The 72,089-nt window shown below is 40.2% G+C and overlaps 1 pseudogene across 1 annotated transcript; it reads left to right on the top strand.

The window, feature by feature from the left end:
* Nucleotides 1-30,564: 30,564 nt before the first annotated feature.
* On the top strand, nucleotides 30,565-36,364 carry LOC309857113 (patched domain-containing protein 3-like; annotated as a pseudogene). The gene is made up of 4 exons: nucleotides 30,565-30,612; nucleotides 30,705-30,904; nucleotides 34,294-34,301; nucleotides 34,860-36,364. The product of its transcript is annotated as a patched domain-containing protein 3-like (transcript).
* Nucleotides 36,365-72,089: the final 35,725 nt, after the last annotated feature.

Consider the following 72,089-nt stretch of genomic DNA (forward strand, 5'->3'; position numbering starts at 1 on the left):
CACTGGTTTGAGATCGTCCTGAATCATGATGATGACGGAATGTATCACTTCATTCTTCAGTTGGTCTGTCTGGGACACTAGAGAAAAGACACACACACAGCTGGGGATCAGTCTCCTCCAGCGCCCAAAGATTATCTCCACCATCCCTCTGCTTCAAATCAGACCGAAGAGTGACAAAAAATGGGATTTTCATCAAGCTGGCTTTGGAGCCCCAGCTCTTTCCAGTCTCCTACAAATGCCCACGACCCCAGTCAAGCTGTTCCCGCAACCCCCACTGCCCCATACACCACCACCTTTAAAACTATGACAACTGTTCTTCTTTATGTAAATTTTCTCTCCTAACTCACTGTTACAATCTCCTTCCCTGCTCCAGAGCCCATCCCATCTCCCGACTGACCCCTTCACTATATTCCTATTGCAAATAACCATGGTCACATTTGAACAACTTTTCACGTATTATCTTGCATTGTTTCACACTCCTAATGCAATAGTGAACTCTTTGAGAACAGGGACTATGTCTTATTTGAGTGTCTGTTTTCAGTGCCTTGCATTCTGCTAGACATAGAGCAAAGGTCTAGCAAACGCTGGATTGGAGTTGATGCTTGTTCCCCAAGATCATAATCACAGAATAACCACTACAAAACTCACTGCATATTGGGGAATAGTCTAAGTACCTCACATCCATTTTCTCATCTAACCTTCACTAAAAAACCCTAAAGGAAGCATTACCTTCATTTTCAGGTGAGGAAATAGAGGCACAGACTAAAAGAAATCTGCCCCTGTTTACACAGCTAATAAGAAGTGAAGCCAAGATTTAAACCTACTGAATTTACTTTGAGTTTACATTAAGTTTAAAACTGTGACTTGAACTATTCTTGGGACTGTTTCCCCAGACAAAAGAACTCTCAGAGGAAAGAAGATCCCCGAGATTAGGCCAATGGTCACTCAACTTCCGGGAACACATCCATGAAAACTTGAAGGGCTGATACTATCTTGGCTGGATCACTGGTTTTCATGGTCTTTTGTATTAAGAATACCACCTGATCATTGTATAACTTGGCTATCAGAAGGGGGCAAATACAAGGGAATCAAGAGTATGTTTAACTAGCGAGTGGTAAGTAGAAGTAAATCATGCTTACAGCAAACCATGATGTCATGAACCAGACAAATTAGGGTCTTTTAGGCTGGAGAAAAGGAAGAGGATTGGCATCTAGCTAGATGCTTTCCTTTAGCTGGGCTCTGTCCCTCCCCTGCCCCACCATGTACCCTCCCATAGGTCAGCATGACTCACATGATCATTAGTGTTGTAATGACAAGATCACCCTTCTAAGCTGGTATTCATTGAAGGAGAAAGGGAAGCCAACTTCAGGTGAAGGGAGTGGAGCTACATCTTTACCCCTTAAGATTCCTTGAATTTCAAGCAAAGCCCACACGGATTATTTTGCATCTGTTCCAGAAGGATGGAAGCCCCTTATGGGAACCTAGGTCCTTGCTCTGGTCCAGGGTGACACGAAGGTTACTCTAAGTGCCCACCCACACAAATACCTAGGGTTAGGGAACTGTGTTAACTTACATAGGGTGTAGAAAGCCTTCAGGACAAAGATATGGTTCCGTGCAGAGTGAGGCTCTGACTCCTGGACTGTTTCACTCAGCTGTGGGGAGACCAAGGCCATTAGACCCAGGAGGACTGAAATAGGGGCCATGGGTGTGGATGGAGGAACCAAGGCACCATGGGAAGTGTGGAGCTAGCCATAAAGGGGAATAGGAAAACAGACCCAGGAATCCACATTCCCAGCCCCAAAGAGAAGACAGTGGCAAGCAAATTAAACATAAAGAAGGTAACACCTATTTGCAAAATGTTCAATTACCTTCTTACTCTAGGCTGCAACAGAGAGGCCCTGACATTTCTTACAGACATAATGGGGTGCTTTGAACCTCTTTCCATTGAGCTAGAGATTAGGGGGAGCAACAAAATTCTGTGAACTTCAAGGAACACACAGAATGTGCCCAATTTATCTCATGGAGAATATTCGAGTCTATGCCCAGAATCCAGACATTTATCTATTCCAGGGAAACCTGAGATGTGTATGGTTAAGGTTACCATGTGAAAGACACCTGCCTTTACGGAGGTTGTGACCTGGGCTGTGGGAGCCATCGCCTCCAAAGAAGAGAGAAAAAGCAAGCCCAGGATGCTTCTAGCCCCACAGCACTCACCTGATTGAACAGCATGTCTGTAATATTTTCCAGCTGGGATTCCAAGTTTATACCTCCACAGCCACTAAGAGCCAGAGCATCCACAGTTGGTAAGTACACTGTGTGCATAAAGACAGAGTAAGCATAAGGTAGCCCAGACTTGCCACAGCCTCTGCAGAAATCCTTTGTCCTCACATCTTCTCTTCAAGGATGGGCCAAGTCATCATGGTTTCACACTTCCCTCTTTGATCCTTCCAAAAAAGGCTCAGGGTCTAATTCTTTAATAGCCAAATACAGCCAAGACCTGCCCTTCCCCCTGACTGAGTAAACTACACTTACTTCTAAATAATCTCATTACTCCACAGAAAACTTTACGGAAGGTCAACATTTCGAGTAGTGGCTGACTTCAAGGGAGGAGGGTAAATTAATCAGAGCCAACGCAAGAACTGATTCCATGGTTCTATGACTTTCAAAATTCTGAAAAATGAGTCTAAAAGACTACATTTCTACTCTCTGCCTGGTGGTTTCTTTTTTTTTTTTAAGATTTTATTTTTATTTTATTTGACAGAGAGAGAGAGATCACAAGTAGGCAGAAAGGCAGGCAGAGAGAGGGAGAGGGAATCAGGCTCCCTGCTGGGCAGAGAGTCCGATGTGGGGTTTGATCCTAGGATCTTGAGATCATGACCTGAGCCGAAGGCAGAGGCTTATCCCACTGAGCCACCCAGATGCCCCTACCTGGTGGTTTCTTATTATTTTGTGGGCTCTTCTTATCACTGGTATACAAGAGTTCTACAGATAACCTTAGTTTTCACATGTGTAAACATGCCATTTGATTTTTTTAAAACAGGTTTATTAACATCTGATACCAAAAATGATATATATCTAAGGTGTCCTGGGGTGTCTGGGTGGCTCAGTGGGTTAAGCCTCTGCCTTCAGCTCAGGTCATGGTCTCAGAGTCCTGGGATAGAGCTCCCTCATCAGCCTGTCAGCTCAACAGGGAGCCTACTTCCCCCTCCCCCTCTGCCTGCCTCTCTGCCTACTTGTGATCTCTCTCTCTCTCTCTCTCTCTCTCTGTCAAATAAATAAATATTTTTAAAAAATAAAGTGTTCAATTTATTAAGTTTTGATAAATGTATACACTCAGGAAACCACCACTATTAACATAAGGAACATACCCACTACACCTGAAGTTTCCTCTTAGGTCTTTGTAATTTCTCCTTCCCTCCCCTTCCAGCACCTTTCCTTTCCCCAGGCAAATCTTGATCTGCTTTCTGTCATTACAGACCTTCACTTCCTTTTTAAGAAACTGCCAAACCGTTTTCCAAGGTGGTTAGCCAGTTTACATTCTGACACATGTGTAGTGGCATCTCGTGGTGATTTTAAAGTCCCTCACGTCTATGCAATGTTGAGCAACTATTCCCGTGGCGGCTGTCTTGTCATCCTCATATCTTCTTTGGTGAAGCAGCTGTTCAATTTTTTGGTCTGCTTTTTAAATTTTTTAATTGGTTTTGTGTTTTTCATATATTCTGGGTATGTGTGTGATTTGCAAATATTTTCTTCCAGGCTGATGCCCATCTTTTCATTCTAACAGAACAGAGGTTACTCACTTTGATGAAGTCTACTTTATTCGTTTTGTGTTCTTTAATGGATCATGTTTCTGGTTTGTAGCTAAGACATCTTTGCCTACCCCAACTGCACACAAATTTCTCCTGTTCTCATCTAGAACTTTGATAATTTTAGGGTTTACATTTAAGTATGAGGCATTTTTTTTTAAGATTTTATTTGTTTATTTGACAGACAGAGATCACAAGTAGACAGAGAGGCAGGCAGAAAGAGAGAGAGGGAAGCAGGCTCCCTGCTGAGCAGAGAGCCCAATGCGGGACTCGATCCCAGGACCCTGAGATCATGACCTGAGCCGAAGGCAGCAGCTTAACCCACTGAGCCACCCAAACGCCCTAAGTATGAGCCATTTTTTAAAAGACTTTATTTATTTATTTGACAGACAGAGATAACAAGCAGGCAGAGAGGCAGGCAGAGAGAGAGGAGGAAGCTGGCTCCCTGCTGAGTAGAGAGCCCAATGTGGGGCTCTATCCCAGAACCCTGAGATCATGACCTGAGCCGAAGGCAAAGGTTTAACCCACTGAGCCACCCAGGTGCCCCAAGTATGAGCCATTTTGAGTTAATCTTTATACATGGTATGAGGTATGGAATGAAGTTTATCTTTTGGTGTATAGATATACAAATGTTCTAGCGCCATTTGTTGAAGAGACTATCTTTTCTCCAAAGAATTGCCTTTTCACCTTTGCCAAAAAAATCATTTGGCAGTAAATATGTAGGTCTATTTCCAGAATCTCTATTCAGTTCCATTTATCCATTCATCTGTCTTAATACCAATACTACATACAGTCTCTATTGCTGTAGTTTTATAAGTTTTCATTCTTTCTCTAAACTGTTTTGGCTCTATTGGGTCTTTTTCATTTCTGTGTGAGTTTTAGAATCAGGTTGTCAATTCCTATTAAATAAAGCCTGTGGGGGGGTGCTGGGTAGCTCACTTGGTTGGGTGACTGCCTTCGGCTCAGGTCATGATCCAGGAGTCACAGGATCAAGTCCCACATCAGTCTCCCAGCTCAGTGGGGAAGTCTGCTTCTCCCTCTGACTCTCCCTCTCTCATTCCTTCTCTCTTAAATAAATAAATAAATACATACATAAATAAAACCAGAAAGAAAACAAGCAAGACTGCTAGGTTCTTTTTTTTTTTTTTTTAAAGTAGGCTCCACACCTAGTGTGGAGCATAATATGGGGACTCTGAACTGACTGATCAACCCAGGTGCCAAAAGACTGCTAGGATTTTGGTTAGGCTTGCCATGAATCTGGGGCATCCACCTGGATCAATCAGAACAGGTGAGACTCTTGATCCCAGGGTTGTAAGTACAAACAAGCATAATGTTGGGTGTAGAGATTTTTTTTTAAGATTTTATTTTTATTTTATTTGACAGAGAGAGAGAGAGAGAGAGATCACAAGTAGGCAGAGAGGCAGGCAGAGAAAGAGAGAGGGAAGCCGGCTCCCCGCTGAGCAGAGAGTCCGATGTGGGGTTCCACCCTAGGACCCTGAGATGGTGACCTGATCACAGGGTCCTAGATAACAAATAGAGACCTGAGATAAGCTCATGATCTCAGGGTTCTGGGATTGTGCCCCGCATCGGACTCCCTGCTCAGCAGGGAGTCTGCTTCCTCCTCTCTCTGCCTGCCTCTTTGCCTACTTGTGATCTCTGTCTGTCAAATAAATAAATAATATCTTTTAAAAAATGGCTCATACTTGTAAACCTGGTGATTCACAGACCTGTACCCCTGGGGATAAAAATATATGTTTATAAAAAATAAAAAATTATATTAAAAAAATGGCTCATACTTAAATGTAAGCCCGAAAATTATCAAAGTTCTAGATGAAAACAGGAGAAAATGTTTTTAAAAATGAGATTTTTAAAAAAGAGGATTGCAATGAATCTAGATCAACTTGGGAAGAACTGATAACTTATTAATATTGAATCTTCAGGCCCATAAATACTGCACATGTTTGTTTACTTAAGTCTTCTTTAATTTCCTCTAGCAATGATTAGTAGTTTCCAGTGTACAGTTATTACATTTTTTTCAGATTTATTCATGAGTATTTCATATTTTTATACAAATAATCATGTTGCCTATGAATAAAGACAACTGTACTTCCTTTCCAATCTGTGCGCTGGTAGGGTAAAGTTGTTTGATAGTCCTCAGATCTTCTGTACACTTTCTGATCATCTACTTGTTCTATCAATTGTTGAAAGGATGTTGAAATCTGATTGTAATTATGGTTTTTTTTGTTTCTCCTTGCAGTTCTATTAGTTTTTGCTTTATATAGGTTTAAAGTTCTATTATAATAACAGACACATAATAGCAGGTACATAAACATTTAGAATTGTTAGGTGCTGTTGATAATTGACCCTTTCATCATTATGAAATGACATTTTTTAATACTTTATGATATTCTTTGCTCTGAAATCTACTTTATCTGATATTAATACTGCAGAAACAGCTTTTTTCCATAAATGTTAACATGGTACAGCCATACCTTGTTTTATTGCTTCACTTTATTATGCTTTGGAAGGTGTTTTTGTTTTTGTTTTTGTTTTTTAAATAAATTCAAGGTTTGTAGCGACCCTATATCAAGCAAGTCTGTCTGCACCATTTTCCCCACAGCATTTGTTGACTTTATGTTTCTGTGTCACATTTTGGTAGTTCTTATAATATTTGAAATTTTTTCACTCTGTAAATACAGGTTTTATATGCCCTGGGAAACCAAAAAATTCATTTTACTTGCTTTACTGCAATATTCATTTTATTGCAGTAGTCTAGATCCAAACCTGTAATATCTCCACGATATGCCTAAATATTTTTATTTATCCTTTTACTCTTAATCTATTTGTATCTTTATCTTTGAAGTGCATTTTTTATAGGAAATATAGGATATAGGTGGGTATTGTTTTTTTAATCCATCTGACAATCTCTGCCTTTAATTGGGGTATTTAGACCACCTAAATATAATATGATTATCTATTTATTTACTTACTTATTTATTAATTATGGTTAGGCTAAAATCTATCATCTTGCTATTTGTTTCCTACTAGTCCTAATTCTTTGTTCTCCTGTCCCTCTATCTCTGACTTCAAATTAATTGAATATTTTTAATAATTTCATTTGATATCCTTTGTTGGCCTATTAGCCATAACTCTTTATTATTTTAGTGGTTGCTATACAGGGTTTGTAGCACACATTTTTAAAAAAGATTTTATTTATTTATTCGTCAGAGAAAGAGACAGTGTGTCCAAGCAAAGGGAGCAGCAGGAAGAGAGAAAAGCAGTCTTCCCAATGAGCAAGGAGCCTGATGCACAACTCAATCCCAGGACTCTGGGATCATGACCTGAGCTAAAGGCTGGCCCTCAAAGGACTGAGCCACCCAGGTGTCCCTATAGCACACATTTTTATTTTATCCCAGTCAATCTTCAAGTGATATTATACTACTTTTAGTACACTAAGTATAGGTATACTAATACTACACTTTGTGCTATTGTCATCATAAATTTTACTTCTACATACAACAAATTCCACGCTACATTGTTATGTTCATTAAAATAGTTACCTTATAAAGAGATTTTTTAAATAAAAAAAATTGCTCACATAATTACCACTTCTAATGGTTTTCTTCATTCTTTTGTATAAATCCATATTTCTATCTGGTATAATTTTCCTCCTGCTTGAAGGACTTTAACATTTCTTATAATATGGGTCTACTGGTGATGAATTCTTTCAGCTTTTTTTAATGTGTGAAAATGTTTTTTCTCTTAGTCTGAAAGATATTACCACTAAGCACATAATTCTAGGATATAGTGTTTCTCTTTCAGTACCTTGAAGTATCCTATGTTTTCACTTGCATTGTTTCCAAGTAGAATCCTTATTCCTCCCTTTGAAACGTGTTGTTTTTATATTTTCCTTTTTTTGTTTTACTTTCTGCATTTAAGATTTTCTCTTTTCCACTGGTTTTGAGAACTTTGAATATAATATGGTTTGGTGTAGTTTTATGTTTCTTGTGTTTGGGGTTCACTTAGTGCCTTGGAACTGTGAATTTATCAATTTCTTCAGATTTAGAAAATTCTCAATCACAATTTATTCAGATATTTTTCTGTCTTTCCCCTATTTGGTGGAACTCCAACTGAACATAAATTAGGCTGCTTGAATTTTTCGATATCTCACGAAGCTTCCTCTTTCTCCTCCTTCTCCTCCTCTTCTCCCTCCTCCTCCTACTTCTTTTTATCTTTGTGTTTCATTCTGTATAGTTTTTATTGCTATGTCTTTAAGTTAATCAATCTTTTCCAATCTAGCTTTCAAACCTACAAAATACAGTTATAATACCTGTTTTAGTGTCCTTGTCTACCATTTCTGTGTGAGTTCTGGGTCAGTTTTGATTGATTTTTCTCCCTATTATACATCATAGTTTCTTGCATCTTTGTGTGTCTGGTGATTTTTTATTTAACGCCACTCACTGTAAATTAACCTTATTAAGTGCTGGGTATTTTTGTATTCTTATATTCTTGGCTTTCTTCTGGGATGCAGTTACTTGGTAATGGTTTGATTGTGGGGGGAGGTTCTTGCTTTTAAAATGTGTTAGACCAAAACAGCATTCAGCCTGCTCTTAATTTTGCCCCACCTTCTCAGTGCTCTACCCAATGCCTGTGAGTTATGAAGTTTTCAAGCTGGTTGGTGTGAACAGGTAGTGTTCCTGGCACCATGTGAACTCTGGTGACTGTTATCTCAATTATTTGTTCTTTTCCTCACCTGAAACAGTTTCCTCATATTCACAGCCTGTTTAATATTCTGCTTTGTAAACTCTAGCTGCATTGGTCTCCCTGGATTCTCACCGCCATCTTGTCACCTCAGGAAGTCCACTAGACTCTTCCTGGGTTTTCTTTCCCTGTGCCACAACCTGGAAACTCTCTTAAGAAAATTAGCTGGGACAATAAGAGGGCTCACCTCATTTTTTCCCTGACTATCAGGAATCACTGTTCTTTGTTGCCTCCTACCCAATGTCTTAAAAACCATTATCTCATATACTTTGTCTAGCTTTTAGTTGTTTCAGGCAAGAGAGTAAATCTGCCCCAGTTACTCCATCTTCACCAGAAGCAGAAATCCCTCCACTGGATTTTGGATATTCAACATTTCCTCTTTTCCTTCCCCTACCTGATGGATTCCCATTGGGGCTAGTTTGCTTAACTAGGGCTGGTTAGTGCTGGTTGATGTCCCACCAAAATTATATTATAGGCTGATAAATATCTTGATTCTCAATCACCATGCCTTGGAGTGAGAGAGGAGGAAGGAGGAGAAGGGAAAAGGGAGTAGTCAAAACATTTCCACTGTGTGACACATGAACAATCTGTGGACTAGTAGTTGGGGAAAAAAATCTCATCCTCCAACTGACTAATTGACTACACAGAGCAAACCTTTGTTCCAAATTCACAGACCCTTCCCTAGGCAACATGCAGACACATGCCAGGAGGGAGATCAAACAAGACATTGTGTGGGTGGTCCACTAATCGGCAAAACTCAGAGTAGCTATGTGAGAAAGTTCATCTCTTTCTATAACAAGGGAAGTGCATTTGAGGTGGTGGTGTAATGGTAGACTGCAAACCGTAGTCCCTGAAAACTCGATGTTAATGAGTGTTGCACACACACACAAAAAAATCTCAACTTGAAAATTCACAAATGTACATTAGCATATTTAGCAACCCTGAAAAATAGACCTCTCAGATGCCTATTCTGAGGTGCATAATTAACCATTATCTCCAGCTGTCATGCTCTAAAATCCATCATTGTGTTAAAACTGAAACCAGATGCAGCAATGTCCACAATAGCCAAACTATGGAAAGAACCTAGATGTCCATCAACAGATGAATGGATCAAGAAGATGTGGTATATATACACAATGGAATACTATGCAGCCATCAAAAGAAATAAAATCTTGCCATTTGCGACAACATGGATGGAACTAGAGCGAATCATGCTTAGCGAAATAAGTCAAGCAGAGAAAGACAACTATCATATGATCTCCCTGATATGAGGAAGTTGTGATGCAACATGGAGGCTTAAGTGGGTAGGAGAAGAATAAATGAAACAAGATGGGATTGGGAGGGAGACAAACCATAAGTGACTCTTAATCTCACAAAACAAACTGAGGGTTGCTGGGGGGAGGGGGTTTGGGAGAAGAGGGTGGGATTATGGACATTGGGGAGGGTATGTGCTTTGGTGAGTGCTGTGAAGTGTGTAAACCTGGTGATTCACAGACCTGTACCCCTGGGGATAAAAATATATGTTTATAAAAAAAAATTAAAAAAAAATTAAAAAAAAAAAAAGGATAAGGATGAACAAGGATAAAAAAAAAAAAAAAACTGAAACCAGATTCCCACAGGTTTCTTCCAGCCAATGACTGAATATGGCAAATCTGCTAAGGCAGGCCTACTCCTTCAAGATATGGGACATTTCTGATGGATTGCTTTGGTTCAGGTACTCCCTGTTGGCCTTACTGAAACTTTTTTAGAACCACACTGCCATCCAAGGCCTTCCTCACTTTTTCCCTCCTTCCCTTCCCTCCCTGCTTTCCCTTCTCCTTGCCAAGGTTCAGATATACATTGCCATCGGAGTGCTCCCAGCCTCCTCTGGCTCCCTCCCTATTTTCCCTCACAGATGTTTCTCCAATAAATCTCCTGCAACTCTAACACCATGTTGGTGTTTGCTTTTTGGAGGACAAGACTAGCCTATGTATTGAAAACTCTAAGGAAATTCTATATTTAAGATACTAATTTTAACTCAATATTTCCCACCCATTTTGCCAAATAACACAGGTTATTTTTGTGAAATACCCATTAAAAGTTGGATGGAACTTGGTTGGAGGAATGCCACTGAAATGGAAGGAATAAAACAACAATCAGAAATTTTTGGTTCCAGTACTGCGTCCTTTGCTCCTAAAAGTACTTAGCATTAGTATAACAATTCTTAGGTAGGTAGAATTCTGTGATGGCTCCCAAATTTCAGGCCCTCTTTCCCAGTTATAGAATCAAGCAATAATCTAGATGTTGATATGAAGGGATTATCAGAGATGTAACTAAGGTCCCACATTTGTTGACCTTAAAACAGATTATCCAGGTGGGCTTGGTCTCTCTAATGAGCCATTTATGTCTGAATCTAGAGGTCAGAGACAGGAAAGTCAGAGAGATTCAAAGGGCTATTCAACAAATTCAACAAATGTGCAGAGTGGAATTCCAACAAAACCTTATTTTACAAAAACAAGCTTCAGGCTGGATTTGGCCTGTGGGCCATGCTTTGCCAAGCCTAGCATTAATTACTCAATAAATGTAGAAAGCAAAAACTAATGAAATTATCTTCTCACCCCATTCCAATCACCTGGGAAATGTAGAAAGGTGTAACTTTTGCAGATACCAAAGTCATAAGCCATCGGGTTAACTGGTTCACTTCGTTCTTGAGTTTGGAGGATGGCATGAGGAAGAAGAGGTGACCAATTATCACCATAGCTTGCTCTGTCACCTGTGCCCAGGAGACACAACAAACTTGCCTCAGCTCAGGGATGAAGACAAGACAATTCCTAAGGGGCTTTTCCTTATTCATCTTTTTATCCCCAGGGCCTAGCACAGTGCCTGGCTAATAACAGAAATCAGTAAATTTAAGTTGCTTAATTGTGTATTTAACAAATATGGAGCTGGACAGTGGCATTTTCTGACATAATCTTCTGGCGAATGGGAAACAGGGCCCAAGGAAAGTCACCCTGCTCTTTTGGAAGAGCCATTTAAGTTATCCTTCCACCATTAAATAGACAGACATGTTCCTGTCCCATCTTTGGCTCAAGACTTACTCCTGTGGCCATCCACTCAACCCCACTACCTCCAAATCCCACCTTGTTGTTGGTCTTTAGGGACCAACAATTGAAGAGAATCCTGAGGGTGAGATAAGCCTTGAAGGACACAGCCTCTTTTGTGATGTCCATTATTTCATCATCTGTCGTGGACAAATCCACATGTTTCCGGGCACTGATGACCAGTCATTTGAGCACTGTGAGGAATGCAGGGAGTATGAGCTGCCCATCACCTTTTCCTTCCCCTGGGAAACAGACACACATGTGGGAACAGTCTTCTCATCTCCAACCCTAAAAGTGTTTCTAGGGTCCTGTACTGGGAAACACTAACCCATTCACCACCACCCCAACTATTTTTCCTTTGTGACCACACCTGGAACACCCAGCAGGGGAAGTAAAAGTGGTTGAGGGTATCAACGCCCATAGCATCCTTATCAAGCTTGGTCCTTGCCCCAATCCAGGCCAAGAAGTCAGATGCAGAAGAGCAGCTGTTCACACTGGTCTGCTCTCAAGTCATTTCCTGGCCCTCTCCAGCCTTCCTGGATCCCTACTTAGAGGGACCAGCCTCTTTATTTGCCCTTCTTTCCTCCCTCCCTGATTCCAACAGAGTCTTCCCCAGACCCTCCTGACCCTTACCATGACATAATGACAACATATCATCCTCTGTTTGGGCCATCCTCAGAAGGCGCAGGATATATTCCCATGTGACCCCAACATATGAAGCTGCATCAAAGAGGGAAAGTACAATAATGTCATCCCTATCCCAGGGAGGGGAACATCCTTCACTAAGGTCAGGAACATCCTTCACTAAGGCCAACTTTATAGACTGGAGGCCAGGATACCCGGGTTCTGATCCTAGTTCTACCTCCAGAGTCTGGGCAACCCTGAACCAGTTACTTAATTTATCTGAGTTTCAGCTTCATTAACTGTTAAATAAGAGTACAATTCCTGACATGACCACTGCACAGGGATGCTGGGAGGATCAAGATCGATAATGGATATTAGCATAGAACAGAAATGCAAATTATTAGGACAGGCTACACATGAACACTCCTTTACAATAACCCTTAGGAAATAGAGAACTATGCTGTCTGAGATGGATGTGAAGACATTTGCCCTGATTAGATCAAGCGACATGTTTCCAGCTTCTGTTGCTGTGTCCTCTGTGCTCACTGGGTCATGCCTTGTCATTTTGAGATCAATGCTCAGAAGGCAAACTTACTCCCCCCAGACTCTCTTTCCCCCAGTTCCAAGTGGTAGAGAAAAGGTCACTAGTCCTGTGACTTGATTGCCTTTTCACACTTTGTGATAGAGAGAAGGGAACAGAATGGGTAAGCAAGCCACCACCATCACCAGGAGCCAATAGGGCAGAGACTGAATGGTGAGTCTCTGCCTCCTCCTGCCTACTCTATTAACTTCCAAGCCTCTAACCTAATTCAACACTGCAGGATCCCTTAAGTAAAGCCCTCCTTGCTTCCTCCTTGCCCCTACCCACCACTACTGAATGGGGGCTTTCTATTCTGCCTTCTCTCTTCACCTGGAGTCTTCTTTCCAGCTCTGTGGGTCTCTCATGCCCTAATACATCCTATCATGCCATTCTTCGTCTCCAGAAACTCCCTCCTGAGGTCCCAGGAGCCCAGTAGGGATCCTAGTTTGTTATCCCACCTGCACATACACACCCATGACTGAAATAAGTGGAGATGTCCAATGAGAGAAATCAGGAGTATAAAGCTGATCTAAAGCATATACAATGTCTCCACCCCCTGCTTCCCCTGTTCTCTTCTCAGACTAACTCAGGCTATACCCTGAGTGGATGAGTCTCCCCACTGCAGTCAGGAGGCAGTTTGGGGGCAAGGTGTTGTGCCATCTGTCCCACTGCTTGAAGATGACTATTCCTGGAGACTGGAACCCCAGAGCCACTAGGAGCGTAGTACACAGCTCCTCCAGTTCTCCCTCAGGCTTCTGGAAAAGAAAGATTAACTATTCAAAGGCTAATCCCCAAGATGAGTCCCATAACTTCTAAGAATCAGCTTTGGTCAATAAGTGATTCTCTTCCATCTAGAAGGCAAGAACTCCACTACCACCCCATCCAACAAATGCCTTCCCAGTGATGGAGGGCAATGCCTTCCTAGAGCATGCAAAGAACAGGTAGACAAAAAAATATGCAAAGTCTCTGTGTTTGGGGCAAGGGGGTTGTGGGGATTGAAGATTTTAGAGCAAAGAAATTCCCCTACAGCACCTAGGGAATCATCAGGAAGGTGGGTAGATTATGGAAGCGACTTTGGAAATCTCTGGTAGGTCAAGAATCTTGATCAGAAGACAGGAATGCCGGGGCACCTGGGTGGCTCAGTGGGCTAAAGCCTCTGCTTTTGGCTCAGGTCATGATCCCAGGGTTCTGGAATCAAACCCTGCATTGGGCTCTCTGCTCAGCAGGGAGCCTGCTTCCTCCTCTCTCTCTCTGCCTGCCTCTCCGCCTACTTGTGATTTCTGTCTGTCAAATAAATAAATAAAATCTTAAAAAAAAAGAAGAAGACAGACATGCCAAAGAAGGCAGGTTAACCAGAAGAAAGATAATTCATAGGTAACCAAGAAAATAAGAAATGAGATTAACCAGTGTCAGGAACATGCATGTAAAGTACGTGGGTAGATGGACAGGTAGACATTATGAACATTCAGTCAGAGGTGGGTTGGCACAGGGGTAAGTGGATTTGAAAGACAGTGAAATGATTAGTTGTATTGCAGTAACAAAGCTGACTAAGGTATAGCAGGACACAGTCTGAAAACCAGGTCAGACTTGGTGCCCAACAGCCCAAATCCTTCCCCCCTTTCCGTCTCCCTTCTCCTACCTCACCACTTTGCTTCACTGCTGTAGCTTGCAATTCTGTCTAAGTCATGGTCCTTGAGATATGCTCGGAGTATTAGGTACGGACTCCAGCAAACTGTTTAGAAATGAGACACTCACATCCCAGATCCCAGTTGGTTTCCAAGTGTCATCATCCACCATAAAGAGCTCCTGGGCTCATACCTGCTGTTTTCTTCCCCCAAAGTCCCCAGCCCAGAGGCACAGGCTCCTCACCATGGTCCTCAGGTAGTCAACAAAGATATCAGTCACCTTCTGGCATAGTGGAGGTACCATTTTCTTGTTTAGGATTTTAACTTTCAGCGACTTGAGAGTTTAAAGACATTATCTGTTGACAACTACAGAAGAGAGGGGACTCAGGAAGAAAGGAAGGTTGAAGGGTAAAGATAATAAAGAGAATAAGGGCCCCTGGTAGAGAAAGGAAGAGGAGGAGTGAATCCAGGAAGAGGGTTGAAGATGGATCAGGGATTGGGGGGATGGAGAGAATATGGATCAGACTAGGGACATGGGAATCAGACCTGGAGCTATGATGGCCTGGACCAACTAGTGCTCTGCTAACTGGAGATTTCTCTTACTCTCCTGGCACAACAGGTATGTACCCAACCAGCTCCCTGGATGGAGATGGTCCTGTGCTGGTTGGAGCCAGTAAAATGTCTGAGATGTCCTCACCTGATCAGCAGCTTGGAGCACCTCCATAATGTCCTCAATGTTCCTTCCTGAAGTATCCCATTCCTGGTTCCTCTCACTGATCTCTGAGGACTGTATCATTGCTATAAATATCTCTGTAAGAAGTAAAGAGTGTGAACTGGGAGAGTTGTTTCTCTCTTGCTACAGGTGGGCATTTCATCAGAGGGAGAAACCATGCTACAAACAAAAACATACAAGGGGCACTGGGTGGCTCAGTGGGTTAAGCCTCTGCCTTCAGCTCAGGTCATGATCTCAGGGTCTTGGGATGGAGCCCCGCATTGGGCTCTCTGCTCAGCAGGGAGCCTGCTTCCCCCTCTCTCTCTGCCTGCCTCTCTACCTACTTGTCATTTCTGTCACATGAATAAATCAAATCTTAAAAAATTAAAAAAATTAAAAAAATTAAATATAAAAGTTCAGATTTGTCTTTACTACAGACATTATTTAACATGCTTTACTTACTTCACTCATTTGTAAAATGGTCATCGTTGTGGTAGTGATAGCAGGAGTTTCTGTTATACAAATATCCAACTCATAGAGTTGTTAGGCACATTATATGAAATAATATATGTGGAATAGTGCCTGACATATAGTAATAGCTCAGTAAATATTGACTACTATTATTCTCAATTAGAAATTGTTGGGACTGTACCCGATTCCACAGCATCCCCATATCTCTATAGGAGAAAAGCTTTTTGTTGTCATTTTAAGACCAGGTCCTGGACATTAGATCAGGGTTATGGGTAGCAAATGAGACAACCAAAAAAGCAATGAGAAAGGAAGTGTATTTAACAGGAGGGGAGAGAGAGCAAAAGGAAAAGAAATAGAGATGTTACATAAAATGAACAAGCCCAAATTCCCAAAGACATGTGGAAATCTAATGGTAAGAAAGACAACATAGCAAAACCAACAATTGGAACAGGAAATTAGTTCAGAGGAAATTAATTTTTTAAAACAGCCTCTCCAAGACTTCAATAAAATAATAGTAATGACAATAATTGTTGCCATCCTCTTCCTCCTCATCAAACAAATATGCTTAGGATGCTAAAAAATGGAGAATAAAGGGGGTGCCTAGGGATGCAGTTGGTTGAGGGTCAGACCCTTGGTTTTGGCTCAGGTCATGATCTCAGGGTCATGAGACTGAGTCCCGCATAGGCTCCATGCTCAGTGGAGTCTGCTGGAGATTCTCTACCCCTTTCCTTCTGCCCCTTTGGCTGACCCTCTCAAATAAATAAATAAACATTTGAAACTGATTATGTAACTATAAAGAAGAGTTATTCAAGTAACTTTTAAACATAATATTCTAAGTGTGTGCCTTTAATGGGATATCTCCTAAGGATAAAACAACCTGCAAAGAAGTCTTGAAATTTATCTAATGATTTGTTATTGGTAGTGTTTTTGGGGAGGTAGTTGTGAAACCATTGCAAATGATGTAGTAAATATACTGTTTTTCAGCAAACAGGATTGTTACCATGGAAGAAGGGAGATGCGAATATAGAATGGGAGCCCATGATGTTTAAATTTTAATTAATTTTAAATAAATTAATTAAGACTTCGTGATTTAAAGTATTTATCTCCATTGAAGATGCCCCAAAACCAATGAGCACACCTGCTACATACCATTTATACTCCACTCTTTTTTTTTTTCTTAAGATTTTATTTATTTATTTGCGAGAGAGAGAGTGTGCAAACACAAATGCGGGGATGGGCTTTTCTTAATGTTGATATCATACTTATATTATTTTACACTACTTTTCCTCATTATATCCATGTCTTTGGCTCTCCAGGCCCTATGTGTCCATGAAATGGAAACTTTTCCTTCCTTAAGAATGTCTTGTCTGTCCTGGTAATGTGATTATCTCTGAAAGTCTTCTCAGGCTATGTAATATACATGCCACTTCTTTACAGATGCTTGGGAAGTGGTGGTGGATCTAAAAACATTCAGTTAAGAATCAAGAAAAACATAAGGCTTCAGCCATGCAAGTTCTCTGACTCTTCTCCACATTTCTGTTACCATCACAAAGTTAATTACATGATTCTTTAATACCCTACAGATACATTTTATTGCTAAAATGTTTAATTATACCATTGCAATTTAAGTTTTAAAAAGTTACTTTTAAGCTGGAGGGCTCTGGGAGGGTGGGGGATGGTGGCGTTAAGATTGCCTTGATTCGAAAGTAAGATTAGCCATTCTCCAGTTATGCATCCTGGTGAGTTTCATCATTGCTGGATGCAATATGGGGCTAGATCTCATAACCCTGAGATCATGACCTGAGCCAGTACAAAGAGTTGGATGCTCGTCCGACTGAGCCACACAGGCATCCCTATAACCCACTCTTTTAAAAAAGGAAAGAAAAAAGCCTTCTTGAAGAAATGGCAGATTTCTGGTCATAAATGACTGGGAGTAGAAAGAGTACAAGAGGGGAACCTGGGTGGCTCAGTGGGTTAAGCCTCTGCCTTCGGCTCAGGTCATGATCTCAGGGTTCTGGGATCGAGCCCACATGGGGCTCACTGCTCAGCAGGGAGCCTGCTTCCTCCTGTCTCTCTGCCTGCCTGTCTGCCTACTTGTGATCTCTGTCTGTCAAATAAATAAAATCTTAAAAAAAAGAAAATGTACAAGATATGTCCCTATACTTTTGTGCCAAAAACATACACGTGCTCAAAAACCTAATGGGTATACACTAAAAAGGCAGAGGACCCAGATGAAAGGGGTCTCCCATTGGTCAAATGAGCAACATTTTGAACATCAAAAAGAATGACAATAATAATTTAAAATCCATTGAATAAAAAATAAAGAAGAAAAAGAAAGGAACCCATGGACCTAAACTGGAACTTAAAAATGGTAGTGATACACCTGGGTTTCTCATTCAGTTAAGCGTCTGCCTTCAGCTCAGGTCATGATCCCAGGGTCCTGGGATGGAGCCCCATGTCAGGCTCCTGCTTGGCAGGAAGCCTGCTGCTCCCTCTCCCACTGCCTCTCTCCCTGGCTTATACTCACTCTCTCTCAAATAAATAAATAACATCTTTTAATAAAATAATAAAGATAAATTAATAAATGCTTGGTAGTTATAGTGGGGGTGGAGGGATTCCACTTTCAAAGATGCCAGCTAATAAAAGAGAAGGAATGACAGAATTGCAACTATAGATGAAATAACTGTTGCAGGCAAGAAGCACCAATGATATTGACATGGCCTGAAGCAATACCACACGTATTATGCATTAAGTTACAATAGGAGAAAAGCTCTTTTACAACAGAGAGATCTGATGAATACCCCCTTCACCAAGCTATCAAGTGTAAAATCACCAATAACAGAACTGACCGATATTATATGTTTCCTGATGATGCAATGGAATACATGCTTCCCCATGCAGTATTTTTGCCCACTACGTTTAATTTAAATCTAAAATGAGGAAGCGATCAGTCAAATCCAGATTATAGGACAGTCGACATGACCACTAAATACGAAAATGGTGGGTGGGCTATCTTAGATGAAAGGAGAACGCAATGGATCATCTTTGACCGGACCTTAGGTGGGCTGAAGAATAGCTAGAAAGGAAATTTTAGCTAGAAAGAAAATTTCAAGGACACTTGGGGAAATTTGACCACAGGCTATGCAATAATGATAATATTGTATCAATATTAAGTTCCTCGAGTATAATAAGGTTATAAGAATTCTCCTGGAATACTTAAAGTCCATAATATAAGTGTGAACTTACTCTGGGATGATTCAGATCTCTGTGCATGCATCTGTATATGGATTGAGAGAGACAGAGTATGAGATGAGCACAAACATGGCAAAATATTTAGCAAATTGGAGAATGTAGGTTGAAAAATAAAGGGCGCTCATTGCACTATTCTTTTAACTTTTCTATAGGTCTGGTATTTTTTCAAAATAAAATGTTAGGAAAGAAATCAAGATTCACCAGTTATCAAAGACACCATTAGGTGAGTAAAAAATGGCAAAGCTCAGAGTGCAAAAAGATATATATCACCCATAAAATCAACAAAGTATTCATATCCAAAATATATGATAATCTCCTGCAAATCAACGAAAAATGGGTCAGAGACATAAAAGGAATTTATAAAAGAGTATATCCAAATGGCTCATAAACACATTTAAAGGTTTGCTTCAATCTAACTAGGAATTAGGGAAGTAAAAATTAAAACAACAGAAGTATATTACAACACACCCACCAGAATGGCTTAAACTTAAAAGGTTTACAATCACTGGTGTGGAAATGATGTGGAACAGTGGGGATTTAAATATACTAATGGGATATAAAAGAATACAGCCGCTTTGGGACACAACTTGGTATTATCTACCAGAATGCTTAAGATACGCTTACTCTGTGATCCTTTCCCAGGTAAACACCTAACAGAATGCATGCTTACTTATGATAATAGACATATGCATGAATGTTCACAGTGCCATTATTCATAACAGCCCTAAACTGCAATGTCCAATATCACCATAATGGAGAAATTGTTATTATTCATACAATAGTTATAGTGTGGAATACTATATAGCAATGAAAAATGAACAAACTATAATGTCCTGCAACAATAGGGATAAATCTAACAAATATGAAATAAGTGAAAGATGCCAGAGACAAAATAATAGATATTTCATGATTATATTTATTTAAAAAAACTCAAAAATAAGCAAATATGAACTACTGTATTTGGGGATTCAAACTTAGGTAGTAAAAGTTTAATGAAAAGGAAGAATATGATTTTTTTTTTTTTTTTTTTTTTTTGCTGCATGTGGCACTTTATTCCTGCTTCTGATATGTACAGGTATATACAGTTGGTGTGAGCCTATGGTACACTATTTCACAAAACTATCTTACATCCTGTGCATACTTTTGGGCGGGAATCAGCAGACGGCTCCGAAAAGCCCACGGCTTGGGGAAAGAAAGGACGCTCTCAGGAGCCACCCCTTCTCCAAGGACATTCATGGGGGCTGCTCGCCCCCCTCCCCAGTACTGAGGTCCTCCCACGGACCATCTGGGCCTCCCACCTGCTCTCAGCACTCGTTTCTTCCCGAGTCTTTCTCCTCGAGGAGAAGAACATTTTGTTGGCGGGGCAGGAGGGAAAGCAGCAACAATGGCCCCCACTCATGGACGGAGGCACTGCCGCCTGCTGCCCGGAGCCCCATTTCCCCTACTGGACTTGGACAAGAACAGAATCCTCCCTGTGCTTCGGCTGTGCTTCGGCCCGTGGTGCAGCCTGGCCTCACGGGGCACTGGCATGCATCTTCTCCAGGCAGCTCGTCCAGAACATAACCAGCCGGTTGTCGCGGTTGATGCAGAAGTCCGTGAAATCCCTGAGCAGCCGACCAGCAAACTTCTCGTCCCCTGTGGCACTAGAGCGCCATGTCTTGGTCAGCATGGTATTATAGGCCCAGTTGTAGCCAACCCGTTCCTCACAGAACATGTTCTGGTTGGTGGAGCTGGTGGAGTTCCGCCGCCGCCGCTGCTGTCCTGAGAACTTGCGCCTGGAGTAGGGCAGCTGCAGGAGCACTGTTCCTGTAACATGGATGTATTGAGGCTTGTTCTCAGCGGGGAAGTTAAAAGCAGAAGCGGAATATTTATCTTGCACAAACCCAAACCTGTGTGCAATGGCTTCCTGGAAAAGGTGCATTCGATCCCAGTATGTTTCCGGTTCAAAGCTATCGAAGAATATGATTTTTATTTAAAAAAATTTTTTGGGGGGATGCCTGGGAGGCTCAGTGGGTTAAGGCCTCTGCCTTCAGCTCAGGTCATGATCCCAGGGTCCTGGGATCAAGCCCTGCTTCAGGCTCTCGCTCAGTGGGAAGCCTGCTTCTCCCTATCCCACTCCCCCTGCTTGTGTTTCCTCTCTCATGGTGTCTTTCTCTGTCAAATATACAAATAAAAAATCTTTAAAATAGAAGAAGCTATATTTGTAAAAGATAATACAGAAAACAAAAACATAGAAATTATACAACTCAATAGATAAGTTTCAGAGTAGACTAGATGCTGCTGAAGAATGAATCAGTGAATTGGAGGACACACTGGCAAAAGTGACCCAGAATCTAGCACAGACACATGGATAAGAAAATAAAAGAGAGCCATTTAGAGACATGGATGAAAACCTCCAACATATGCTTAATGGGAATGCCAAAGGAATGTATTGAATGGTCAAAAGGTCATAGTTGAAGTGATAGTGGCTGCAGATCTTTCAGAATTAAAGTGAACATGAATGCTCAGATTGGAAAAGCACACCAAGTCTTTCACAGGATAAAGAAAATCAATCCATTTCTAGATACACTGGAATAAAATAAAAGACCAAAGAAAACAAGAGAACTCTAAATCACTCAGAGAAAAAAAGATTACCTGCAAGAAAAAGACCACCAGACCAACAGCAGACTTGCCATCAGAAACAGTAGAGAAGACAATGCAATAATAGCTTCCAAGTTTTAAAAGAAAGTACCTACCCATCTAGAACTTATACCTGGCTCCATCATTCAAGAGTAAGAGTTGGGGCGCCTGGGTGGGTCAGTGGGTTAAGCCTCTTTCTTTGGCTCAGGTCATGATCTCAGGATCCTGGGATTGAGTCCCACAGCAGAGAGCCTGCTTCCCCCCTCTCTCTGCCTGCCTCTCTGCCTACTTGTGATCTTTCTCTATGTGTCAAATAAATAAAATCTTTTTTAAAAAAGAGTGAGATAAAAATGAAGACATTCCAGATAAGCTAAGAAATTTATTATTCATATGCCCCCACTGAAATAAAACTAATAATCTTCCTTCTTTCAGCAAGGAATGAAATAAACCTGGAAAGGAGAAGAATGCAAGAAATGTATTAATCATCTACTCAGAATTAATAAAACACTTGGTATCCTGAGTATCTTCTGTTGGCTCTCCAGATGCTCCCTACCTTCTTCTTCATTCTGTTAAATGTTTTGGAGGCCATATCCAATAAATCCCCCTGTCCTATGGCTCGCAGTTGGGTTTTGCATATGGGGAGCCCCAGTAGGAAGCTGCAGAAAGAAAGGATGGTCAGGTCACAGTATATATTCTCCTGGTTCCTCCTGGCCGTGTGATTCTTGGCTGGGTGCATACCTTGAGGTCACTGTTTTCTCTCAAGATAGCCCTATATGCACAACGCTCCTTTCAGCTTTTCACGACTTCTCCCTCCCCACATCCCTTCAGGCCTAGGGGTGACTCAACTCTGGCTGTTACTGGCTCCAGCTTATTTACTATCTCTTGTGGGTTTCTTAATCTCTACTCACAAATACTCATCTGAAATAGTTGCTTTAAATCTGTTAAACTCTCCTCAAATATTCCTAATTTGAATGTGTAGTTTGTTTTCTGGTAGGTGCCTGGGAAGGTGGTAAGTTTAATGGAGTATTGTTGGTGAAATATAATAATCACCACTAAATGGAGGGAGTTAAAGCCCTGATGGAATTAGACAGCACAGCACAAAAGATGAGCAGGCAAAGGTTGAAGGGCAGGGATGGAGTTTGATATCGTTATTTTCCTTAGAAGGAATATAGAGAATCAGTGCACTTTAAACTTTAATATTTTTAGAAAAATAAAGAGGATAAATGCTTATTATTTTTAGAATTTAAAAAATCTCTCCAGGTGTTGAGTTGCAGAACCTTATTTCAATATTTTAGACTTCATTTCTTATACTACTTAAATTCAATACATCCAATATTGAATATACTATCTTCTCTCCTTCCCTACATTAATCCCTAAATCTGGGCAGTTCTTGAGTCTTGGTCATCTTTGACTTCTCTCTCACACCACCCACAGCCCTGCCAGGACAGAGGATTTTACTTATTCAAGGTCCCTTGACCCCAACCCTTTGCTACCCTTATACAGCCACTGTTCAACTTCATTTCTCATGTTCAGACTCCCCTCCTTTTTAGGCCTGACCCTGCTCCAGTCCCTGTTTCTCTCCTTCTCACCCACACCAGACAAATGACAGCACTACAAGGAAGAGGTTGAGATGACACAGAGGTAACATGTCCTGGGAATACGACCCAACTGTTGAGAAATAATCATAACTTAGCAACGAAACTGAGAATGCTTACATTAGAACTAACCCACCAGTTCCTTAATTCTAAAGAACCTAAGTTGGAATAGAGCTTCCCCTCCCCCAAAGACAACTCCTGGAGAGAAAAGGCTTTATTACAACTTCTTTAAAATACCTGCTGCAGGGGCGCCTGGGTGGCTCAGTGGGTTAAGCCTCTGTGTTTGGCTCAGGTCATAATCCCAGAGTCCTAGGATCGAGTCCTACATTGAGCATGGCACTATTTATCTATAAGTAAAATTTCAAAATTCTCTTGACACTCAACAATACACAGATACTTACATTACAGTTCATACATATGTGCAGTTGTTAAAATTAATTTTTTTAAATCATTTAATGACATGACAAAATTTTCACATAGATTGTTAAAAAAAGGCAAGTAATAAAGTGTGTATAATACTGTTTTATATATATCCAACTATATATTATATATATATATACATATAACCAGGCTATTCACACATGTCTATATACACACACACACATACGAATGCACAGAAAAAACTGGAAGAACACACATCAAAGTGGTAACATATCCAGATGGTAGATTTATAAGGAATTTTTATTTTCTTCTAAGGACTTCTCTATAAGTTCCATGCAGTTTAAAATAAACACATGTTACTTTTGTCATCCAAAAAGTGTTACTTTTAAGTATGTTCTTTTAAAAATGTAAACTGGTGATTCAGAAAATGTTTTATTAAAAGCAAGGAGGTTTATAGAAAAAAGCCTAATTCAAGTGACGTCAGCAAATTTTTTTTAGCTTTGTCTATATGATGGGTGTTGTGAGGGTATTCGAGATAAAGGTAACATGATTGCTGACCTCAAAGAACTTAGAGTGAGAGTAAAGAACATATGACAGTTATAAGATAAGACAATACACACAATATTATAGGAATGTACAATGTTCTAAAAAACAGAGAGGAGAGTATATAATTAAGTCTGTAAGAGCTAGGGAAGGTTTCCAAGAGAATGGGCTGGTGAGTGTGGCTTTTCAGGATGAAAAAAGGTAGAGGGAATGATGTGGAGGGAGAAGGAACCTCTCAAACAAAGAAACAGGATATACAAAAATCACTCAGCCATGATACAAGGCATGAGACATCATTTAAAGGGACGTACACAGAGAACCAGTCAAATAATGTAGTGATTTCAAATGATGGAAGTGTCATGTAGCTGCTAAAATTAAGATTTTTTTTTAAGATTGTATTTATTTATCCAACAGACAGACATCACAAGTAGGCAGAGAAGCAGGCAGAGTGAGAGGAGGAAGCAAGCAGGCTGAGCAGAGAACCCAAGGTGGGGCTCCATCCCAGGACTCTGGGTTCATGACCTGAGGTGAAGGCAGAGGATTAACCCACTGAGCCACCCAGGTGCCCCTAAAATTAAGTGCACTTGTGGGTTCAATATTTGGTAGACGTGTACAGAATGCAAATGAGGAAGAGAGGCCTTGTCACCATGCTGTGGCAACAGGGAGTCCTTGAAAGGCTCACATATCAGAGGGCCTGGGATTTGTGATTTAGAGGAACCACTCTGTTTGTAATGCAGAAGATGGGCCTGAGGAGGACAAGACCGCAGGCAGGGGGGAGAAATGATAGTTACCTGACCTGAGGTAGTAGCACAGGAGATGAAGAGACAAGAACAGATCACAAAGATACTCTGGAGGTTAAAATAGGCAGAACTTGGCAATGGATTAGAAGAGGTGAGAGAAGATGCCAAGGAAAAGCAGGCACGTGGGATCTCTCCCAGGTTCAGAATTGAATACGGTAAATGGAAGAAACATTCAATATTGGAAATACAGAAAGAGGAACCCATGTGAGAGGACAGGGGATAATGGGAAGTTTTAAGAACATGATGGGTTTGGGATTTCTCTAGATATCCAAGGGTAAAACTTGGAAGCATTAGGATATACTAGAGTTTAAGGGGAACTCGAGATGTAGATTTTGTAGCTCCGAGGTGATGGTCAAAGCCATTCTTTTGCCTCAGAAGAGAAGAACAAGTGCAAATGGCCAAGAATCCTGAAGAAGATAAACATTTAACAAAATGAGCAGAAGAAGGTGAGAATATAGAGGAGGAGACCGAGTGAAAATAATGAAGTGGAAGGGTATGCTATAGAGCTAGCACAGTGATTGAGAGCTTGGTCTTTGGACAATTATCATATGATCTCACTGATGTGTCGAATTTAAGAAACAAGGCAGAGGATCATAGGGGAAGGGAGGGAAAAAGCAAAACAAGACAAAACCACAGAGGGAGACAAACCATAAGAGACTCTTAATCTTGGGAAACAAACTGAGGGTTGCTGGAGGGGGAGGGTCCATGGTGTGGGGAGCACTGGGTCTTACACAAGATCAATGAGTCACAGACCTATACCCATGAAACAGTTTTCTTATTCATGAAACTGGATACAGATAACATCTACGCATTCGTGAAAAAAAATCTTCAACAAACTAGCAATAGGAAGTTACTTCCTCAATATGCTAAAAAGCATCTGTGAAACCTACAGCTAGAGTATTCAACAGTGAAAGACCAAGAGTTTTCCCCCTAAGATTGGGAGGAAGGCAAGGCTATGCATGCTCACCAACCCTATTCAACAACGTGCTGACTATTCTAGCCAGGATACATAGGCAAGAAAGGTATAAAAAACATCCAGATTGGAAAGGAAGAAATAAACTATCTTATCACAAATGACATGATCTTGTATACAGAAAATCTGAAGAAATCCACTAAAAAGAAAAAAAAAGCTAGAATTAATGAAGGAGTTAACTAATGAAGGAAATTCACAAAATCAATATCTAAAAATCAGCTGTAATTCTATACACTAGCAATGAACAATACAAAAATGAAATTTAAAAAATTATCACATTCACAATAAGATCAAAAAGTAAAATACTTAGGCATAAACTGAACAAAATGGGTGTAAGAGTTTTACAATGGAAAGTATAAAACATTGCTAAAAGAAATTAAACAAGACTTAAACAAATAAAAAAACATTCCAGGTTCACGGATGAGAAGACTAAACATAATTAAGATGGACAGTCTCCCCTAATTGGTCTACAGATCCCACACAATCCCTATCAAATTCCCTTCTGCCTTTTTTGTGGAAATCGGAAAGTTAATTGAAAAAGTTATATAGAAATGCAAAGAATCCCAAAGTAATTCTAAAAAAGAAAGGATGGAGAACCTATACTTCAAGATTTCATAACTTACTACAAAGATAATCAAGACAGTGTAGTACTGTTATTAAGACAGACATACAGGTTGATGGAATATAATTGAAAGTCCACTAATAAAACTCACATTTATAGTCAATGGATTCCCTACAAAAGTACCAAGAAAATCCAGTGGGAAAGAAATTGTCTTTTCAAAAAATGGTGTTGGGGCAATTTGGATAACCCAAAGGACAAAAAAATTTAATTTGTGCCCCTACCTCAGACCATACAAAAATTAGCTCAAAAGGATCACTAACCTAAATGTTAGAACAAAAACTTAGGAGAACATCTAAGAGTAAATTTTTGTGGTCTTACGTTGGGCAAAAAGCAAAAGCACAAGGAGAAATCAAAATGGCGAATTTAAAACTTCAGCACTTCAAAAGACACAATCAAGATAATGAAAAGATAACCATAGAAGAGAAGAACATATTTAGAAGTCATAGAGATATATGCGACTCACCTCTTATAATTTAGTAAAAAGCACAAATAACTCAATTTAAAAATGGGCAAAGGAGGGGCGCCTGGGTGGCTCAGTGGGTTAAGGTCTCTGCCTTCGGCTCAGGTCGTGATCTCAGGGTCCTGGGATCGAGCCCCGAGTCAGGCTCTCTGCTCGGCAGGGAGCCTGCTTCTCTCTCTGCCTGGCTCTCTGCCTACTTGTGATCTCTGTTTGTCAAATAAATAAAGAAAATCTTAAAAAAAATGGGCAAAGGATCTGAACACACATTTCTCCAAAGAAGATATATTAATGACCAATAAGCAGATAAAAAGGTATTCAACATCATTTGTCACTAGAAAATGTAAATCAAAACCACAATGAGCTACTACTTCATATCCCCTAGAATAACTATAGTCAATAAGACAATTAACAAGTGTTGGAGAGGATGTGGAAAAATCCTCATACATTGCTGGTGGAAATGTAAAATGGTACAGCCACTTTTTTGGAAAATAATATGACAGTTTCTTAAAAGGTTAAATATAGAATTACCATAAACCCAGAAATTTTACTTTGGTTATCTGCCAAGGGGAAATGAAAACATAGGTCTTCACAAAGATTTATACATAAATGTTCATAAAAGCACTATCCACAAGAGCTAAAAGGTGATAATAATTCAAATGCCCATCACCTGATGAATGGATAAACCAAGTGGTATTTCTATGCAATGGAAGAGTATCCAACAATACCAAAGAAGGAAGTACTGAGACATGCTGTCGTAAGCTCTATGAAAGAAGTAAAACACAAGAACACACATTGCACGATTCCATTTTTAACAAATGTCCAAGATAGGCAGATACATAGAGACAGAAAGTAGGTTAGTGGCTGGCTAGGGCTGGAGGTGAGAATGAGGAGGGACTCTAGTAAGCATGAAGTTCTTTTGGGGTGATAGAAATGTTCTAAAATTAGATTTTGGTGGTGGTTGCAAAATTCTGTAAATATGCTAAAAATCATTGAATTGTACACTTAAAATTGGTGAATTTTATGGTATTTAAATAATACTTTAATAAAGCTACTAATTTTTTAAAGTATTCTTTTAAGATTTTATTTATTTATTTGTGAGAGAGAGAGGGTGAGCTTGAATGGGGGGAGGGGCAGAAGGAGAAGAACAAGCAGACTCCTCGCTGAGCAGGGGGACCGATCCAGGATACTTCCAGAACCCTGATATCATGACCTGAGCCGAAGGCAGATGCTTAACTGACTGAGCCCCCAGGTGCCTCAATTTTTAATTTCTAAAGAAATATCTCTATCACTGGCACCAAGATTGTGGCCTCCAGATACCCTTTCCCACTAAAAGGAATGAGGACTTCTTAGAGAAACTTGATTCCAGGTCTGGCGACAATAATGTTTAAGATGAGCCTGGAATGTATTGCCACCCTAAAGAGCAAGGAATCTATCAAAGATTATTTGTTTCAAGAGCCAATTTCAAGAACTCCTTCTGGCCAAAGATGAGACATTTTAAACAGTAATAAAGATAATAATTAAAATATATTGGAATATATCAAATGCATTTACACACCTGAGTTCATAATGATTCCTTTTTTTTTTAATTTATTTGACAAACAGAGATCACAATTAGATGGAGAGGCAGGTAGAGAGAGAGGAGGAAGCAGGCTCCCTGCTAGGGCTCAAGCCCAGGACCCTGAGATCACTACCTTAGCCAAAGGCAGAGGCTTTAACCCACTGAGACACCCAGTGTCTTACTTTTTAAGATTTTATTTATTTATTTGACACAGAGAGAGAGATCACAAGCAGGCAGAGAGGTAGGCAGAAAGAGAGGGGGAAGCAGACTCCCTGCTGAGCAGAGAGCCTAATGCGGAGCTCGATCCCAGGACCTTGAGATCATGACCTGAGCCAAAGGCAGAAGTCTAACTCACTGAGCCACTCAGGCGCCCCGCATAATGAGTCTTAAAGGGGAAAAAAATTGGTCATATTTGAAAAAATGTATATTATTTTGAAAAATGATAAATAAACAGAACAAATCAAACAATTATCCAGACTCTTCTATATAAATTGTACCACTGGATAACAAAAAACAGTTTATTAAGTGGCAGTATCTCTTTACAGAAGTATGCCAGTTAATGAAAGAAGAAGCAATGATATAATAATATCATGATTTTTGAATTCATAGTTGATCAAAGGGTGCTAACATCTCCCCGCCAAAAAAAAAAAAAACCAAAAAACCTCTAATCTGAATCTGATCAAGCCTCCAGAATGAACTAGTAATTTACAGTAAATACAAAGAACAGAGGAACATGTTAAACAATTCATGAGGCAATGGTTAGCAAAATCCAAAATGTGGGAAAACAGCCTTGTTCCTTCAATAAATAAATCTCAAGAGAGAAAAAAGAGATGAAAGGGGAAATCAAGTTCAAAAAAGCTAAGAGACAATTCAAACAGTCATAAAGTAGGACTTCACTTAGATCTTGGTCCAAACAAACACACTGTAAAAAGAAAATATGAAATAATTGTAAATTTCAAGATAGCAATATTTGATGATATTGAATAATTGTGTGGGTGGTTAGTGTGATAACGGTATTTGCTTATGTTCTTTTAAAGAGATCATATCTTTTACAGATATATACTGAATATTTATGGATGAAATTATATGTCTGGGATTTGCTTCAAAATAATAAGGGATGGGGAGAAATGGTGGGGGTAGATGTGAAACAAGATTGGCTTTGAGTTAATAAATAGTGCATTTGGAGATGGGTACAGGAAAGCTCATTGTGCTATTTTCTTGACCTCTGCATATGATTAAAATTTTTTGCAACAGAAACTAAGCTCTCCCAGGCACCCTCTATTATATTCCATTTCCCCTTCTTCATAGCACTTCTTACTCTCTGAAATTATCTTATTTGTTTATTGTCTGTTTCCTCCCGGCAAACAGGTAAGCTCCGTGAGATGAGGAACCTTGCTCATCTCGCTCATTTCCGTATTTCTGGCCTAGATTAGGTCCCCAGTCCCCACGTCTTAAACAAAATGAACAAATAAATGAGTTACCCTCTTTGTTCTGGGCTTCCTTCCCCGAACTACCCTTCTGCCTCTGCCCCTTCCAACTTCTCCCCGAAGCCTTCAGAAAAGCCTCTGCACTGCAAAAACTTCCCTCCATCCTCAACTCTTCATTGACTGCCCTTTTCATCTCGTTTCCTCGGTGGAAACGCGACACCATGGTTTCTCCTGTGTACTCTGCCGTGCAGCCTGCTTGTTTCTTCCTGTGCTGCGTGACTCAGGGTCAGGCCCCGCGCAGCCTTGTTTAAACACTTTCTCCCCATCCCCAGCCCCACTGCCACCCACTCCCGCTGCAGGCAAGCCTCTACTCATCCAGCTGACCCTTAGTGTCTTTGCTCTGGGAAATGTCCTTCGGTCCTCTGGCCCATACTGCCGCTGTCCAGGGTATACATGCCACCCCACTGAAGGTCCTCACCTATGAGAGCATTTTTCACACTACATTGCAACTATCAGCTTCAGTTACATGCCTCATCCTTCGTCCCCATCCCCGCCCCGGCCATAAGCTCTGTGGGTGAAGGAACTTCTCACAGTGCCTGCACATAATGGGCTGTCCGTAGACATGTATTAAATGAAGGAAGTCAGGAGATCTTCCAACAGTGAGAAAGACTAAACATGGAGAGACCCAACCGGAAGTCTCTGTCACAGAACCAGTGGGAAGTGGTAAGAGTCTAGATTGGGGGAGTATGGCAGAACCAGAGGGAGACCTGGACACGATGCCGCATACTTATCAATAACACAATCTTTCTCGCCAGATCACCGCTCCTCCCTTCCGTTCATCTCATGGGCGCCACCAGCCCCCACCCCCACCACTGGAGATAGAAACGTGGGACACTTCTGCCCTCAATCCACTCCATCTGATCAGAGACCAAACCTCATGTCCAACCTTCCTTCCTACCCCCACTGCTTCCGCTTTCATTCAGACCGCCATCGTCTCACATTCCGCTTGTTTCAAGTAAATCTTACGGGACCATCCATCTAGGTCTGCCTACATCGCTATGCTATCTTTCCTCCGCACGGCTTGAAGAGTGAACTTTAAAGCGCCAATCGGTGTGTTATTCCCCTAATTAAACCCCTATGATGGCTCCTCATTGCCTTCATGGCTTTAGCCCAGGCTCTTCAGCATGGCGGCCAAGGATCGCACTCCGTGATCCATCAGCTTCCTGAGGCTCTTGCCCTGCCCCTTCTCTAGGGGCACTTCCCTTACCCACAGTGTGTGTCATGCTCATCCTGCTTTCCCTCCCTGGGATGTGTTTTCTATCTGTGTACACTGCAAAAACAAAACAAACAAACCTATCATCTTTCTTTTTTGGTTTTGTCTCATTTTGTTTTGACAGGAAGTAGGATTTATTGGTGAGCATGAATGGGAAGGGTGCAGTGCCGAGGTTCTCAAGAGCACAGAGCCTGCCATTTGTCCTAGGGACCATGATTTGGGGGGAGGGAGAATGCACAGAACTCTCTCTTTAAAGATATTTATTTATTTGACAGACAGAGATCACAAGTAGGCAGAGAGGGAAAATCAGGCTCCCTGCTGAGCAGAGAGCCTGATGCAGGACTCAATCCCAGGACCCGGAGATCATGACCTGAGAAGAAGGCAGAGGCTTAATCCACTGAGCCACCCAGGCGCCCCCCAAGGGACCATGATCAGGGATATATCTGACCCACGGCCATCTGTGATGAGCCACTTTTCAGCTCCCATGTCTTCAAATTCTTCCCCTTTAAACTTAGTGAGGCCACTTCTTGGAAATGTAGATCTTCTGGAGGCCAGGGAACTTGACCTTGGCCCTGCATGGGGCCTCAATCCCATGCTCCTTGTTTTGCTGCTTGATATGGATGGACACAGTGACTTTGCCAATATGGACCCTGACTTTCCAAAGACACCCCACATAGCTGTCTGGAGCCTAGATGAGAGATAAAATGAGGTCAGACATCAATGTCCACTGGGAAGGGCTGTCTCCAAGATTCCTTAGGGCAATCCTTAGGGAAACAGGCTGCGTATACTACCAAGGAGGTTCCTGTTTGCAGCCATTGTGCACTGGGCCCCCATGGGGAAAGAGCACAGTCAGCTTAACTGGCTGCAGACCCATCATCTTTCAAGACCCAGTTCAAGCCTCTCCTAATTTTTTTTTAAGATTTTATTTATTTATTTGACAGAGAGAAAGACAGCTAGAGAGGGAACACCAGCAGGGGGAGGGGAGAGAGAGGGAGAAGCAGGCTCCCTGCTGAGAGCCCAACTCTCAACGGGACTCAATCTCAGGACTCTAGGACCATGACCTGAGCTGAAGGCAGACACTTAACAACTGAGCCACCCAGGTGCTCCTTATGAGACACTTTTTAATGCCCCTATTGTCCCCATCCTCCCCCTCAAGACACAGCAGAGGGGACACCTGGGTGGCTCAGTGGGTTAAAGCCTCTGCCTTCAGCTCAGGTCATGATCCCAGGGTCCTGGGATCGAGCCCCACATCGGGCTCTCTGCTCATCAGGGAACCTGCTTCATCCACCTCTCTCTCTGCTTGCCTCTCTACCTACTTGTGATCTCTATCTGTCAAATAAATAAATAAAATATTAAAAAAAAGACACAGCAGGGACTGTATCTCAGTCAGTTTTGCAATCCCAGTGCTCAGCACAGAGCCTGGCACATAGGAGGCACTCAGTAACCATGGAAAACTGACTGGAATCCTAGAAGCTTGGAGGGTACACCTGAGTGGTGGGGGGAATGATCCCCTGCCCTCTCCTGGCAACGTGAGGCATTGTCCTAACCACAGGCACCACACCTGGGAGGAAGGAGAAGCTGCAAAAAAGGAGGATGGAGAATGAACTGGATTGAGGTCTTGGGGGGACACCTTTATCAGCTCCCACACAGTTCCCAAGACCAGGAAAGCTAGGATGTAGAAGCCAAGTCAGTGCATCCAAAGGACGGCATATCCTTAGAGTGGGTCTGTCCCCCACACTCACTATAAATTCCCCAAATTATACTATATTTTTCTCCCACTGTCCTGTTGTCCTTGTGGGTGTTCCTATCCCTGCTGCTTTCATTCACTTTAGCAGGCGATCACTAGTTTCTTCCTCCAACGTTATAACAGCATGTTTCTTTTCTTTTTTTTTTTTTTCTTGTGCATGGAAAGGCTGAATTTGACAACTAGTTTCTCTTGATTTTAACTCAGCTTCCCACTGGTAGGAGGTGGTCTCTAGTGTTCTGGGTGTCTCAGCTTTCTGCCAAAATCCAGCCACCAGCTGGGATCCCACAGCCCTCACTCTCTCCACAGCTTCAATAAGCCATGTGACATCATGGCAGGGGAAGGTGGTTCTTGGCAAGCGGAATCATTACCTCACTCCTTTTGGGGCTGCAGGCTTATTGTCTGTATTTTGACATGTGGAAAATTGCCTAACACCTAACATGAGAAATGGACTTGGGAAGGAGCTTGGGGCTGGAGAGAGAGGTTTGAGAGTGACATGCCCCCAGGTAGGTAAAAACTCAGAGCAGCTAAGATAGTCCACTTGTCCTTAGTACTTCTGATTCTTCCCTTTTGTCCAGCTGAGTACAACTGAAATCCTCAAAGCCACTAGCCATGGGATGTCAGGATGCATTTGTGACATTCTGTGTAGCCTTGTGTTCATTTAGATCCTTCTGCCTGCTTGATCATACCCAGAGAACATCTGAATTAGAGGCAAAGTTGCAATTCCTAGTACCCTCCTGTAGAGAAGATACCCCCAAATTAGAGATCAGCATTTTATTCCACTTTGTGTATTTCCTTGTTTATTTTATTTTTTTCTATCCTTGTTTATTTTATTGAGTTTGTATCAATATACATGGGTGAAAGTAGTGTCAACTCTAGCAGAAAGCTTGAGGCAGGTGAAACTTACCTGCAAATGCTCTTGCTGTCCTCACTCTATACCCTTTCTTCTTTCTAGTCCTCCTTTGCAAGTTTTCAGTGGTGATTTCAAAGTCCTCAAATGTTCTGTCCTCTCTATTCCATCAAGAAACATCCTTATGGAAAAGGATTACATAGTAGATATTAATATGCAAGGGATCCTTTTTTTAAAAAGATTTTATTTATTTTGACAGAGATCACAAGTAGGCAGAGAGGCAGGCAGAGAGAGAGAGGAGGAAGCAGGCTCCCTCCTGAGCAGACAGCCCAATGCGGGTCTCGATCCGGGACCCTGGGATCATGACCTGAGCCAAAGGCAGAGGCTTTAACCCACTGAGCCACCCAGGCACCTCATGCAAGGGATTCTTGAAATTTACTTTGGTGCATGTGTCTGATATCAAGAGTACTTGCATTTTAATAATAATGCCTTAACCTGAGAAAGTTGAAGTTATAACGTTCTGGGTATCAAAAACAGGCTTGGAGGTAAACGATGTGTGTGTGTACGTGTGTGTGTGTGTGTGTGTGTGTGTGTACTATGTGGTGCCTCTCAAATTCTACCACATCGATACTTAGATGCTAACTGTAGAACAGATAAGTCCAGCTTATATTTTAAGCAACAGAATGTTGGCTCGATGTTTCTGTACATTTGTGTACAATGGTTTATGAGGGAAAATGGTCTCTCAGATAATCCAGTGGAATCAAAGATAGCATTGCTAATCCTGTTTCAGCTAACATCCACAACAGGTTTCCTGACTCATCGTTAAAACACCCTGCACGAAGACTAGGAACAGAGTATCCGGTTTATCTCATGCTATGTACAAATAATAGGAGGACATACAAAGCCCAGAGTTGTTACAGAGGAAGGGCTGAATTCTGGTGTGGCTTCAGAGGCAACCAAAGGAGGCAACAGAGAACAGAGTATCAAAGCACAGATTGGGCAAGATAAATCAGACCTTAAGAGATGGACAAAGAAGATGGTTTGAGTTTATGCATTTTTTAATGGATATTAATATGTATGAAGATGGCTTTTTTTTTTAACAGGTGTCGGGGTTGATGATATGTTCATAATGATTTCTGCCTGGCAGAAGACCAGCCTCATGGATAACATAAAACAGCGTCTGTCCAGTGTCTATTCCAAAGTGGCAGTGTCGATTACAATTACCACCATCACCAACGTCCTGGCCTTCTATACAGGGATTATGACCTCTTTCAGGTCCGTACAGTACCTTTGCATCTATACAGGAACAACCCTGCTCTTTTGTTATTTCTATAATATCACCTGTTTTGGGGCCTTTCTGGCCCTAGATGGTAAAAGAGAAAGAGTCTGTCTATGCTGGTGGAAAAAGCCAGAAACTCCTGATCAAAAATGTTCCTCATTGAAAAGATCCTGCTGTCTTCCATGTGATTCTCTCCCGGAAGAAGAAGAAACTGATGTTCATCCAATGGATGTGTTCTTTCGAGACTATTTTGGCCTTTTTCTCACAAGTACTGAGTCCAAATTTTTTGTAGTGCTTTTATACATTTTATACATCATAAGTAGCATTTATGGGTGTTTCCAAGTGCAGAAATGTTTAGACCTTTGAAATTTGGCAAGTGATGATTCCTACATCACACCATATTTTAATGTAGAAGAAGAATATTTTTCAGATTATGGTCCCAGAGTTATGGTTATTGTTACAGAAACTCTTAACTACTGGGATGAAGGTGTTAGGCCAAAACTGGAAATATGTCTGTCAGATTTGGAAAACAGTGACCATGTAGTTAAAAGTCTTACAGAGTTTTGGTTACGAGAGTATGTGCAATATATGGAACAGAGCCACCAAGATGTAAATGATAAGGACAATTTTATGAATAATTTGCCCAATTTTTAAACACATTTTCCACTTTTTATGTATGATATTAACATTTCATCATCACATGAAATCATTTCTTCCCGGGGCTTCATTCAGACCGTGGGTGTATCTTCTTCAATCAATAAGAAGACGATGTTATCCCAGTTACGAAGCAAAGCTGAAAAGTGCGAAATTCCCCTAATGGTGTATAACCAGGCATTCATATATTTTGATCAGTATACTGCAATATTAGAAAATACTGTTTGAAATGTCATTGTTGCATCAACCGCTATGTTCATTGTTTCCTTATTGTTAATTCCTCACCCACTGTGTTCCTTGTGGGTAACTTTTGCTATTGCTTCTGCGATTGTGGGAGTAACGGGTTTCGTGGCATTCTGGAATGTCAATCTTGATTCAATATCCATGATTAATCTTGTCATTTGTATAAAGTTTTCTTACAATTTTTCTGCACCCATTTCTTATGCATTTGTTTCCAGTTCTAAGCCCTCAGTAAACCAAAAAACAATTGAGGCGTTGTATCTGCTAGGCTATCCAGTGTTACAAAGTGCACTTTCAACAGTAATAGGGGTGTGTGTTTTATCTGCAGCTAAAGCATACATCTTCAGAACATTTTTTAAGATTATGTTTCTTGTTATGGTATTTGGGGCTGTTCACGGCCTAATTTTTATTCCAGTATTCTTAACCTTTTTTTGAAGGTTTGCTTGAATATCTGCTAACAAATCAAAGACCAATTTTAGAATTCCTGATTGCCAGAATCCAATCTGATAAAAACACACTATCAGAAATAGTCAATAAACTTAAAACAAAGGCATGTTTCCTTGGCTTGGAAATCCTGTTTAAAGATGTTATTTTAAATATCCTGAGAAAAATTAATTAGTCTTACATTAAAATATCTTTACAAAATTAGGAAGTGTTGTCATCTTTATTATAGTCTATACAATCAAGCATAAGATATGACTTTCTAATTATATTTTCCTTTTGTTTCACTGATAGAAGTTTATGCCTGGAATTCAAATATTTTATACGTTATAATATAAATGGAATATTATTTTCATTGTACCTCCTCTATCATTATTATGTAAAAGTACAACTTATTATTTATTCTCCCAGTCTGGGGCTTTGTATGCATTTTCTTAATGGTATATTTTGACAAACTGAAATTCTTAAAGTTTTGAAATCCATTTTATCATTTTTTTTAATTTTTTATTTTTTATAAACATATATTTTTATCCCCAGGGGTACAGGTCTGTGAATCACCAGGTTTACACACTTCACAGCACTCACCAAAGCACATACCCTCCCCAATGTCCATAATCCCACACTCTTCTCCCAAACCCCCTCCCCCCAGCAACCCTCAGTTTGTTTTGTGAGATTAAGAGTCACTTATGGTTTGTCTCCCTCCCAATCCCATCTTGTTTCTTTTATTCCTCTCCTACCCACTTAAGCCTCCATGTTGCATCACCACTTCCTCATATCAGGGAGATCATATGATAGTTGTCTTTCTCTGCTTGACTTATTTCGCTAAGCATGATTCGCTCTAGTTCCATCCATGTTGTCGCAAATGGCAAGATTTCATTTCTTTTGATGGCTGCATAGTATTCCATTGTGTATATATACCACATCTTCTTGATCCTTTCATCTGTTGATGGACATCTAGGTTCTTTCCATAGTTTGGCTATTGTAGACATTGCTGCTATAAACATTCGGGAGCATGTGCCCTTTTGGATCACTACGTTTGTATCTTTAGGGTAAATACCCAATAGTGCAATTGCTGGGTCATAAGGCAGTTCTATATTCAACATTTTGAGGAACCTCCATGCTATTTTCCAGAGTGGCTGCACCAGCTTGCATTCCCACCAACAGTGTAGGAGGGTTCCCCTTTCTCCGCATCCTCGCCAGCATCTGTCATTTCCTGACTTGTTGATTTTAGCCATTCTGACTGGTGTGAGGTGATATCTCATTGTGGTTTTGATTTGTATTTCCCTGATGCCGAGTGATATGGAGCACTTTTTCATGTGTCTGTTGGCCATCTGGATGTCTTCTTTGCAGAAATGTCTGTTCATGTCCTCTGCCCATTTCTTGATTGGATTATTTGTTCTTTGGGTGTTGAGTTTGCTAAGTTCTTTATAGATTCTGGACACTAGTCCTTTATCTGATATGTCGTTTGCAAATATCTTCTCCCATTCTGTCAGTTGTCTTTTGATTTTGTTAACTGTTTCCTTTGCTGTGCAAAAGCTTTTGATCTTGATGAAATCCCAATAGTTCATTTTTGCCTTTGCTTCCCTTGCCTTTTGTGTTGTTCCTAGGAAGATGTTGCTGCGGCAGAGGTCGAAGAGGTTGCTGCCTTGTTCTCCTCAAGGATTTTGATGGATTCCTTTCTCACATTGAGGTCCTTTATCCATTTTGAGTCTATTTTCGTGTGTGGTGTAAGGAAATGGTCCAATTTCATTTTTCTGCATGTGGCTGTCCAATTTTCCCAGCACCATTTATTGAAGAGGCTGTCTTTTTTCCATTGGACATTCTTTCCTGCTTTGTCGAAGATGAGTTGACCATAGAGTTGAGAGTTTATTTCTGGGCTCTCTATTCTGTTCCATTGATCTATGGGTCTGTTTTTGTGCCAGTACCATGCTGTCTTGATTATGACAGCTTTGTAATAGAGCTTGAAGTCCGGGATTATAATGCCACCAACGTTGGCTTTCTTTTTCAATATCCCTTTAGCTATTCGAGCTCTTTTCTGGTTCCATATAAATTTTAGAATTATTTGTTCCATTTCTTTGAAAAATATGGATGGTACTTTGATAGGAATTGCATTAAATGTGTAGATTGCTTTAGATAGCATAGACATTTTCACAATATTTATTCTTCCAATCGAGGAGCATGGAACATTTTTTCCATTTCTTTGTGTCTTCCTCAATTTCTTTCATGAGTACTTTATAGTTTTCTGAGTATAGATTCTGTGTCTCTTTGGTTAGGTTTATTCCTAGGTATCTTATGGTTTTGGGTGCAATTGTAAATGGGATTGACTCCTTAATTTCCCTTTCTTCTGTCTTGCTGTTGGTGTAGAGAAATGCAACTGATTTCTGTGCATTGATTTTATATCCTGACGCTTTACTGTATAAGTTCTAGCAGTTTTGGAGTGGAGTCTTTTGGGTTTTCCACATATAGTATCATAAATCTGCGAAGAGTGATAATTTGACTTCTTCTTTGCAAGGCCAGCATCACCTTGATCCCAAACCAGACAAGGATCCCACCAAAAAAGAGAGCTATAAACCAATATCCTTGATGAACACAGATGCGAAAATACTCAACAAAATACTAGCCAATAGGATTCGACAGTACATTAAAAAGATTATTCACCATGACCAAGTGGGATTTATTCCAGGGCTGCAAGGTTGGTTCAACATCCGCAAATCACTCAATGTGATACAACACATCAATAAAAGAACAAGAACCATATGATACTCTCAATAGATGCTGAAAAAGCATTTGACAAAGTACAGCATCCCTTCCTGATCAAAACTCTTCAAAGTGTAGGGATAGAGGGCACATACCTCAATATCATCAAAGCCATCTATGAAAAACCCACCGCAAATATCATTCTTAATGGAGAAAAACTGAAAGCTTTTCCACTAAGGTCAGGAACACGGCAGGGATGTCCATTATCACCACTGCTATTCAACATAGTACTAGAGGTCCTAGCCTCAGCAATCAGACAACAAAAGGAAATTAAAGGCATCCAAATCGGCAATGATGTTGGACAGTTAAGAAAACAATGTACATATTGTCATGTTTGAATATTTTTAAATTCAATGTCCGCTTTATCAGCAAATATTTATTGTTCACTTATTTCAGGTATTTTATTAGCTCATCTTGTTCCTTCTGCATGTATTCCTCAGATGTAATCTTTGATTATCTATTCATATTTACAAACGAAGCCTATTTTGCTTAGTATGGGTTATTATTAAGTTTTCTATGTGATTGTTAATTCTATTTCCAGCAGCCAAAACTAGTTTTCCACTACTGTTCTGGTATACCACCTAATTTAAATTAAATTATAATGTCTTATTTTAAATGAAGTATTATTATTATTAATAGTTGAATTAAAATAAGACTGGATTGGTTTGATATACTTCTGTTTTTTACTTCAGATTCTTCCTGGTCTAGTGATGTGGATGACACACGTGCACTGAATAGAATTCTCACTTTAACATGTGGTTAACTCTGAAAGTCACCCATGATAAATCACCTCGTTAGTTGTTATGCAACTAACACTTCCCTTCCACTGACAGTTGGCAGAGTACTCACTGAATAAAATGAAGTGTGCTCAGACACGAGTGGTTAGGGACAGCTATCTCCTCACGGGATACTTTATTGGTAAAGCCGTACTAGCCACTTTAATAATATGGCCCAACATTTTAGTGGCTTATCCCAATGGAAGAATGTTTCTCACTCATGTAATAATCACAGTAGATTTTCCTAGTTAGTGAGTAGCTATCTTGCTATCTTGACCATGGTAGTTCAGGGACCCAAATTTCTGCCAACTTACAGTGCCACAATTTAAATGGGTTCCTCTGTTGCCTCAGTCTAGATGGCAGAACAGAGAACTTCTTAAAGGTCTTGGCCTATAGGTGATACACATCACTTCTGCTTAAATTCTGTACTTGATTACAGGCCACATGGCTACACATGTAGGCCAAAGGGACTAGAATATGTAGTCCTTGAGTGGGCACCCATATTTCAATTGCCATTCCATATTATGGAAAGACGGCACAATTTTTGCTTAACAGCAAGCACTCAATGTCATTGATTCTTAACCTCTTACACTACACTAAAATAAATTCCAGATGGTTATTTAAATTTTTTATGTAGTAGCTAATTACAATCACAAAGTCTGTCTATTATGACACAAAATCTAGAACTCATAAAAGCAAAGTGTTAGTTAATTCACCTACAAACATGTGCCATGGTCACCAACAGAGGTGGCGGGGGGGGTGGGTGGAGGGAAGAAGTTTTGACTCAAAATACAGGTAAAAGTGATCCTTTCTTTAATATATGAGTGGTTCTCATAAATCAAGAAGAAAATCCCAACAGTCCAAAAGGTAAACCAGAAAACGTTTGAGAGCTCACCCAAAGAGGAAATATGATTCTAAGCAATAATATAAAAATAAAACCAAAATAAATACCAATGACACAAATCAAATGATTTACTGACATTCTGGTATAGGCTATGTCAAAACAAAACCTCATATACTGCTTCTGAGGGTATAAATTGATAAACTCTAAGCATATTAGTTTATCAATAGCTCTAGAAATTTGAAAGGGGATATCCTCTGGCCCAGTAAATCTACTTCTAGAAAATTATCTCACAGATATGGATCTTGTGTTCTGAATAAAAGACATTTATTCACTTAGCGTTATTAATTTACATTTCACTCATAGACTGGAAGATTAGAGAATAGTTCTAAAGAATAAAATATCCATATGCACAGACATGTTAAGATCCTTTGATGTATTATGAAAAATGAAATTTTCATACACAAATAGTATATAACATTTATGAAAAACATATACTTACATGTATTTTGAAATGTGCAGATGCATAAAAAATGGTTTGTTAGGATGAACACCCATTTTTCATTTTATGTAATTCTAACTTTTTGCAAGGAGAATGTATGCACCAATTACTCTTGTGATTAGGGAATGAAAATAACTAAATTACGTGTACAGGTTCACAAAAGCCTTACCTAAGAATTATGCTGCTGGATAATCCCCCAAAAGGTAAAAACTGCCTGTTGGAATTTATTTGTATGTGGGTGGGTGTGTGTATTTGTGTCTGTGAACAAGCCAAATTCTCCCTATAAACTGTGAGTCCTGTAGAGCCTGTACACATTTTATGCACCTTTAAGAAGTGTTTCTTGTATTAACTTAGCTTCTGAGAGGACAGACACACCACAAACCAGTTTTGCTCAAACTGGTTGCTCCCCACAGTAGGAAGATCCCAGGATCTGGGTGCGAGCCGCAGGAGCTCAAACTGACTCTCTTAGAATTTCTCCAGAAAACTGTGGGATATGGTGGAGACGGGCGCTCTGTCCAGTAGCTGCGTCTCACCTGCAGTCAGGTTTGAGGACATCCTTACCTTCCCAGAAATGAGCCTCAGTCCCTCGAAGGCTGTTCCTGAGCAGAGTCTGATCATTACCCAGGACCTGGCCTGGAACTGAGAGTCAGTCTGGAACCAGAAGCCAAACTGCAGCCATAAGCAGAGAAGGAAGGGGGCCAGGACTTCTTGTCAACCTGAGAGGGGTTGTCAGCAGTCATCAGTGGGCACTGGGGTCAGAGTGGCTGGGATCCTCAAGGGAAGTGTCAGAGCAGCTCTAGAAGAAAGTGTAGTGCAGGGGTCAGGGGCCAGATCCAAGCCAAATATCCAGTTAGACATCTTTGGGGGCCCTAAACTAAGTGGAAACTGGCATTGGGAGGTTTTTGGAAGTGTTCTGGGTGTCAGAGCACAAGCTGATCGCAAGCCAAACAGGGAGTCAGCCCTGTTCCTTGGGACTTGTACCTGGTAGAGATTTAAAGAGAAAGATGACTCAGTAGGTAAAAAGACTTGAACACAGTGAGTAACGCTGATAAATTACCTCCTAATTCCATTATTCTGGAATAATAGTAAACCACATCTCTTAAAACACAGAAAGGATGGGGGTGGAGCAGGAAGAATTAAAAAAAAAAAACCTGGTGTTATAAAATTAGTGGGCTAAAACATTTTAAAACGTTCTGGCTCTCTCCAACGACATATCCTTCTCATCAACCTGCTGAGCTTGCTCCTGGGTTAGAGCCTGTAGGCTGGGCTGCACAGCTCCTCGGGTCCTCTGATTAGGATTCCTGCTTAGGTAGGACTGTGAGCTCTATTCTGCAGTATGCAGGCTTTGAATTTGCTTCCCTGCCTGGGTGTAGTGACAGAAAAGGGTCTGAGGCTGGTTTGGCTGGTTGGATGGGTACCTGAATCAGGCAGAACTTGCCACCAAGTTTGCTGAACCAACAGACCCCTGGCTTGGCTCTGGAGATCAGAAGAGCCACTGGCTGGGCTCTCTGTTCAGCTGTTACTACTATATATTGGGACTGTAGGATCGTCTGTGCAGTGTCCCTGTTACTCTGGTTAGGCTTCCTGCTCTGGCAGGACAGAGGGCTGTATTCAATATTAAGCAGGGCTTTGAGCTCACGTTCCTGCCAAGGCAGAAGGACTGAATAGGCTCCCAGGTGTGTATGGTTCATTTACTGTGGACATAATCCAGCTGAGCTGCTCCCTGGCCAGACAGGGCCACCAGCTCAGCTCTGCAGATGGGCAGAGCCACTGGCTGCCATGCCTACTTGCTCGCTCCTGCAAGAAGAATGCTGTCAGCCAAGGTCTGAGCACGAGTTGATGTAAACTCTACCCCAAACCCTCCATCTCAGTCCGATCCCCAGGGATCAAACCTCACAGATTTCCCCTGTGATCCTTGTGAGGCAAGACCCAGGTGGACCCTGCAGGAAACATCCCACAATGCCGGGAATGCTAGATGTTCATCTTGGGCTCTTTTATTTTTCCCACCAGAGAAGCCATCCTCTTGAGGGGAGGGGAAGAAGAGGGCTGCCTCTCAGCGCATTCCAGTGCTGGCCTGTGGATGGGTGACGACATCAGAGTGTAACTGCTCTTCTTACCCTTCTAATGCAATCCCTTTTCAGTCTCTGTGTTCTGGGGGAAGGGGGTGCTTCAACCCTACCCCCACGTCCTGGATTTTCAAGTGGTGTCTTGCCTATGGACAGTCACTTGTTGTTCTTGGGAGGAGGGCTGCATTTGGGAGCCATTGTGTTGCCATCTTGATGATGTCACTCACCTCCATGCCTGGTTTCATCTTGAGACCATGCTTTCCTAAAAAGTTCTTTGGACTTGATCTTTTCCTAGATCCATTTCTTAATTTTAGCCTTGTCTGCTATTTGAAGAGACAGGGCACTTTCAAACCTAGCAGTTTCCTCATGTTTAACAACTTTTCCTTTAAATTGTCTCCCTCTTCTTTACGTTGTGCAACAAACTGCAAAAGGAAGCCAGATGGCACCTGCTCCCAAAGATTCTTAGTTTAATCATCCAGCTGACTCAGGGCCTTCTCTAGTTCCCAGGATACCACAGTATCAGGGCCATCGACCGTGCCTCTCAACTTTTGGCCACCATGTAACAGGGGTTCTCTTTTCACCGGTCTCCACAAACATATTCTCCTCACTTTTCGCCTCCGTGGCAGCCTCCTCAAGGGCCACAAGGTTGTTAGTAGTAGCTCCAAGGCCTTTGGCCTTTCATTAAAAGTCTCCTTAAGATGTTCTAGCTTTTCCCTACTTTCTGAGTCCCAAAGTCACTCCTAGATTTGGGGGTTTTTATTAGAGTGACAGTACCAATTCCTATATTAACTCTCTATTGTTCCCTAAGAAATTAGCCCAAAACTCAGTGGCATAAACCAATAATCACATTTACTGTCTTTCATATTTTCTGTGGTTAAGGAATTGGGGAGTGGCTTTGATTGGGTGTACTATCTCGCAGTTCTCGTGAGATTTAGTCAGATGTCAGCTGGAGATGCACGTGTCTGAAGGCTTGACTGGAGCAGGTAAAAGATTCATTTTCAAGGTGGCTAACTCATGGGGATGGGAAGTCTCAGTTCCTCTCCACCTAAGCCTCATTACGGGGGCTGCTTATGGTGTAGCTGCTGGCTTCTTCCAGAACAAGGGATTCAACTGTGCTCTTGTCCTAGCCTAGAATGTCACACAGGAGCACTGCTAATGCACTCTTCTGGCCATAGCAACGCATGCTAACACAAAGTGCAAGAAGACTAAAGGGCATGACCATCAGGAGGTGATGGTCATTGAGAGCCATCACTGAGTCCCGCTACTGTTGGCTGTTTGTTGATTTCTACCGGAGTTGTGGGTCATAATTTCCTATTTTAAGTGCCTAGTAATTTTTTATTAGGTGCTGGGCCTTGTCGACTATGTATGTTGAGTACTAGATTTCTTTGTTTCCTTTAAATACTGTTGGACTTTGATCTGACAGGAAGTTATGGATGCATCAGTCTGATTTTTCAAGACTTGTTTTTAAGCCTTGTTAGGGTAAGTCTAGAGTAGTCTTTAGTCCCAGGGCTGGTTTTGTCATAATATGAGGCAAAACTCTTTGGAGTTTCTATGGAAAAGTCCGAATGACGACTCTGCTTTCTGGCTGTCCAAAACATCCCCAGCTCTGGATGAGCTCAGGCAACTTTTTAGCATCTATTTCTCTAGTTATGTTTTGCCTCAGCTCACAGAGTTTTATCCCATGCATGTGTGGCTCAGTGTTTAGTGATAGGCTCTAGCCAAGCTTTGCCTGACTTCAAAGAATTTGATCACCCACATCCGTGACTAGAGATTTGAAGACAAACTGAAGTGAACCCCGTGTACATTTCTGAGGCACTATATCTCCAGATTTCCCTCTTCCCTGGCACTCAGCCTCACATTTTCCACTCCCCACCCCCAAACTCTGCTTGGTCTCCTTGACTTGGAGAAAATTCTGTGCTTTGCTTAGAATCTCCTTCCTGGACTGCAGTCTGGAAGATGTCTCTAAGGAGGTCAGAGGGGTTCTATGGTTCACCACATTTGTTTTCTTTTTTCCTCCACTATTTATTGCCCAGTTTCTGAAGATAATAGCTCAACATATTTTGCCCCATTATTTACAGTAAGAGGACAGTCTTCTATTTATGTCATCAGAGCTGGAGACAGTCCCCTATCTTTTTTCCTACTTATGTCATTCATTTTGCTATCTAAGTTTACAGTTTGGGTTCACTCTAGTTCACCTCCTTGAAGTAAGCTTTGAAGTAAATTAATTATATGGGACTAATATATCTAGAGCATCCCTTTTCTCTCTCAATAAATTAATAGCCATGTAATGCAAAAAATGATCTTATAATTCCCTCGATTGGCTCTTAAAGTTTCTAAAATAACAACAAAAGGATTTTGCTTTAACAAAGTAAATAGGTTTTCAAGGAAGTTACAAAAGAGACTGAATGCATACTATGCCAGTTGCCCAGAAAGTTCAGAAAAGTTCTTCCATATAACATTTTTGCCTTCAAATTCCAAAGAATACATCACCTCTATACATAATATACTTTTATGCTGCAAATCTGCAAGATAAGATGACTTTTACCCCTATTCCCATCCTCTCCCCCCCAACTTTTTTCTTTTTTCTATGGAGAAAGATCCTTACGGTGATTTAAGTATAGCTTTGTTGGTCAATGTTTATCAAAGTATATATTCATAGCATCTAAAGTTAAAGAATTTGTTGGCCATGTAAGTATCAAACTGTAGGGGTGCCTGGCTGGCTCAGTAGAGTATGTGACCCTTGATCTCAGGGTTGTGAGTTCAAGCCCCATGCTGGCTGTAGAGGTTACTTAAAAATAAACATTTATAAAAAAATATATCAGCTGAGAGTAACTTAAAAAAGAGAGAGAGAGATAGGGCTCAGTGGGTTAAAGCTTCTGCCTTCGGCTCAGGTCATGATCCCAGGGTCCTGGAATCAAGCCCCTCATTGGGCTCTCTGCTCATCGGGGAGCCTGCTTGCTCCTCCTCTCTCTCTGCCTGCCTCTCTGTGTTCTTGTGATTGGTCTGTGAACTAACTAAATAATTTTTTTTAAAAAGAGAGATAATCAAATTATAACATGTCTATCCTTATAGTGAAGAATATACAAGCACTTAAAATTGTCACTTTGATTTGATACTCAGTCCATGACTTATATCTGTTATTGTTTTTTAGGTATGTACACACATATCAGTGTATACATATATACACACATATTACATACATAATACACAATAAATACTTAATATCTGATGCTATGCAGAGGAGAGTTGATATTTCTGGAAGTTATAGATTTAAAATGATCTTTCTGCTTATTTTTCTAAAGTCAATAGAGACTGTCAGCCTTCATTTTCTCTTTTTGCTTAGATAATTGCAAAGAATATATTCTTTTCTCCAAAAAGAAAAAGGCTTTAAGAATTCTAAAGTTCAAGATTTTCTCAGAGGGCATCTGACCTGAATCACAGCGGAACAACTGTGGACTTCATCATCCTTACACTGCACCGACAATGCCCTAAGACAGAATCCTTTTGCCCAGATTTTCTTCAAGAGGCAGGGCAGGGACTGCAAATGGAGTCAGAATCCAGGAAGAGTCACTGCAACCACATTTCTTGTTAGGAATTTCAGTTTTCATCAGAAAAATAGACTCAAAGAATATCCTACTAAAAGAGGGAGGGTAGATGAGAGGTAGTTGCCAACACTTCTTTCTTTTTGACACAGTAATAATAAATCTCTTTTCTAGTGTTAAAGGCATGCAATCTGCTCATTGACTTCACAAATATTTTTTGAGCATTTGTATTATGGCAGACGTTCTTGTGGGCACAGACCATAAAGCAAAGAACAAAATAAACAGAAATCTCTGTCCCTATGGGATTTACATTCTAGCAGCTGAAGAAGAAAACACACAAGATAAGTAAGTAAGTTAGGAGGTGATGATTGTCAGGGAGAGACCTAACAGCAATTACCAAGAAGTCCAACAAGACAACGTGAGACCTCATCCCTGAGTAAGAGTGTGTGTGTACATGTACGCTCAAGTTATTGTCTCTGCATGGGTCCACATGCGTTGGTTGGCAGGGCAGGAAATTGCCACAGCGGTTGATGACAAAACTGGGGGGGGGGTGAAAGTTTATTCTTATAAGTATATTAACATACATTAACCTGGAAAGCAAATTTAGGTAAAGGAAGTGCAATTCCCCTACACATTATCAATCATGATTACAATTTTATTTGCTTTTCTAAAATGGCTTGGGATCAGCATCAGTTTTCTGGGTATCAACAGGAAACTGACTGTGAATTATAAATCATGTACTTCATTTTAACCAAATGTATTAGATTTAAGTGTTCACTGTAAGGTTTTTAGTAAGTAAAAAAAAAAAATTAAAAAAAATAGCACTAACATTCCAGGGAGACTTCACAATAAAAAGCCCACACCTTATTATTTTGTCATAACAAAAGTCTTCACTCACTGGACACTCGAGCCAAGCCCTCCAGATCTTCACCACACTCTGGAATGTTGAAGGATAATCTTCAAAATGCAGGAATCATGAAATGTGTTCTATGGAATACTACCTTTTTGAAAGTAGAAGAGAAAAAGGAATTCCATAATGTGACACAACAAAATCTAACCAAAAGTACATTTTTCTCAAGTCTGGTGTGATATCTGTGCCCTAAACAGTTGAGGAGAATCAGCTTATCAGACACAACAAGGCACGTGGAGGTAAACTGACTTCAGGGATATACAAAACCCAGTATCTAGCAACATAGAAACATAGCAAATGGCGTTGGCATGTGCTTTCAGGCAAAATAAGTGATTATGTTTTGTACAGGCATGTCAGATGTCTAGAGCCTGTCTTCAGGGATTCACAAGGGTACCATTTTTTTTTATCCTCTGTTATGATGTTGGTCCAACAAAATAAAACCCACACACTTAAAGTTTCAGGTTGATTAAGCCCATATGACAGTTAATTCATTCAAATAATAACTATCATCAACAACCCAATTAGGAAAATCATCAAGGTCATGATGTTAGAAGACCTTGAAAGAAAATAAAATGAAATAAATAAGTTTTCTTCCTCCAAAATAAAAACTATATTCCAGGTGTTAAACTGCTATGGAAATCATAAAAGAATTGTTAATAAGAATAACACATAGCTCATCAATAAAAACCTAAAGCCAACTAAATCTTGAGCCAAGAATCAATTGCAAGCCATGATAGGTGTATTGAGGTTTTTTTTTAAAGTCATTTATTGCAGAAACAGATATATGGCATAGAGATAGTGAAGCCTAAAACACCCTTAGTAGGTAAGCATAGCTTTTGAATAGATATTACCAATAGAGGTAGCAGTCACTAATCCCTCTTACTTTCTTCCCCTCTTTCTCTCTCTCCCTCTCCTCTTTCCCTTAATCTCTCTCTCCTCTGTCTCTTTCTCCCTCCCTCCCTTTCTTTCTCCCTCTCTGTCACACACAGAAGATTGCAAACAGATTCCAAAATACATTAATCCTCTAAGGTTTTCCTTTCCATTCTTCTCTTTCCACAATTATTTTTTTTCAACAGATACTCTCTATTCTCTAGGCAACTAATGAAATTTCACAAATATTCACCCACATAAAGAAACACAGACTTTTTTTTCTCAGTTTTTGTATCCTACCCATACTGGTTCTATCTCTAAAGCCGTCTTTTATAATGTTATTCAAATAACAGGACACCAGATATTGTTCCCTCTAAAAGCACACCTGTGTCTTGCATCAACTCTAATGGAAATTCTGAGAGCACACTACTGCTGCTCGGTTCAAGAGTCAAAGACGGAACAGAGTTTTATGAATTTTTCAGATTGTTGACCAAGAAATATAGTTCATTTCCTACATTATCTATACCATTTAAAAATGAAGGTCATACTATTTCAAGAATAGAAATTTGGTAACTTTAAAAATAAGCAATAGCTTACTTTAATTTCAATACTTTCTCTGGTGTTTTAAAGGAAATACATTATCGAGGCCGTTTGCCAAAAATTTGTTAGTACTAAAAGGAATAAAAGCTAGTGTGTTGCACAGTTCCTTTGCCAGTAAGGAATGAGTAAATATAATCTATAATTTGAATACCCTTTTCAACAATACTTACAGATTTTATACACTCCTGGTGGCTTATTTCATCTCAGACAAATGCGTACAAGACACGTTATTATTCCCACAGCACTTTTTTATTATCTTATTGAAATGTGGTGAAATGCATTACAGTTTCAGGTGACTTCAGGAATGTTGAGAAATACTTTGCCCATTCCCTGAGAAAAAGCTTCATTATTTTCTTTATATGAATTGTGCTCCAGGTTGATTCCTCCTATATAAGCATTTTGAGACCAAAAACTTTTCAGCAGACTTTTTTCTAGGGTAGAGCTCTACTTCTCACAGGCTAGTTTTTCGTTACTTTGTCCCCGTTGCCATTGGTTAGAGGGACTAGGTGATTTTGAAGTTTCTAATCAACAATGGCTATTTGCCTCAATTTGGCTAAGGTGTCCCCCTCTGACCAAAGGAAGAATCTTCAAATCACTGATGGCTGGCAGGACCAGAGGGTACATATATGAAGACCCAAGATCAACTTGAGGAGACATTGTGCTGCACATTACTTTACCACATTTATTCTGGAAGCAGTTGGGTATACTTAGAAGTAAAGTTTGAAGGCACCTAGATTTCCATGTACCCCTTCAGAAATGCAGAGATGATAACCCTGTCTGTGCCTTTTGAAAAGAGCAGAGGTAGTCATCCTACTCAAGGAGGATCACAAGGGCCTTCCTCCCTTTCAGTCACCTCCTCTCCTGGCCATCTCCCACAACGGACCGCAGAGACAGTGCCCATCACTTAACAAGAAATTATCTTATCTACTGCTCAGTGACCCTCTTCCACCTCCTAAAGATCAGAGACCAGCTCCACTTTGACCCTGTGCAACAAATCCCAAGGACAAAATGGCAAAACCCAAAGCGAAGGTTCATACTATGTTTATTCACAATTATGAAACACAGATCTTGACATACTCCTTCCCATGCATGTGACATTTTTTTTTTTTTGACAGGTAAAGAGTCTCCTCGAGTTGAGGGTATTTATTTCAAACCATAAATGTGACAGTTTGTGCCCATTATCTTGGATCTCATTGGTGGAGTCTTTGCCTTCCCCAGTGCAGATACTCTTCCAGCTGACTCCTCTTAAAATCCCTTTTGTGGTTTACGCCACACAAACTCCTGCTGAGGTCCCCTGCTCTTCAGAGAGGGACATGTCTGTTCACTCAAGTGCAGCTCCTCTATGCAATATCCATTGATCCACAAAATCACATATCCTTACTTTCTAAGTGGCATGTTTTTCTGCTGCCCTTCCTCCTTGCCGTGCTAATGGCTAACTCCTGCCAAAGTCCTAACTTCAGAATTCTCAAGGCAAGAGTCTGCAAGTCTCTCCACAAGGAGGAGGAGAGAGGAAAAGCCACTCACAGACTCACGTGCACCTACATATGTATGTTTTCCTGATGTATGTCAAAGAAAATTTCAAGAACTCTTTATTCCTTTTAGACTGTTGGAAATGGCCACCACTGAACTTTATGGATGCAAGGAAGAGTCTACCACCCACTGTTCTCAGCTGAAATTCTGTGAAAACAGGGAAAGCTGCATTCTTATTTTGCTTTTCAGGTCTGTAAGTTATCATAAAACAATAACAAGACCTGAATTCTTCATACATAATGCAGCCATTGACGCAGAGGGAAAACCACCAGACAAGCAAGGAAATAACAATTTGCACACTGTCTCCATGTCCTTCCAGCTGCGCCTCTGGATAAAAGTAGATTTACTTCAGTATAACTTCTTGTTGCTCCACTAGAAAATGAAAAACATACATATACACATAACCTCTAGAATATCTGAGACAGGATGGCTAGACTATTTAGAACAATATCTCCTTTATCATTAAATTGAATGCTAGAAATTAAAACATTTTATGATCAAGACATCACTAAATTACCACCTTTTTAAATGCAGGGACCATTTCTCACATTTCCAAAGCAAGTGCCCAAAAGTTTACCAAATGGATAAATTTTTGAATCAACTTACAATGAAAGAAATACTAAGATGGCAAGGATGTGAATGACACTCAAATATGTCTGCATCCTATTCCCCAGAACTCATGACTATGCTTTGTTATGTACCAAAAGAGAATTAAAGTTGTGCTAAGATTGCTAATCAGCCGACCTTGAGACAGGGAGCAGATCATGGGTTATCCAAGTGGGGCCAGCGTACTCTCCAAGCTCTTAAAAGTGGTAGAGACTGGGAAATTTCTCAGTGTTTTCCATTCCACAGTTTTTATTTCACCTCTAAATGAAATTGGTGAAAGTGGTTAATTTTCAATTTTATTCCTGAAACCCAGCACAACAAAATTCTGCCCCATGATGGAGATAACTTTTACGTATATACATGCAACAGCAGAAGGAAATCGAAGCACATGATGTTTTGCCAAATTCTTTGCTGCACACATACAAACGTGTGTGTGTGTGTGTGTGTGTGTGTGTGTGTCCAGGTAATTGTGCATGCTTACCCAGCCATATCAGTGAGGAGAACTAGCCTGCAGCTCAGAGCTTTCTACCTTAGCCTCTCTGCCATGCTCAGCACATCTCTCATCTGCAGATTAGTTCCCATGTCACAAGCTGGCTGCAGCCTTCTCAGGACCCCATTCAGACAAGACAGCATTGAGCAGAAGGAGGGGGACTGCTTATCTATGTGCCTCTGATAACAAGAGAAGAGCCTTTTCTCCAAGAACACGAAGGCCTCTCACATGCAGTGGCATGTCCGCATCAGATTCAATAACTGACAAGGAAACTGGGTCACAATGATTGGCTTAGATCCATTAGAATTTCTTGCTGGGGTCTGGATACTGTATCTTTCTCAAGGTGCATGAGTTAGGGTTACACACTGGGATGCAATAAAGGCTCTACATACCCAGAAAAGGTGGGAACAGCTTTTCAGTAGCAAACAAGATTTTTTATCTTGGGTAACACTTCTGGAAACTTCTACATGCTTCCCAACGTGTATGGAAGAACACCAATTGCAACTGTCCATAGCCAATCTCAGACGACCTTGACTATCCTATAATGTTATCCCATCCCAGGAATAGTGTGAGACTTCATCTGAAAATGTGCTAAATTAACTTGCTCCATTTAGTCTGCTTTTTGCATGGCTAGAGAGGAAATAAGGTGAGAGCAACATCTATTTCTTCTGAGAAATTGGGCTACTCTATCCACAACCTTCTCTGGAAGAACATACACAGTAGCCTGCAACATCCCTTTCATGTATGCCATTGAAGGTTCTGCTGGCCACTTCACAACAATGCTCAAGACAGCCCAAACCTAACAGTAATCGCACACCGCTTTCTTTTAGATAGAAAAGTAAGGTGTAAAGCAATATAAGCAATCTTTCATCTAACAACTATTTATTGAACTCCTATTACATTCTCTTGCCTGGGACTACAGAATTAATGATTGCCAGACATAAATCGTGACCTTGTAGAGCTTGATTCCAATAAGAAAGACAGGCATTATTGGCTAACAATAACAATAGAAGCAAATGCAAAATTATCAGTGATAAAGTGCCAAGAAAGAGCTCCAAGTCAGGTCCACGAACGCAGACTTGAGAAGCTAAAGCTTGAGCTTATATTGCGGGAAGTTAGGAGTTCACCTGGTAAGTAGTGGAGAGGTAGAAGAGTGATCCAGACAGAGGGAGCCTCATGTGAGAAGACTCTGTGGCAAGAGAGAACATGGCCAGAGAGGTCAGAGCCTAGAGGAATGAGGGAGGTGGTGCACATGAAAGCCAGAGTCTAAGGGAGGGGCCAGATCATACAGGCACTGGCAACTTATGTTTATTAATAGAGTCTTTATTTTCAATGTAACGGGGAATTTCTGAAGTGACTTGTCTAAACGGTGGTATCAACAGATTCATATTTGAAAAGGTTATTCTTCCAGGGTGAAGATCAGATTGCATACAAGAAAGCCATTTTTAAGACTAATAATGCAGTATTCCACATTTTAAAAAAATGTTGTTCAGATTATAGCAGAAACTTACAGAGGAATTCAAAAGATGTTTTGAAGGTAAAAAATTTCAGAATTCAGTGGTCGATAGGATGAGAGATAAAATAACCTGTCCAAATGAATGTTGGTGCCAGTCAATTAAAAGGGAACATAGAAATAGGACTTCGAGTAGAGCAGATATCAAAGCTTCCCTATGACCCTGCAATTGCACTCCTGGGTATTTACCCCAAAGATACAGATGTAGTGAAAAGAAGGGCCATCTGTAAAAAAAAAAAAAAAAAAAAAAAAAAAGGGCCATCTCTACCCCAGTATTTATAGCAGCAATGGCCATGGCCACGAAACTGTGGAAAGAAACAACATCCCCTTCAACGGACAAATGGATAAGGAAGATGTGGTCCATATACACTATGGAATATTATGCCTCCATCAGAAAGAATGAATACCCAACTTTTGCAGCAACATGAATGGGACTGGAAGAGATTATGCTGAGTGAGATAAGTCAAGCAGAGAGAGTCAATTATCATGTGGCTTCACTTATTTTTGGAGCAGAAAAAATAGCATGGAGGACAAGGGGAATTAGAGAGAAGGGAGTTGAGGGAAATTGGAAGGGGAGGTGAACCATGAGAGACTATGGACTCTGAAAAACAATTGGAGGGTTTTTAAGGGGTGGGGGGTGGGAGGTTGGGGGAACCAGGTGGTGGGTATTAGAGAGGGCACGGGTTGCATGGAGCACTGGGTGTGGTACAAAAACAGTGAATACTGTTATGCTGGAAAAAATAAAAATAAAAAAATACATGAAGATCTCATACAACTCAATAGCCAAACAAAACAAAACACAGTCTGATTTTACAATGAGTAGAGGCTCTGAATAGACATTTTTCCAAAGAAGACATACAGATGGCCAACAGGTACTTGAAAAGATGTTCAGCATCATTCATCATCAAGGAACTTCCAATATACGTGCCAACTTTTCAGATGTTGTGCCTCATTAGCCCACTAAGAATTGATTATTGTCTATCTCATTTCTTTAAGACCCATAGGACAATTAACAGAATACAAATTATTCCTTTAAGTCAAGCTTCTTACCTGGTTTTTCATTCATAACCACTCAGAAATTTTCTTTCCACAGCTTTGCTGTCAAAGTAAATGTTAAATACTCTGAGAATGCTGTGTAAAATAGTGTTGAAACTGTCATGGTAAGACTATGATCAACTCTCTCAAACTAAATCAATCTAGTTTTGATAGTGCAGGGCAGGAGGACATTTTATTATTAGTCTGTTTCTAAATTTTCCACAAGAAAAACACAGTCATCATGCTAATATAATGGTTTGACCCTTTATAAAATAAACTATACCTAAAATATATGAGTATATAATTAAATTTCTTAGTATGCATTTGAGCTCTACAAAAGCTTCTAATACCTGGTACCAAGAACGTTTACCCAGAAGAACTCTTCTTTTCTTATATTCTCCAGATTTGCCAAGAGCCATCTTCCCAGGCACTCACTACAGAACACTTATTACTTTGTGAGATGGAAATTAATGAAAGTAACTACATCTAGAACTTTCATTATTGACACAATTACATGACCACACATCAGTATAAGGAAACATATCCAGTTCCCCACTTTGAACACAAAAATTTTAGTCTCAAGATTTCTGTTGGATGTCTCATTTCAGGATTCCGAACGAGTCCTACATACAATGGGTCAAAGGAAATCCAATCACATTTGGTGATGGGGTGGGAAGGTACAGAGGGAGGGATAGAAGGAGGGAGAGGGAAAAAGACTGATTTTAGTTCAGGAGACTCTGAGACCAGAAATTCTTCTCGAGTCAATCTGCCCACCATTATGCTTACCCATATAAGTAAATGGCTAAAAAGAATGGGAAATACTAGAGGGTAACAGCAGATCAAAGCTTTAATTCTCTCTAAGAGACTTTCCTCCTAGGTTGAAGATCTCCAAACTTAGATCTAGTCCTTATCCATAATTATAAGCTGTGCATTTTCCCTGCATTAAGAGATTAGTTCTTACTGCATTAGGAACATTGGCCTGGGGCCATGTTACTATCCAGATACTTTCTTAGGAAGATATAATGGACATGGGTTACATTTAAAATCTGTCCAGAAACCTTTTCTTTTGAGTACTGCACATTGTGTAGTCCATATAATTCTTATGCCAAGTGGACACACTACCCAGACCCATCAATGAGGGTCTTTGTAGGAATACTGGGAGAGACACTAATGGCTTCTGAGATTGATGGCTATGAAAATTGTGAATGTCTAGTGCAGCTGGGGCAGTCTATCCTGCAACCTGGACATATGTGAGCAAGAATGAAGACAACAGGGGGAAAACAGCAACAACAACAACAACAACAGAACTGAGAGTAGAACATCTACATGCAGCTGTTTGAAGTTATTCAAATCCTGAACTTTTAAGTCTCATGTGTGGATAAATTCCCTTGTGTTTAAGCTACTTTGCACTGGGTTTCTACTACTTATAACCAAAAAGAATTGGACTCATGAAGAGAAGGAGAACAGGGAATGAAAGGACGGTGAGGACAGGAAGGTATTAGAACTATAGCTAGAAAACAGCCTTACAACAGCATTTATGACAGGAAGGTGGCTGGTTCCCCCTTGGTTCCCATCATTTGTCTTTAAAAAAATATATTTATTTTCTTCAGCGTAGCAGTATTCATTGTTTTTGCATCACACCCAGTGCTCCATGCAATCTGTGCTCTCTCTAATACCCACCACCAGGTTCCCCCAACCTCCCGCCGCCCCAACCCCTTCAAAACCCTCAGATTGTTTTTCAGAGTCCATATTCTCTCATGGTTCACGTTCACCTCGCCTTCCAATTTCCCACAACTTCCTTCTCCTATCCATCTCCCATTATCCTCCATGCTACTGGTTCTATCCACAAATAAGTGAAACCATATGATAATTGACTCTCTCTGCTTGACTTATTTCACTCAGCAGAAGCTCTTCCAGTCCTGTCCATGCTGCGACAAAAGTTGGGTATTCATCCTTTCTGATGGAGGCATAATACTCCATAGTGTATATGGACCACATCTTCTTTATACATTCATCTGTTGAATGGAATCTTGGTTCTTTCCACAGTTTGGCGACTGTGGCCATTGCTGCTATAAACATTGGGGTACAGATGGCCCTTCTTTTCACTACATCTGTAACATTGGGGTAAATACCCAGTAACACAATTGCAAGATAATAGGGAAGCTCTATTTTTAATTTCTTGAGGAATCTCCACATTGTTTTCCAAAGTGGCTGTACCAACTTGCTTTCCCACCAACAGTGTAGGAGGGTTCCCCTTTCTCCACATCCAGTCCAACACATGATGTTTCCTGTCTTGTTAATTTTGGCCATACTAACTGGTGTAAGGTGGTATCTCAATGTGGTTTTAATTTGCATTTCCCTCATGGCTAGTGATGATGAACATTTTTTCATGTGTCTGACACCCATTTGTATGTCTTCATTAGAGAAGTGTCTGTTCATATCTTCTGCCCATTTTTTGACATGATTGTCTGTTTTATGTGTGTTGAGTTTGAGGAGTTCTTTATAGATCCTGGATATCAACCTTTTGTCTACTGTCATTTGCAAATATCTTCTCCCATTCCGTGGGTTGCCTCTTTGTTTTGTTGAGTGTTTCCTTTGCTGTGCAGAAGCTGTTGATCTTTTTTTTTTTAATTTTTATTTTTTATAAACATATATTTTTATCCCCAGGGGTACAGGTCTGTGAATCACCAGGTTTACACACTTCACAGCACTCACCAAAGCACATGCCCTCCCTTTGTTCACTTTTTTCTCTCTCACCTTGACTGCTTTTGATAGTTTTCTTAGGTTTAGAGGAAAGCAAAATGCACCCTGACCTCCCTCTCAGAGAGAAGCCTCAGTCTGGCTGCAGAGCCCAAATAAATCCCCCCTTGGCTGCTGGCAGAACCGGTTCCCAGTGGCAGTCCCTGGGGACACAGGATTTTTTGCTTGTACCCAAATCCATGGCAGAGGCGGCTGTCTGGGCAGCTCCAGACTGCCAGAAAAGTTCCAAGCAGTGATCACATACTGAGATTTTCCCACTCGCCCCAGCTGGGGGCTGGGAGTGCCTGGTCTTTCCAGTCAGAGAGCACCAGGCTGGCGCCTGTGCACACCTCCCTCAAGGGAAGGCACTTGGACTCTGATAGCAGGGCAGGGCACTTGAGTGGGGACTGCAAAAAGGTTGTGCTTCGGTTGGCTGGGGAGGCTCCCAACCCCTCACCGGAGCCAGGCCCCAGGCGCTCTCAGGCACTCTAATGGCTCCTGGACCAAGACCTGGTTCCTCTGCGGCACTCTCTCTGGCTCTGCACCAGGGGTGGCTGTCCTGGGTCTGGGGACTTAAGCCCCTGTCCCTAACACCCTGATTCCCACAATCCCCCCCTCCCCCACCGTGATCCTTTGCTCTTTTTGAGTGCTTTCTACCAGACTCCCAAGTTAATGCTGGTCCCCAGAGGCAGGGCACTCTCGTAGTGGGATATTACTTTCCAATGGGTCACCTCTGGTGGCTCCTTCCCCCTTTTGTTTATCTTCCAATGTCAGTCTGACTTTCCCACTCCACTTTACCTGTCCACTGGCGTCTTCTGCTCTGGTAGTGATCCAGACTTGTATAATGCTGATCTCAGGCTGATTTTGTGGGTGATCAGAGTTCTTTGGAAGGTAATCAGCTCACTTTAGGGTACAGGTTGAAAGGGCGCCTCCTCCTACTTCCCCGCCATCTTGTCTCCACTTCATTTGTCTTTTGTAGGCCAAAGACAGTTTGCTAAACCAGAATATGTTAACAGAGTTAGGTCAGAACTGAGAAGTGGGTGGAATTGCCTTCTACTTTTTGCTTTTGCTTTAGGCACGCTTAGGCACACCGATCTCTTTCTTCTCCTTCCTCAGACACAACTTCAGTACTCCCCTCACTTCAAAATATCATTTCTTTTTATTTATTTATTTATTTTCAGCATAACAGTATCATTATTTTTTTACCACACTCAGTGCTCTATGCAATCCATGCCCTCTATAATACCCACAACCTGGTACCCCGACCTCCCACCCCACACCACATCAAACCGCTCAGATTGTTTTTCAGAGTCCAAAGTCTCTCATGAGTCACCACCCCTTCCAATTTACCCCAAACCCTAACTCCCCATGTCCTCCATGCTTTCTGTTATGCTCCACAAATAAGTGAAACCATATGATAATTGACTCTCTCTGCTTGACTTATTTCACTCAGCATAATCTCTTCCCATCCCATCCATGTTGCTACAAAAGTTGGGTATTCATCCTTTCTGATGGAGGCATAATACTCCATAGTGTATATGGACCACATCTTCCTTATCCATTCATCCATTGAAGAGCATCTTCGTTCTTTCCAAGTTTGGCGACCATGGCCATTGCTGCTATAAACACTGGGGTACAGATGGCCCTTCTTTTCACTACATCTGTATCTTTGGGGTAAATACACAGCAGTGCAATTGCAGGGTCATAGGGAAGTTCTATTTTTAATTTCTTGAGGAATCTCCACACTGTTCTCCAAAGTGGCTGCACCAACTTGCATTCCCACCAACAGTGTAAGAGGGTTCCCCTTTCTCCACATTCTCTCCAACACATGTTGTTTCCAGTCTTGCTAATTTTGGCCATTCTAACTGGTGTAACGTTATATCTCAATGTAGTTTTTTTTTTTTTTCTAAACTTATTTATTTATTTTCAGAATAACGGTATTCATTATTTTTTCACCACACCCAATGCTCCATGCAATCCGTGCCCTCTATAATACCCACCACCTGGTACCCCAACCACTTCAAACCCCTCAGATTGTTTTTCAGAATCCATAGTCTCTCATGATTCACCTCCCCTTCTAATTTACCCCAACTCCCTTCTCCTCTTTAACACCCCTTGTCCTCCATGATATTTGTTATGCTCCACAAATAAGTGAAACCATATGATAATTGACTCTCTCTGCTTGACTTATTTCACTCACCAGAATCTCTTCCAGTCCTGTCCATGTTGCTACAAAAGTTGGGTATTCGTCCTTTCTGATGGAGGCACAATACTCCATAGTGTATATGGACCACATCTTCCTTATCCATTCGTCCGTTGAAGGGCATCTTGGTTCTTTCCATAGTTTGGCGACTGTGGCCATTGCTGCTATAAACACTGGGGTACAGATGGCTCTTCTTTTCACGACATCTGTAAATTTGGGGTAAATACCCAGGAGTGCAATTGCAGGGTCATAGGGAATTTCTATTTTTAATTTCTTGAGGAATCTCCACACTGTTCTCCAAAGAGGCTGCACCAACTTGCATTCCCACCAACAGTGTAAGAGGGTTCCCCTTTCTCCACATTCTCTCCAACACATGTTGTTTCCTGTTTTGTTAATTTTGGCCATTCTAACTGGTATAAGGTGATATCTCAAAGTGCTTTTAATTTGAATCTCCCTGAGGAATAGTGATGATGAACATTTTTTCATGTGTCTGATAGCCATTTGTATGTCTTGATTGGAGAAGTGTCTGTTCATATTTTCTGCCCATTTTTTGATATGATTTTCTGTTTTGTGTGTGTTGAGTTTGAGGAAACAGTCAAGAAAACAAAGAGGCAACCCACGGAAAGGGGGGAAGATATTTGCAAATGACAGTACAGACAAAAGGTTGATATCAAAATATCATTTCTAGGAGAGTTCAACTCTCAGCACAGCTGACATTCTTACCCTCCTTCTTCTCCTGCCTATATTCTCAGCCAACTCATACCCTTGAACCAGACAGGTAACTCCGGGCCAAGACCACTTCACATCTGACTTCTTGTGATGTATCCCAGTTTAAGTTGCCCAATGCCCTTTCACTTACAACACCCCCAGAGAAACTCCTTTCCCCTGGGCTGAGATTCCAACCATTTAAACCAATTAATCCCGTGCATATGCGATGCATATTATAAATCTTATTCCACCTACAAATTCTTATTTAATACCGTAACTCTAGCCTTATAATCCATGAGCCCATATTTGAGGGAAAGTTATAACCAAATGTCCCTAAACAGCTTGTAATCTTTAAAAAACATAAAAAATGAAAAATAGCAGCGCCAAACGTTTAAAAATAGGAAATTGGTGCCATCTGGTGGTTACAAAGAAGTAAAAATAAAAATTTTATCTTACTTTTTCAATATATTAAAGAATCATTGCCAAAATCAGGCCCACCTTAAACAATTGTTTCTCTCGGTGTTCTGAAATTCCCAGATAAAACCTTTTATTCCTACTTTAGAAGATTGTTCATGTGGAGAGTTTTCCTTGTCAATCAGACTTATTGCTATCTCAGCCAGGAAAATCTAATTTCCTGAAAAAATAGTTTCCATGATTATACTTTGATTTTTGAATCAGAAACAGATCTTAATTATGAATGCTAAGGTAATGCATTCATGGAAAAGAGCTCTAAGACATGTTTTAGGCATTAACACGATAATCAGCAAATGTCTTTGAGAGATGATTCCAAGCACTGGAAACAACATATGACTGGATTTTTTAAGAGTCCATGAAAGTATAGGTTGACTTCCAGAAAATGTAACGCTATGAAAAGTGTTAAAATCCTTCTTCCCAGAATTGTCTGGAGTGACCAAAGACATAAGATGAGCATGAGTTAAATGTCCTCCCAAATGCTGCACATCTTATAGAATAAAGGAAAATGCCATGAACTAACAAGCATCCTTACTTTGAATACAAAATGGTGCCAACCAGAAGCAGACCTTCTTCTGCATTATAAATGCATTCCTATACTTCACATCAGTCCATGAAGACTAAAAGGATATCCCCATACGTAATAATATTTGGGTGTTCTGCATTTATACTAACATATAGGACCTCCTAGGATAAGTTGATACAGTAATTTAAATAATTTATGTTTAAATTAACAATATACCTCAATAAGAAACATGTTTGTGGGCACCTAGGTGGCTCAGTCATTAAGCATCTGCCTTTGGCTCAGGTCATGAATTCAGGGTCCTGGGATGGAGCCCCTCTTTAGGCTCCCTGCTCTTTGGGAAGCCTGCTTCTCCCTCTCCCACTTTGCCTGTGTTCCTGCTCTTGCTGTCTCTCTCAGTCAAATGAATGAATGAATGAATGAATGAATGAATAAAATCTTTAAAAAAAAGAAGAAACACATTTGTACTTTATAGTACTAGAAAGCAAATATACAAGACAGCCTGCGTGGCTCAATTAGTTAAGCATCTGCCTTTAGCTCAGGTCATGATCTCAGGGTCCTAGGATCTAGCCCTATGTCAGACTCCCTGCTCAACCAGGAACCTGCTTCTCTCTCTCCCTTGTCCCAACGCCCTAAAACTCATGTGCTCTCTTTCTCTTTCTCAAATAAATAAATAGAATCTTTTTTTTAAGTAAACATAAGAATTTGCACTATTTGCCTGATGGGAGTTATTGATAGAAACAATGAGAATAGAAATAGTAGCAGACTTAGAGGATGATTGTGGAGCTTAACAGAGCAAGAAGAAAAGAAAAAAAGTGAAGAATGGAAGAGCCAGGGAGGGAAGAGAGAAGGAGAGTAAAAAGGTATTACATAAGCATAGGGTAAAATGTTGTGTGATGATCACATGTTGTTGAGCAAATTAAAGAGTAGTAATAATAAAAGCATTTGTTGAACACTCATCATATGCCAGGTAAAATGTGAAATTCTGACTGTGTAATATTTAATCATCTTTGAAAAAGAAAAAAAAAAAGTAGGTAAGCTTCTAACACTACTAGAATTAGATAGCTAGATGGGATATTTTGCAGAATTTTTCTCTAACTTCAAAATTCCAGAGATGGCTTTTAATGTATAGGACATTCTGCTTCAGAACCTCGCATGGTGTCCATACATTAACTAAACAAATATTCCAGACTTTTTTTTTAAAGGAGATAGTGAAACATTTTTAAGTATCTTAAAGTCAGGATAAAATGGCCATATATGCACAAATTTTTGAAATCTCTTTCTTTAAAGATTTATTTATTTAATAATAAATAAAGAGAGAGAGAGAAAGAGCAAGCATGCATGCAAGGGGGTGGGGGCAGAAGGAGAGGGAAGGAGTGAGAGAATCTCAAGCAGACTTCCCACTGAGCATGGAGCCTGACATGGGGACCAGTTCCACAACCCATGAGATCACGACCCGTGCAATGACCACCTGAGCCAAAATCAAGAGTCAGATGCTTAACCAGCTGAGCCACCCAGGTGGCCTTCTTGAAATCCCTTTCGAAATCACTCTTGAAAGTGAATGACATGAATTTAAAAAATAAAAACCGTAAAGAACAGATCTTTCATGATGAAACAAACAAACCAACAAAAGGTCCAATCTTATAACACAACCTTGCACCAAATTAAGATATAATGCCAGGAATTGAAAAGGGACTTCCTTTCCAGAGAAAAATATGCAAAGTACTAGCAAGTGGGAAAATTCTGGAAAACCCGCAGTGCTGACAGGTCAGGAGCAGAAAGAGCATAGCTGGTTGCTAGCCTCTTTCCCAAGCTGGCAAAAAAGGGCTCAAGGCCCACACTTGGAAGAATGGTCAAATTTACCTTCCACTTTGGCCCAAGGAGAAAAAGCTAAGGGGCCGAAGTGCAATCACCATTTTTACATTCCTGGCAGTGAAATTAGCAGTGATTCAGGTAAGAGAGGAAAATCCAAAACTATTTTTTTTTTCACATTTGAATGTCTCTGTCATCTAACTGCTTAAAAAATCTATAACAAAAGAAATTTTCCATCTCCCAGATGGAAGAGTAAGTGATAATACAATCATCATTCCTTGTATTTTCCTTTACCTTTGCATAGAAGAGTTATCTTGTGGGGTGTTTTTAAAAAATTTTATTCTAAATGTGAGTTTCTGACTGTTTTTTTAGATATCTTCTAAAAATCAGTCCATGAGGCATTATTAGCATAGAATTAATATGCATTTACCATAGTGAAGAAAATATTTGCTATAAGAAAATAATGGCCCTTCCATACTCATTTGTGGATCTCTCTAGGACTTTCTAGAACCTTTTTTACTGCTAATAGAATTAGATTTTGCTCTAAGCTCTGAAATGGGACAGAATGGTATATTAATTGAATGATCTCAGTGGCCATTCTGAATTTAAAGATGAATGTTCACTTCTGTTCTAGTTCCTGTTCCAAATTTTGTCCAGCTATATTGCCCAACTTAGCCTCTCAGAGTTTCTGCAATGAGGCTAAATAACAACACTAAAACATTAAAATGAAATTAAATCTTCCAAATTAAATTAAAATATTCCAAAAATCATATATCAACATACTGTGATAGTCCTAAAATCAATTAAAAAACCCTCCCATTGTTAATTTCCTAGTGGCATAATTAAAATATATAAATCTTAAGAAATTAAAATCCAAAATCTTTTAGCTGAAGTCCCAAAGGGCTAAAGCGTGAAAAAATTCTGCTCTCCCTGTGCATTATGAATCCAAGAAATTAAAGTCCCCAATTCCAGTTTAAAGTCTAAATAATCATTTTCCTCAACTGCTCATTCTGCTCAATTTCAGTTAAATGAATTTTCCATGTCTTCATTCTTTTTTTTTTTTAAGATTTATTTTTTTTTTGACACACAGAGAGAGATCACAAGTAGGCAGAGAGGCAGGCAGAGAGATAGAGGGAAGCAGGCTCTCTGCTGAGCAGGGAGTCTGATATGGGACTCGATCCCAGAACCCTGAGATCATGACCTGAGCTGAAGGCAGAGGCTTTAATCCACTGAGCTACCCAGGTACCCCATGTCTTCATTCTTTATGCAGCTGCAGCCTGGACTGATTTTCTCTAGTCTGGCTGCAGTTCAGGACCTCAGATTTTGTGTCTGTTTGCTTGCCACACAGCTCAGCAGCCTCACTATGAAGGGTATACAGCATATAAAATTGCATAGCAATTGTTTTTCACACCTACACATTAACAAAAATAAAACAATCCCCAAATCTTAGGATAGTTAACCCAAACATAATTATATTCCAAATCTCAGCACTTAGTGTAGTCAAAAGTCATAGTAGAAACTCAAAAGTATCTGAAAAATATTTTTTCAACTTTACTAGTCAACATATGTTGCTTGTCTGGGGCCCATGATCATGACCCCAAAAACCAGTTAGGATTGCCCAAGAATGTCCATAGCTGCGCACCTGGGTAGCTTTTTGTTGGGTGACTGCATTCGGCTCAGGTCATGATCCTGGAACCTTAGGATTGAGTCCTGAATCAGGATCACTTCTTGGTGAGGAGTCTGCTTCTCCCGCTGACCTCTCCTTTCAGACTTTCTCTCTCTCTCTAATTCTTTCTTTCTCTCTCTCAAATAAATAAATGAAATCTTTGAAAAAAATGTTCATAACATTATGCATAACAGCCAAAAAAATAAATAAAACAATCCCTCTCCTCTCTGCTTGTGCTCTCACTCTCTCTCTCTCTTTCAAATAAATAAATAAACTCTTAAAAAGAAATCTTTCAGTGATGTCGTCATACTTAAAACAGACATTTTTAAAGATAGTCTACAAAGCACCCTGTATGATCTAGTTTACAATTTCATCTTCTACTATATATCCATATATTTGATATTTTTTTATTTCTTTGTTACCTCAGATCTTTGCACTTTCCCCTTTTACTTTTGTGATAAACTGAAGACTTTTTAAATAAGTCTTAAGATTCTTTTGATCAAACCAATATTTTAGATAATTTATTGGAGTTGTTTCAAACCTCCATAAAAGTATGGCCAATTAAGGATGCATCCAAATTCTTTGGCCCAGATAATAAGCCATGTCTTCCATTGGGAGCTGTAGGGACTTCCTGGAACCTGTAGCCTATAGAAATGTTTCATTTAGACTCCTAAGATTCTGGGATTACTGCTTCAACCCATGAACTAATGACAACTAATGACAACATGAACATTGGTTCCCCCCAAATCTGAAATTGTTAACCCTAGCTCCCCTGATAAATTTTTGGGACTCTTTGCAAGCCTCCAGGCTTGCTGCAATGGACAGATTTAAACTATTAGTGTTTATGCAGTTTACACTATCTAAATAGTGCAAATATGGAAGGATCTCTACATAGTGCTGCTTAATGAGGCCCATTATTCCCCCTGCAGATTCAGTGTGGCCACTGCTGCCTTTCACTGACCAACCTTCAGAGCAGGAGTCCCCTGTTGCTTATTTCTTCCAATGGTGTTTGCCACTTTAGTGGGATCTCCAGCAGACATTCCCATGGTGAGTCTTGTACTGTACTCTTAATGGGTCAACATGAGTCAAATAGATGCTCTGTAGGGACCTCTCCCACTCTTCTGAGATGGTCTAGTGATAAAAGTAGCTGACTTTGATGGACAGCGATGGCACTGATGACTCCCCAGACTGTGGGATGACCTTCTAGAGCTTGATAAAGAAAATAATAAAAATGTTATAGCTTTTAAATCCAAAATTAATTCTAAGGGTACAGTGATGAGTAAATAAGATAAATTTTTAATGATTGTCAATATAAGGAATTGTGCTGACCTGGGATCAATAAAACATGGTTCTTGACTTCTCCCTCCTTTACTATCTTGCACAATTATTCACAAATTTTGGAGTACATTTAAAAATCTGGGAAAGGTGGGAGTGACATCACCAAAATAATGATGTAGGAGACCTCCATACCTTCACAAAGATCAATAATCAGAAAGCTATCCATGAACAAAAATGGCTCTGGAAGAGCTTAGGAGTCCTCTTAAGAAATCTTAGCAACACAGTGAAACAAAAAAATTGAGAATAATTGCAGAAGAAGAGAAAAATGTTTTATTTTGCCTGCATCATCTCACCCTTCAAGCTGGCACTGCTCAGTGCCAAGAGTCCCCAGCCAGAAAGAGTTCCACTTACCAGAAGAGGAAAAGCAGAGTGAGGGACCAGCTTCTCCAGGCGTTCAGGATACTGCACAAAGGTCCCACTTCAGTTTTACCCCACCCAGAGACCAAAAAAAGTGAGATATGCATAGATGGCTAGGAACAACAAGAAACACAATAGCTACTAATAGCAGCCACATAGCAGGACCCACTGCAGTGAAGCCCAGCAGGATTTGTCAGTGAAGAAATCAACAGCCAACTTAGCCTCCATGGAAGTAAGTTTCACTAAATTTCACTAAGATGAAAACCTGCAGTTTTCACCAGCTTTCAGGTATTGGCATTTGCTGACACCCGTTGTCGGGGTGTCTAATTCCCCTCTCTGGCTGCAAAAAGAGCCTGGAAACTGCACCAGCAGCTAGCCCAGTCCTCTGTTGTTGCACAAGCGTAAGATGCCAGTCTAGACCCCCGACACTTACCCCACCACCATGTGTGCACTTGGGGCTAGCCCAACTACCTGTGCACTTGCACACTGCAGGCCTGGCAAGCCTGACAATTGTCACTGGCCTCTGATGAAGTGTGCAGGCCTTGGAGTAAGATTGTGGAGGCGTAGAAGAGCACACCAACAGCCAGGGATTCTGTAATTGTTGTGGGCCTGGATTAGGCCCTGTATTCTATCACTAGCACCACTGACTGTGTACCCACACATCCCAGGTTTGAATCCTGTCAATGGTCTACTCTACTATACACACATGGCAATACCCAACAGCTACAGTAGTGCATGCCAGTGAGCCTGTAGCTGGGCCTGCCCTTTGCTGCCTTCCATGACCCCACCACTGCATGATGTGGCCAACTGACATGACATGACACAGGCACTTGCAGCTAGACTCTGAAGCCAAGTATGCCACCGTGAGCTCTGACCACCATCACTACATGCCTTGTCCCTAGCCATTGTACCTGGAAGTGTCACTGAGGACCCCAACTACCCTTGAAGCCACTGTGGATCCCTTGAATGCTTACCAAGGACAACAGTGTTGTCAATGCTGTGAACCCTAGTGGCCCTAGCCAAAGAGAACCATGCCACCCACACCCCACACTTGGTGCCCTGCATCAGCATGCCCCCACTCTGAGATCAAAGTCTTATATTACCCAAGTCAGGCCATAAAGTTCAGGTGACTACTTCAAATGCATAGATCTACAAAAGGCTATTGGAATCACAAAGAATTAGGAAAACATGACTCCACCAAAGGAATAGAGTAAACCTCTAGTAACTGGCCCCAAAGAAATGGAGATCCAAGAATTGCTCAACAAATAATTCAAAACAGTTATTCTAAAGATGTTCAGGAAACTATTAAAAAAAAACCATATAAACAACTTAACAAAATCAGGAAGACAATACAGAAGGAAAATGAAAAGTTCAACCAAGAGAAAACATTCTTTAAAAATACCAGACGGAAATTTTGGACCTGAAGAATACAGTAACTGAATAGTTCAATAGAGAGCTTCAATATCAGACTTGACAAAGCAGAATAAAGAGTCAGTGATGTAAAAGAGAGATTAACTGAAATTATCCAAATAGGGGAGCTAGAAGGAAAAAGAATGAAAAAGAAAAAAGAAAACTTATGAAAATTATGAGGCACCATCAAAACTAAACAAAAGAAAACAAAAAACAATGTAAGGATCGCTGGAGTCCCAGAAAGAGGAGAGAAAAATGTGGTGAAGAGCTTAGTTAAAGAAATAATGGCCGAGAACTTCCCAAACCTGGGGGAGATATTTGGAAGTTAATGTTAACTAAGTTAATGAAGGTAATAAGTCACCACAAAATTTTAACCCCAAATGATCTTCTAGAAGATGTATTGTAATGTAACTCACTAAATCAAAGACAAAGAAAGAATTTCAAAAGCAACAAGAGAAAAAAAACTCTCTCATACAAGGTAAGCTCCATAAGGCTACAGCAGATTTCTGAGCAGGGACCTTGCAGGCCAGGAAAGAATAGAATGATATTTTCAAAATCCTGTGAGAAAGAAACTGCCAACCAAGAATACTTAACCTGGCAAAGCTGCCTTCAGAAAGGAAGGCAAAATGAAGACTTTCCCCCCCAAAAAAGGAAGATGATGGAGCTCACTACCACTAGAACTGCCTTAAAAGAAATGCTGAAAGGAGTACTTGAAACTGAAATGAAAGGATGATAATTAGAAACATGAAAACACATGAAAATACACAACACTGGTATGCTAACCATTTAACTCTAGTTTCACAGTTAAAGGACAAAACTTTTTATAAATAACTATAGCTACGTATCACCTGGAGCACTGGGTATGGTGCATAGACAATGAATTTTGGAACACTGAAAAAAAGTAAAATAAAATAAAAACTACAGCTACAATGATTTATTAATAGGTATGCAATATAAAAAGAAGTAAACTGTGACATCAAAAATATAAAAAGGTAGTATATAATATAAAATATATATATATACTATATAACATAGTATATAATACAAAATATATCATATATATATATATTTATATTTATAATATAAAAATATAAAAGGGAGTAAAAGGGTAGAGTTTTCATGTGATTGAAGTTTCATTATTATCAGTATGAAATAGACCGCTATACATATAAGATGTTTCATGTAAGCCTCATGGTAACCAAAAAGCAGAAACCTACAATAGATTTACAAATGATACGTGGAAGAGAATCAAAGCATACCACTACAGAAAATCATCAATTCAGAACGGAAGGCAGTCAAAGAGGAAGAAAGGTATAAGGGAACTATAAAACAGCTAGGAAACAATGAGATGGCATAAGTAAATCTTTATCTATCCATAATTACTGTAAATGAAAATGCACTAATTTCTCCCAGGAAAAAAACACAGAGTGGCTGAACAGATAAAATATATAAGACCCACATATATGCTTTCTACAAAAGACTCACCTCAGCTTTAATACATATAGGCTAAAAGTGAATGGATGGAAAAAGATATTCCATGCAAGTGGAAACCGAAAAAGAGCAATTGATGTAGCTTTATTTACATTAGACAAAAGAGACTTTAAGCCAAAAGTAGTAACAAAAGACAAAGAAGGCCATTATAGAATGATGCAAGAGTCAACTGATCAAGAAGATACAACAATCATAAATACATATATGCATCCAACACGAGAGCACCGAAATATATTAAGCAAATGCTACTAGATCTGAAGACAGGGGTGCCTGGCTGGCACAGTTGGTAGAGCATGCAGATTTGGGTTTTGGCTTAGGTCATGATCAGGGTCATGAGATGGAGCCCTGCATCATGTTCTGCACTCAATGCAGAGTCTGCTTAAGACTCCTTGTCCCAGGTGGAAAACAATTTACCATACTAATGGACATCAAAGCTGGGGTGACAATCCTTATATTTAGATTCTTTCCTTATATCAGATCAATTAGATTTTAGGCCAAAGACTATAATAAGAGATGAGGAAGGACGCTATATCATGCTCAAAGGGTCTGTCCAACAAGAAGATCTAACAATTTTAAATATCTATGCCCCTAACATGGGAGCAGCCAACTATGTAAAACAATTAATAATAAATTCAAAGAAACACATAGACCATAATACAATAATAATAGGAGACAATAATACAATATTTAACACCCCCTCACTGAAATGGACATATCATCCAAGCAAAAAATCAACAAGGAAATAAAGGCCTTAAATGACACACTGGACCAGATGGACATCACACATATATTCAGAACATTGCATCCCAAAGCAACAGAATACACATTCTTCTCTAGTGCACATGGAACATTCTCCAGAATGGATTACATCCTGGGTCATAAATCAGGTCTCAACCCATATCAAAAGATTGGGACCATTCCCTGCACATTTTCATACCAAAATGCTCTTAAGCTAAAACTCAATCACAAGAGGAAATTTGGAAAGAATCTAAATACATGGAGACTAAACAGTACCATTCTAAAGAATGAATGGGTCAATAAGTAAATTAAAGAAGAACTGAAAAATTCAAAACAAATGATAATGAAAACACAATGGTTCAAAATCTATGGGACATGGCAAAGGCAGTCCTAGAGGAAAATATATAGCGATACAAGCCTTTCTCAAGAAATAAGAAAGGTCTTAAATACACAACCTAACCGTACACCTAAAGGAGCTGGAGAGAAAACAACAAAGAAAACCTAGTCCCAGCAGGAGAAGAGAAACATTAAAAATCAGAGAAGAAATGAAATAGAAACTAAAAAATAATAGAACAAATCAACGAAACTAGGAGCTGGTTCTTTGAAAGAATAAATAAAATTGATAAACTCCTGGCCAGACTTATCAAAAAGAAAAGAGAAAGGACCCAAATAAATAAAATCATGAAAGAAAGAGGAGAGATCACAACCAATACCAAAGAAATTCAAACAATTATAAGTACATATTATGAGCAACTCTACACCCACAAATTTGATAATCTGGAAGAAATGGATGCATTCCTAGAGACATACAAACTATCACAACTGAACCAGGAAGTAATAGAAAACTGAACAGACCCATAATCAGCCAGGAGATTGAAACAGTCACCAAAAATCTCCAAACAAACAAAATCCCAGGGCCAGACGGCTTCCCAGGGGAATTCTACCAAACATTTAAAGAAGAATTAATTCCTATTCTCCTGAAACTAATCAAAAAAAATAGAAATGGAAGGAAAACTTCCAAACTCATTTTATGAGGCCAGCATCACCTTGATTGCAAAACCAGACAAGGATCCCATCAAAAAAGAGAATTACAGACCAATATCCTTGATGAATACAGATGCGAAAATTCTCACCAAAATACTAGCCAATAGGATCCAGCAGTTCATTAAAAGGATTAATCACCACAACCAAATGGGATTTATTCCAGGGCTGCAAGTTTGGTTCAACATCTGCAAATAAATCAATGTGATACAATACATTAATAAAAGAAAGGACAAGAAACATATGATACTCTAAATAGATGTGGAAAAGGCATTTGTCAAAGTACAGTATCCCTTCCTGATCAAAAATATTCAAAGTGTAGGAATAGGGGGTACATACCTAAATATCATCAAAGCCATCTATGAAAAACCCACAACAAATATCATTCTCAGTAGAGAAAAACTGAGAACTTTTCTGCTAAGGTCGGGAACATGGCAGGGATGTCCATTATCACCACTGCTATTCAACATAGTACTAGAAGTTCTAGTCTTAGCAATCAGACAACAATAAGAAATTAAAGGCATCCAAGTTGGCAAAGAAGTCAAACTATCACTCTGTGCAGATGATATGATACTATATGTGAAAAACCCAGAAGACTCCACTCCAAATCTGCTAGAACTTGTACAGGAGTTCAGTAAAGTGTCAGGATATAAATTCAATGCACAGAAATCAGTTGCATTTCTTTACACCAACAACAAGACAGAAGAAAGAGAAATTAAGGAGTCAATCCCACTTACAATTGCACCAAAAACCATAAGATACCTAGGAATAAACCTAACCAAAGAGATGAAGAATATAAATTCAGAAAACTATAAAGTAGGCATGAAAGAAATTGAGGAAGACACAAAGAAATGGAAAAATGTTTCATGCTCATGGATTGGAAGAACAAATATTGTGAAAATGTTTATGCTACCTCAAGCAAACTACACATTTAATGCAATCCCTATCAAAATCCCATTCATTATTTTTCAAAGAAATGGAACAAATAATCCTAATTTTTTTATGGAACCAGAAAAGACCACAAATAGCCAAAAGAATATTGAAAAAGAAAGCCAAAGTTGGTGGCATCACAATTCCAGATTTCAAGCTCTATTACCAAGCTGTCATCATCAAGACAGTGTAGTACTGACACAAAAACAGACACATAGATCAATGGAGAACATAGGCAGTAACCTCTTCCATAT

The sequence above is a fragment of the Mustela nivalis genome (genome assembly GCF_964662115.1).
Source record: "Mustela nivalis genome assembly, contig: HAP1_SCAFFOLD_392, whole genome shotgun sequence".
Taxonomy (NCBI): Eukaryota; Metazoa; Chordata; class Mammalia; order Carnivora; family Mustelidae; genus Mustela; species Mustela nivalis.